The 72,089-nt window shown below is 36.7% G+C and overlaps 1 protein-coding gene and 1 pseudogene across 1 annotated transcript; both read right to left on the bottom strand.

Moving 5' to 3' along the window:
* Positions 1-62,043: 62,043 nt before the first annotated feature.
* Positions 62,044-63,436, bottom strand: LOC120771226 (annotated as a pseudogene).
* Positions 63,437-63,537: 101 nt separating this feature from the next.
* LOC120771225 (protein kinase C, brain isozyme-like) lies at positions 63,538-71,440 on the bottom strand. The gene is made up of 9 exons (XM_040099137.1): positions 71,268-71,440; positions 70,404-70,521; positions 69,014-69,124; positions 68,775-68,903; positions 68,307-68,572; positions 67,824-68,025; positions 65,845-66,033; positions 63,896-64,036; positions 63,538-63,708 (listed from the first exon to the last, which is right to left on the bottom strand). Exons 1-9 carry the CDS (start codon positions 71,396-71,398, stop codon positions 63,556-63,558), a joined length of 1,440 nt encoding a protein of 479 aa, XP_039955071.1. The 5' UTR covers positions 71,399-71,440; the 3' UTR covers positions 63,538-63,555.
* Between the last annotated feature and the right edge of the window lie 649 nt (positions 71,441-72,089).

Genomic DNA, 72,089 nt, shown 5'->3' with positions numbered 1-72,089 from the left:
CACTTCCCCGGGAGTCAGCAAACACCTTCAACGAGGGTTCAACCAGAACCACCGTTGAACTCAGCTGATTATCAAAGCCAAATAATAGACAAAAGCAAAATCAAGTATGCCATAAATAGTTTTGCACCATTTAAAGCGGCTGGTCCTGACGGGATTATACCCATAACAATAATGGCGGAGAAGTTATCGAAGTCTAAACATGCGTACATAAAGGGCCGATCAACCGAAACTGCCCTTCACGAGGTGATAAGTGTAATTGAAAAATCACTACACCACAAACAATACACCATGGCTGCTTTTCTAGACATAGAGGGCGAGGAAGATTATAGCTTCAAACGGCGCTGCAACACAAACAAGCTATGTGAGTAGAGGGACGCCTCAAGAAGGGGTCCTCTCTCCGCTCCTATGGGTTGTAGCGCTGAACGAAATACTCCTCCAACTAAATGGTGGAGGAGTGAAAGCAGTGGCGTATGCAGACGGTATAGTGTTGTTGGTATCAGGCATGTTTCCTTCAACAGTCAGCGAGATTATGGAAAGAGCACTTCGAAGGTTAAACCTATGGGCTAAAAACAATGGACTGGGAGTTAACCCGAACAAAACAGAACTGATGCTATTCACAAGCAGAACCAAAATATCTCAATTTCAACTTCCGGTACTAAACGGTACAACACTCACTTTATCCCCCAGAGCTAAATACTTGAGGGTGGAGATTGACACCAAATTGTCCTGGAAAATAAATATAGAAAAAAGAATAAACAAAGCATACATGGCTTACTATACTTGTAAGAGAATCGTCAACAAGAATTGGGGCCTCAAACCAAGTATAGTCATGTGGATGTATACGGCGGTCATAAGACCTATACTTACATATGGAGCTCTGGTATGGTAGCCAGCGCTAAACAAACAATACAACATCAAAAAATTAAATGGTATACAAAGAGCAGCATGTGCGGGTGTTACTGGGGCAATCAGGTCATGTCCGACTGATGCGCTCAACGTGATCCTGCATCAACTACCAATGGACATTTTTATTCAAAAAACAGCAGCTATTGCGGCGACAAGAATAAAAGAATTGGGAGGTTGGCTCACCATTAATAAATCAGACTACATTCTCCCAAAGCTGGACTTCAATAGACACTTCCAGGTGAGGATACCATCTAGACGAGAATGGAGAAGAGGTTCAATAGAAGAGGAGGATACCATCTCAGTCTATACCGACGGGTCCAAAATGGACTGCGGAGTAGGCACGGGGGTATTCTCCGCTGATCTTGGCATATCTCTCTCTATACGTCTACCGAACTCGGCTAGCATCATCCAAGCAGAAGTACTAGGCATAGAAAAAGCCTGCGAAGCTCTATTAGAAAACCACGGGAATATAAATAAAGCAACTATATTTACGGATAGCCAGGCGGCGCTCCTGGCCTTGTCTTCACCCATGACAAACTCCAGCACAGTACACAACTGCAAGAGAGTACTAAGCTCAATAAAAGACAAGCTCCAACTAAACTTAATCTGGGTTCCCGGCCACAGGAACATTTTCGGTAACGAAAAAGCAGACGAGTTGGCAAAGGCAGGAGCTTTCCTCAACGAATCCGAGGCGGAGATAATACCAAGTCCGCTAGGATCAATCAAAGGAGAGATCAATAGACAATTTCAGCAAATTGCAAACAACAGGTGGAAAAACATCACAAAATACGTCATAACCAAACAATTATGGCCAACATATAGAAAAGTATTTACAGAGTAACAGCTACCACAACAGGGCACTGGCCATTTGGGGAACACGCATCAAGGAAAAAGTATTTACACAGTAACAGCTACCACAACAGGGCACTGGCCATTTGGGGAACACGCATCCAAAATGGGTATGCCCTACAACGACATCTGCCGCGGCTGCGGAGTAGCAGGGAACAAGGAAACAATCTTCCACTTTCTCTGCGAATGCCCAGCTCTAGCACAGATCCGACACAAAACCTTGAATGGATTTCCACTAAAAGCATATCGGACATAAGTAGTTTCATCGAAATGGTTGAAAGAGAAGGTGAAACGTAATAGCAGATACAGGAGGTTCTACAAACTGTGCATCGAAATGGTACATCAAGTGTTAATTGAGCCCGAGAGGGCTGCACTCCTACCTACCCACCTACCTGCTCTGAAGTAGTCATTGAAATCTCCAAGTCTTTCATTCGGCGATTTTTTAAAGTAGTCTATATAGAAACTGTCGGATTTTCGTCCATCTACTCTCAATAATGATAAAATTAACTTTGTAATAGTGAAAGCATTAGCCTCAAGTATGATGAAGATAAGAGATGACTCAGGATCAGTTAAGGGATTTGCTATAAAACATCTGAATTTTAAAATATCTTCCCAAGTATTAGTTTAGCCTATAGATAAAGCGATTAAAAATAGTAGATATAATCTCAGTTCAAAAGGCTAATTTGTACTACTCGCGTCTACATCCCTACCTGCGATAATAGCTAGCTAGTTTTGATACATCGCCACAGCTAAATCGCAAACAGCTGTAAAGCTGATGAATTGATAAGGAAATTTATTTCAGATTCGTTGTTTTAACTCAGCAGTCACTTAGAATTTTACGACTATAGTACTAGGCCGCGCAAGAGTTTAGCGAACGCTGGGTAACCATTAGCATCTACGCAGTCGAAAGTTCTCTCTTTAAACCATAAGAGAACCGACGAAATCTTCACCCTTAGCAAATTTATGCTTTCCTTAATTGCAACTGGTCATTGCCATATTGATGCTTATGTTGTGAGTTTAAAATCTTACCGGATCACACTTGTAGATGCTTCTTGAAAGACGGCGAGGTAAAAGGAAGTCAGAACTTCCTTTATGACTGTTCCACCTCTCGGGGATCAGAGCTAAACACCTCACACCGCATATCTTTATAAATCCATATATGCTTGCACTAATATGGTCACTTGGGTGCAGTGAAATGCAGACGAGAAAGATGCAAAACTTATCAGAACACTGCACTTCGGACTACGACAGAGTGCCTCTTGATGTCTCCCATCGAAAACCTACCTAGAGCACAATAAACTCCTCTCCAAGTAGTTCCTGCAGGGGTGCTATCAAGTGGTCATTCCTCAACTACGTCGACGATATCAAAAAATACGCCGAACAGACTTCAGATGCAACTAACAACAAGCACTGGCTGCCATTCACAGTGGTTATAGAAAATATTGTTCTGTTCCAAAGTCTTCATGTTTCAAGTAGCCGTCATAGTCCCGTATTGTTTTCAACTAAAGATCAAAGGTTCTTTCGAACTCCGAAGACCTTGCCAGGTTCTTGCCATTTATGATATCGGTTCATATTTAACTTATTGTATCTTTTTTCCAAATTTAAAGACAGCATTCCTGGTAGTCTCTTTGCTTGGTATTCGATACTTTCTAACACACTCAGAAAGAGTGTTTTCTTATTTAGAATGGAGCTCATTTTACGCCTCTTCAGGCACACAATACCACGCCAGTTCAGCGCCAAGATAAGCAACTCAAACAACGAAACAAACAAACAAAAGGCTCAATTTCGGTTGAAAATCAATACAAATTTGACTTGACGTGGGGCAGCTGTGTAGGCGTGGGAACTGGATGCCCACAACTGGGTCAAAGCCAGCAAATACGACGGCAGCCCAGATAAAACAAAAAAACAAGAACAACAAGCAAATATAAAAGTTGATAAAATCGTAGGTTTATTTACGAGCGATCAGAGTGCAACCACAAGATATGCCGCGTGCAGTGAGTTGGCGGTTGACGGTGCGCGGCGGGGCGCAACTGCGGAAATCCAAATTAAGCTGAAAGCGCTGACCTTGTTGGTCGTCTGTCCAGTTGAAGGCCGAAATTAGTTGGGATAACAAGCGTCAAGTAATGCAATGTGGCTATTTTTTATATTTCTTGTTTTGTTTAATAAGCATGCGCTCACTATAATTCCGAAAAAAAAATGTTACAAATAATGTTCACAATTAATATTAGAGCAATGATCTTATGAGGTTTGCACAGCCAAGAAATTGCGAGTAAGCTTCGGATTTAAATTTACTGGGTTGGCAGATAACAAAAATTAGAAGAGTAGTTGATCAAAATGTTCGTGGGAATATTACTTGTGAATTTTCATACATTACAGAATCATCTCAATCATACTGAAATTTTGTATAAAATACCTTAAAACAAAAAAATTCCCTAAAAATATCCCCTTAGGGAAAATTTGCAGATTTAGTTTCTGGTTTAACTTTAGAGGGTTTGCATGTGACAAAAACGAGAAAAAATGTAGATGAAAATGTTTAGCTCATTCAACAGGTCTGTTTAGTAAATAAGACGTTATACCTGGACTCATATGGGAATATGAACATATTATCTAAAAGCCAGATTAAGTAGGTTCTGGAGACGTGAATTTTTTAATGTAACTACGCCTCTGTTCATAATATCTTTGCTTCCAAATGGAAGTTTCTACGAAAGTAAGTTAAATTGAACTACTTGCTCGTATTTAAAAAGTCCAAATAAAAGCCGTCAATACCCGCACCGGTATGGTGGAAGTGCATTACATGAAGCAGCTAGCATTAGATCTGAAACAATGTCACCAAATATGATGTCTCTTGAGTTGAAGCGAATCTATGACAGGAAGCTAAGATTGGCAAAACGTAAAGATGATAGAGAGAAACCAGCATACAGGAATGGTAAAACCGCTTGGACACATCGGTCAAGGGAGATGAATGCACCGATTGGAAATATGCAAGCATGGGTGAAACGAAAGAACGACAGCTCTGATACTATAAGAGCTGAGAAAAACCGAACGACAAACAAGTACTGAAACTAGGGCCGCTAATAGCGAGTACATGATGTGATTTAAGCTACAATGAAGTACTTAATGGCGATCCCGAAAGGCCTTTCACATTTCACAGGTGACACAGTTCAGGGTTTGGTATGTAGACGTGTTATTCCGCAAGTTTAGTAAGGGGCGATAATCCTGATGGGACGTGGTTCCCTAAGGAAGCATACACTTCAGCATCCTCTCCAGCAAGAAATATATCATAACAATTTAAATTTTGATCTAAGTGCAGGTACTTTTTTAAAATCCTTTTTTTGACTGATCACGTGGAAGGCGTGGTAAGCTGTCATGTTATTTCATTATTATTTGACAGAATATCATGGAAACACTTACGCCTGAAATAAAAATTATAATGAATAAATACTCTCTGTATGAAGTTTATTATTTTTGCCCAACCAGTGATAAGAACTTTAAATTACTTCGTTGAATTTTTTTACTATATCCTTATGAGCCACTTTCCATAACCAGCCATTGTATCAGTAGCATTATCTTAGAAAATATACTTCATTTGTGTCCTTGACAATTTATACGAGTTGAAACAACTTTTATTATATAGTATCCTAAAAGTATGTCAAACACGAAGTAATTATTATGCAACAGTCGCATAATCTTCGCCAACTTTTAATAAAAAGCGTCTGCGATAGAACTTTTTCATACTGATTAGGAAAATAATTTATTTGGAGTTTTTTGCCAGTAATTTAAATTTCGAGGTTGGGCTTTCAACAAATATTAGCGTAAAAAACAACATTCTGCCAACCCGTACGAATGACGACAAAGCATGTCATCAATATACTGATAATAAATTACTAACAAAGTCTACTGCAGAGAAGGAGGAATAAAAAACCAGCGATGCTGGGATAACTTTTGTTTATTCAACAGCACTTTTCCTATTCACTTAAGTACAAGAGTTTACTATTTGAAAGATTTTGCAAAAATGTAGCTAAGCGTTAACAACTTTTTATTGTTAATTAACTCAGATACATTCACTGCTTTCGGAACTGCTTAGGAAAAAATTAAAAATAAGAATTTCATTGTAGACTATTGCTAGGACCTACAGACTATTTTGAGAATGGTAACCCCTTGTGCCGAACTAAAAAAAAAAAATAACGAACTTTTGTGGAAATTTTGTTTTGGACTAGTTACTATTTCATACAAATAGTACATAAATGTATGTAAATATTCTCCTTTTACTAACACCTGCCGACACTGTATCAAATTAACTCAGCCGAGAATTGCAGTGGCTACGATGTACATCAAGCTGTCAGACATAAATCAGCATTGAATTTAAAATTTATGTAGCATCACAATGAAATATTTCCACAGCTCCCGATTTATGGTATACGAGCTATGCACACATACATTTGCAATAACATCGCTCTTATTTTAACTCAACAAATCCGTAGTTTGTATGTGAGTAAGTCAAATTTGTTTGCTTACATTGAATAATACATAACTGTGGTGTGGTGAATTTCACAATCAACTGTTACCATTTTGTGTCTAACACATACATATTTAATTATTTTGTGGCAGACCAATGCTGACTTTAAGTTAGCACACCTCGCTCAGCGAGTGCAAATATCAACATTTGAATAAAAACACAAGCGAGGCGAGCTAACAGTTTCACTACTGACCTACTCAGAAAAACTGTTTGGAAAGCATAGCGTGCATTTAGGCAAATCTTTCGCACCATTCTCACTTTCGGCGAAATTCACCATACGAGCATTGGCTATTTTTTGTTTAAGAGCTACTATCTGCAATTTTGCTCTTTAAGTTTTCTGCTAAAGTCGCCTTGTTCAAAAGTGCATTCAATGCTCGGCGGCCAATGTCAATAACCTTAGGTGCCAAACAATAGCCTTTATACTTGAATTGCAAACCGCAAAGGGCATCGGAAGTCCTCTAAAGGTAGTCGACATATTTTTATGATATTTGTAGCCGAAAGTATAGCTCCTCCACGAGTTTAGTTTTATATATTAGAAAATTACGCTCAATTTTGAGTGATGCTACAGAAAGGCACTATGCTATATACATATATTATCTCTCCACAACTTTCCACACATTTGCATAAATTATGCGTTTCTCCTACCCCTCCGTCATCATTATTTCCCGCAGCCGCCAATTAATTGGAAATCTCCCATTACAGCTGCTCATCTCGGCTTCAAATTAAACAGGCAGCTGTGTGTTGAGTAAATTACATTTTAATGGGTCACCACCGAAAGCTATTGTTGTATTTATGTATAATTGTAAACGTCAAATTGTACAACGCAACGATTTAATTGTGGTAATTTCATTACAACCATAATGACTGAGGAAAATGATAATGCCCCGTTATTTGAAGATTTGAAATTTCTTCATCTAAAATTTTCAGAGTAAATGTTTACAAAATTGTTAAAAATATTTTATGCGCTTTGAAAAACTCTTAGTCATTAAATTTAGGTTTATAGTATAAATTTCAGAAAATATTTTTCAGGTAAGTATAAGTAATTGTTACCCTCAAATTCAAGTTTGGTTGAAAAAAAAGAAAAAAAATTCGGAATTTCTAAGCAAAACTAAGATGCTTTTACGAAAAAGAATTTTAAAATATCTTAAAATCATACCTTCGGACCGTATTTTTTGAATTAAGCATGGAGATATGTACTCTGATTGAAAGGAGAGAAAACCTGGTGTTCCTCACGGTAGTGTGCAGGATTGTCCTACACGACGATGTCGGCAAAACAAAAGCTGCATCAATTGCAAGCGTGCAAGAAAATTTAAACAAAAAATTTGAATAGACAGCTAAATGGTGAATAAAATTAAGTGAAACTAAATCAATACATATCGATTTCACATACAATAATACTAGATATATTCCTCTATACTTAAACGATGGGAAACTCGTAGGCATAACTCTGGACACAAAACTTAGAAGAAGTGCACATATCAAAAAGAAAAAAGAAGAATTAGGCATAAAATTGAGAAACATGTATTAGCTATTGAGTAGAAACTTTGACCTGTCTACATATAACAAAATTTTTGTTTATGAGCGGTTTGGACTTTGGGGCTCCAAAACAAAGCTTTGCGATGCGCCATCAATGCGCCTTGGTATGTTCGCAGACACGACCTTGATAGCGATCTCGGAATTGACTCGTTTGCCGCATCAATTAACAAATATTCAAAGTCTCATATGGAAAGACTTTCTGACCATGTGAGCACTGAAGCCAGAGGTCTTGTCGCTCAAAGCAAATGGAAAGAAAGGCTTAAGCGCGAAAAACCGTATCACCTTATACCGTAGCCAGACTTTCTACAATTTATACGCAGATCACCGTTAATTACTTTGTATTACACAAAACAAATTGTTCGTTAGTTTATTTTATGTCATCTGGATTGAATTAAAGTAGAGCCTGTATAGCTGAAACAGCTATTTAGACTTTATCTTGTTTACTGGTTTTCAAATTTATATATGTACATTGTGACCAAAAGTAATCTGAATTCCCCGAGTAAATAATATTTCAAAAATATTTATATTACTAAGTTGATACGGCTGTCCTTAATTCCTATGCCAAAGAGGAGGGTAACCTGCCAACCGGGTTGTTTGCAGCAGCTGCTTAAGTCGGTGAACATCAGTAGAGCGTTGCGATTTTTGATCTGGATTAAAATATAAAATAAAGAATTTGCCTCAAATTTTGTATATCTAACCAAATTTCGTATGCCGAATCGCAGCAAATGTAAAAAAAGGCTTTCGTTGATTCAAAAATACAAGTTACCGAGTGCCACAAAGCCTTCAAAGATGGTCGAGAGATTGACGAAAATGGCCAAAAACGCAATAAATATCATCGATCATCCACCGTATTCACCAGATTTGGCTTCGTGTGATTTTTTCTTGTTCCCAAAACTGATTGCCGATTCGTGGAACCCTTTTTTAGTGGATCGAAGAGATACAACAAAATTCACTGAAAGAGCTGAAGGAGCTGAATTCCATATAAAAAGGTGCCTATGAAAAGGGTTACAAGGACTGAAGAAATCGTTGGATACTGCCACGGCTGCAAAACGCCATTAACCGAAAACCTATAAAGTACCATATGTAAGAACTAAATTAAGATATAAAACAATAATTTGGCAATGGGGATCGCAGCCGCAAGAAGCGCTGTTGACAAAAAATTAACAGTTTCCTCGCCCTGTAATAAGTTTAATATACAAACGACCTAAACAACTAAATCTATAACAACCAAATATTGAATGTGGATGAAATCGGTTGAAAATTCAACTCACTCCCCATACGAGTGTTCCAAAGTAAACGGGACGTTTTGAGTCTAGTACCCCTGGTGGCGCCATCTATGTGTCGACTAGTGCGTTAGAATCTGCTATCCTTATCGATTGTCCAATGTGAATTTCATGATGTTTCATTGATTGGAAGTGAAGTTATTGCGTTTTAAGTGTCAGTATCTTTGTGTTATCGGTGCGAAAATGAGCTTCGAACAAAGAGCCAACATTAAATTTTGTTTTAAAATTAGTAAAACTTTTACCGAAACGTTTCAATTGATGAAACAAGTTTATTTCCTATCTCGTAGCAGAGTGCACGAGTGGTTTCGACGTTTCCAAAGTGGTAGTGAGGACATAAATGACGATCAACATGTGGGCCAATCAAAATCCGTGATCACCGGAAGCTCCATCGAAACTGTGCGTGAATTCATCAAAACTCAGCCGAAATCATTATTGAAATTCATGGAAATGGAACTGAACATCTTCAAAACATCGATGTATCGCATTTTGACACAACATTTGGGCTTAGGAAAGGTGTGTGCGAACAGCTCATCGTTCCATCGAATGCGATATTCGCCACCGTGGCCAATGCGCAAAGGACCGTAAAATCTTTCGCATGGGGTTTTCTCTCGAAACTAGTAACGTCGGCTCCATCGGTTGCACGGGTTGTTCCGCACAAATTGACTGACGACCAAAAATTGCTCAGAATCTAACATTCGAAGGACGATAATTTGACAAAAATCACATTTTAACCATTAACCACTCCCCGTATTCACCTGATATGGCCGCGTGCGACTTCTTCCTTTGCGGAAAAATGCATTTGCCCATGAAAGGAAAGCGTTACGCAGACGTAGAGGTCATTCAAAAGGCATACTGGCGGCCATACCGGCCAACGAGCTAAAACACTCGTTCGACGTGCTTGAAGCAGAAGGAGACTATTTTGACTAAAATAAATTGATTTTGCCGAAAAAAATATTTGTTCTGTTTTTTTTTTAAGTCCTGTTTACTTTGATACCTTGTAGAAATGTACTATTAGAAATTGCTAAAACCACGATAAATGAATAACTAAATATGCCTTTATTGAAGCCGGCGTCAAAATTGGACTATGGGTGTGGCATCGCCCACTTTTAGGTAGAATCACATATCGCGAAACTCTCCCAAATTTGGTACGTGCCATTCTTCACGTTCTTATGTTACTGTGTGAAAGTGAGCGAAATCGGCATAAAAACACGCCTACTTCCTATGTAACACAATTTTAAACTCTATTTGAAAATTTCACTTTCCAGTATATAAACCAAATTTAGAGTTTATCTTGTTAACTGGTTTTTGAAGTTATATATATACGGTTTGGCGAATTGTCTCCCGTAACTTTATAAGTATGATTTAGTATTGGCTTTAGCATCAATTGAAGCTTGAATTTGTTTCGAACTTCTTACTGATTTAGTTCGTATTTGGACTGATAAATAGGCTAAAGTAAATTCAGATATTTAAATTACTTTACTTTATCTAACCTTAAACTGCCAGGCCACTTCATCGCAAACCATAGCGAATTTAATTTAATTTTCAACAAGAGAAAGACTAAAATAAATGTATGTATTAATTAGTAGATTTTCACTTCACTTCCACTGCACACGGCGTCTGTGAAATGATATAATTTCTATGCATTCAATAAATCCGAATTGCAAACGCATGAAAGCACATATAATACGAGAATTGAACTCCCTCCCTCCCTTGGCAATTTGAGCTTAGTTGTAGCAATGAATCGTGCTAATTCACAATTATTCTGCTATCTGATTTTGCGGCCTGTGGGCGTAATGTTGATGCCATTTTCTAGTAGCATTCCGAATAATGACAGCTGTTTTCGTATACAGACCACACATACACGGACATATATAAACTCACATATTGCTGCCTTTGCTCATTAACCTCGCCGCTGCTCGATTGTGCAAATTAGTGTCACTCGAAATGGTCATTTGCATTGTGCCCATATAACTGTATAACTGTGAAGCGGCAAGCTTAGAGCTAGAGTGTTACAACGGTTCTGTAGGGACAGTTAATGCATATATGTATGTGTGTATGTGCATTTGTGTTGTCTTCTTTAAAACCGACACAATTTAGAATAGTTTTCAAAACAAGAAATATTAAAATAAATATATACTTTAATCAGCAGAGACTTTCACTTCACTTCCACTGCACAGTGCTATTGAGAAATTAAATGGTATTAACTGATATATTGAAGAAATCCATGCAAGCACTCGCACATTTAATTATATATCCGTGTATACGGGCCTTAATCCAGAGTAAACGATAATTGAACTCCCTCCGCTTGCACCAAGCTTTTGTGCAACGAATCGTGCTAATTCATAATTATTCTGTTATCTATTTTGTGGCCTGTGGCCAATGGTATTTGACCATAAATTCCGCTAATGCAGCTGTTTTTCCATGCACACCATACACACATGCACACTTATAAACTCACATATAGCTGCTTTTGCTCTTAAGCTGGCCGCTGCTCGATTGTGCAAATTAGTGTCACTCGAAATGGTCATTTTCAATGTGGCTACATAACTGTATAACTGTGAAGCGGCAAGCGGAGAGCTGCAGTCTTGCAACGGTTCTGTAGGACAGTTAAATTGAATGTATATGTGTGTGCATTTGTGTTATCGCCTTTGGAAAATATGCATAGTTGGGAGGACCGTAGCAAGTAAGCGGAAAAAATTGCTATTCTAACTATCAACCGTTTGTGCCGCTGAATTTTTTATGTGCTCACCGGCACGTATGAGTAATTTGGAATTGTTCCGTTGACAAGTCGATTACAGTTTATTTTGATGGATAATTAAATGAAAATATTACTTCAGCTATCTATAAAAAAATTAAAATATTGTTGCAAAAATTGCGCGATTGTAGCGTTGAAATGGGTGAGAAATACGGTAAATATATAATATCCATTTTCAGTTGACTAGAAAGTTGATCATTTACAATCAAATATTTATATTGTAATATTCTTAAATATGAGTCTTTCAATGAATTTGTATCTCAGTAGTGCTTTAATTTAAGATGGATTTGTATTTGGGTTGCGGTTAAATTTGAATTCGAGCTCATATTGGGTTTGAGTATAAATTGAGTTCCAGTTCGATTGAGGTCGATTTTTAGTTCAAATTGTGTTCGTTTGAAGTTGGTTTTCAGCTAAAATTGAGTTTGAGTATAAATTGAGTTAAGTTCAAGTTGATTTTGGGCTGAAATTGAGTTTGAGTTCGATTGAAGTTGAAATTGTGTTTCAGTATAAATTGAGTTAAATTAAGTTTATTTTGAGTTTAAATTGTGTTTGAGTATAAATTGAGTTAATTTCAAGTTGATTTTCAGCTGAAATTGAGTTTGAGTATAAATTGAGTTCGATCGATATTGATTTTGAGTTGAAATAGAGTTTGAGTTCGATTGAATTTGCGTTTGCCAGGATATATAAATACTTAAATTTGAGTACTACTCTAAATTTGAGTTTATGTTCGTGTTTAAAAGTATATACAATATTTCAATTTTATTCTTAAGTTTGAAATAGATTTTCAGTTTGAGTGTGAATTTGTGTAGAAGGAGAGAAGTGGAACTCAAAGTTAAGCTTTTGGGTGAATTTTATGCTTGTCATTTTGTTTGAGTGTAAAATATTGTAAAACCAGTTTTATAATTGCTTAAGTTAGAATTAAAATTCGAGCTCTTGCTTAGATGAATGAAAGATAAGAATTGTGGTATAAATATTCGCCTTCAAATAATATTAAAGTAATATCTATATATTTTTTTGTATAAAATTACGCTTAAAACAAACAAACATAAAAGTAAGTTAACCAACTTTACCAAAATTATTGTGAAAGCTACAAAGCATCTGTTTTTCTGGCTACAACCACCAATACTACTACAAAAAGTCTGACAGTCACTAAATCATATTTTATCAAAAAAATATTTTAAAACATCCCCCTCAAATTTTACTTCCACACAACAAATTAGTAATCATTTCAATCATCACTTCTGTGACCAAAAGTCAAAATTCTGCGTTGCATACCTTGTGGTGCTAATGCGTAATAAATGTGTTTCTCGTACAGCCGACACAAGGCGTTGCTGGAGGCGTTTATGGCAATAATGTAGACGAGCCTCATTCACCAATATCCAAATTGTTGTGCAATTGATTGCCATGCAAATGTGTCAACATTCTGTTACCATCCTCAGTCAGGAGCCAGTAGTTTGACGTGTTGATTGACTCTTATTTGAATTGTTTGTGGTTTGTTGGTTGTGTTCTGGTTTTAATCAATGTTGGTTTTGAGTTTTAGTATAATTCTGCCTGGCGGTTTTCAACTGACTTATACTCGTATCTATTTAAGTACTTTAAAAAACATACTCAAAATATTCCGCAACGTCAAGTTGTTTTGTGAAACGCGAAAATTTTAGAGAAAATGAGTATTTTTTTGGGCAAATTTAAAGCTATAAATACGGGAGTAGAATTTTATTTTGATAATTGTTTTTAAACGAATATAGGCCAGAACTTCTCTTACAAATTAACAAGCATAAGCTTGTTGGAATCTGAGCGTGTGCGCTCTTATAGTGTCGAAAGTGACGCGCTCAAGGCTAAAAGTAAAGTAGTTCGGGTTGATACACCTGAAAATAACCGCTGTTCCTAACGTCCCAGAGATGGAGGAAGCTGGCGTTGCAACATTCCATTGTCAAACGCTTAGGATCTTCTTGCTTTACAAGCCACAATACAAGCCACAGCCTCGAAGAGAAATATTGCGTAACGTTTACTTTATTTCAAAGAGTATATCCACCCTTATAACGAGTTGTGGAATTATTTAAATTTTATAATGAAACTTCGGGACTATATATTTAAATGGATTGATTAAGGGGTCAATACGGTAATCTGGCCTGTTTTTTGGACATTTTTTTTTAGATATTTTTACTCTGCAATAGAACTTTTTTCACATATCATGGGGTATATCGTGGAGTGTATAAACAATTTTTTTCGGAAATGGCTGGATGAATGAAATGCGTTTTTACAGGCGGACACGATGTCTCATGTTTGGATTATCTAAAACACAAAAACCACAGTTATTCTCAAAAAGTACGTGATATTCGGACTTTATTCATATTCATCTTTGTGATATTCGACCCGAACACGTCGAATGCGGTGCCTCAAACGCTTCAAAACTCCAAGGTAGAATACCGCATTAACGTTTTGGCTGGGTGGAACAAATTCTTTGTGGACAATACACTTGGAAACAAATCAGCATTGTCTTCGCTTATGACTTCTCCGTGTGCGATTTTTTGGGCTTCGGCTCGTCCGGTGCCTTCCATTCAGCACTCTGGCGTTTCGTTTCGGGATCATATTGGAAACACCACGATACGTCACCAGTCATAATGTTGTAAAGGAAGTTTTTGTTCTTTTTGACCTCCTTAATGATGTCCACAACCATGAATTTCAATGATAATTTCGGCTGATTTTTGATGAATTCACGCACAGTTTCGATGAAATATCCGGTCATCACGGATTTTGATTAGCCCACATGTTGATCGTCATATATGTCGTCACGACCACTTTGAAAACGTTGAAACCACTCGCTCACTCTGCTACGGGATAGGCAATCATCGCCATAAACTTGATTCATCAATGAAATGTTTCGGTAAAAGTTTTACCAATTTTAAAACAAAATTTAATGTTGGCTCTTTGTTCGAAGCTCATTTTCACACCGATAACACAAACATACTGACACTTAAAACGCAATAACTTCACTTCCAATCAATGAAATGTCATGAAATTCTCACTGGACAGTCGATTAAGATAGCAGATATATACATAGATGGCGCCACCAGAGAGCGCTGTTTGAAATGCACCTTGTATAGTTGTTTGCGAAGCTGGAAATTGCTTCAAATACTTAAAATCAAAGTCTCTCGGAGCAAAGTTGCAGGTAGGTGTTTTGATAGGAGCAGAAATTAGACGGCTTATGGCTGGTATAAGACGGATCCTCAAAGTGAAGGGTGGGTTTCTTCTCTAACTAAAAATAAGTCGTCAAAAAAATGTCAAAAACATTTCAAACATTAGGTTGCTTAATAAGTCTATAAATACATTTTCTTCATTCTTATGGAGCCAGTAAATACATGTACCGAGTTTCATCACGATACCTCAACCTTTTACTCAAGTTACAGCTTGCACGGGCGGACGGACAGACGGTCGGACAGACGGACGGACAGACGGACAGACAGGCATCCGGATTTCAACTCTACTCGTCACCCTGATCACTTTGGTATATATAACCCTATATCTGACTCTTTTAGTTGTAGGACTTACAAACAACCGTTATGTGAACAAAACTATAATACTCTCCTTAGCAACTTTGTTGCGAGAGTATAACAATTTACTCGCGATGTGAGATCTGTAAAGAGATAGAAAGAAAACAATACCCCTTTAAAGGGTAAAGCAAAACTAAGGATGCTATAGAAAAAAGTTGTATTTTCAGAATTGTACGTAACAACACAAAACATACAAAAAACTAGTGCACTTACATATTTCCAAGAAGCTATTGTTGCTTAGTAAGTTTTATAGCATTTAATTGCTTCTCTCTTTTTAAAGTAAACACGCCAAACAAAAACTTGTATAACAAACTGTTGCATACTTTTGTGGATTGCCAAAGCTTCTAACCTCTACCGTTTACACTTACCGCATAGCTCAATGCAGTTCTGAGCGTTTTCCTGTTCCCTGTCATTCCATTTCTAACCATCCAACATAAGTTCTCATTGATAAATGTCAAAACGGCAACCACCTCGGTGTATTACCACAATGCTCCAGCGGCGAGATCCACTTAGCGCAGCATCTCAAATTCATTGATAACTCCTTTCTGCTTCCTCTTCATATTTTGAGCCACATTTAACTGTGCCTGTCATTTCGTGAACACGTGTGTGCGTGAAAAGTTTTTAATGATGCATACAACAAGCTGTCGTTCAGGCTGACCAACTCTTCTTTCCTCAATCTAATTTTCTCACCTCTTAACCACTCCCTCAACTTTCACAAACTGCTTTCATTTTTACTAGTTGCATAAGGTTTCACCATGAGTTACGGCCAATGCGGTTGACTTGCATTTTGCCCCCAACTGTTTACTCCTAAATTTCAACAACTTCACGCATTACGTATACGCTCTGTCAACCTTGAGGGATTAACAATTTATTGTTTGTGCAAACGCGTTTTTACTTGCAACTTTCCAACAATTAACACAATGCCACTAAAGTCAAATAGTATTAAAATTTTAAGCTTTGTTATTTGAAAAATTGCAACAGAATACTTAAACGAATGTAGACTGTTTGGCAAGACAGAATATACTACCATACATACTATTATCAGTGGAAGTATGAGGAGTATAACACATTTTTGATAACCGTGTAGAAGAGTAAGTCTAATGAGCAAATAAGCAAGCCACTGACTCCAAATTTCGATAGTAAATTTTAACTCGTTGTTGGATCGTGTACCTTTCCATGATGAAATGGCAAACCTTGCTGAAGAAAAATGTCGAAAGAGCGGGACAAAATATGTTGTCGTTTGCTGTGCTTATCGGTCTACTTTTGTAACGTCCCTATTGAAAAATCCGTTCTAAGTTCACTTTTGCCATTTAAGCTCCCCTAAAATTCATACTTTCAAATCAGAACTTCGCAGCCTCCATGTAATTTAGTTTTCGCTTGTTCCAAATTAGTTAACATAACTGATAAAGCAAATTTTGCGGTGGAAGAATGCTGTTGTCACAGCATACATTGTAGAAGCTTAGTCGCTTTTGTCAAATTATCAAAGGCTGGTTTGTAGTTGTCATAGGCAACCAGCGGCAGCAGCAAGCAGCTGCAACTACAACAACAGCCTTAGTAACAGGTTTGACAAGAGAATTCCACGCCTCGCCAAAACAACAGAAACAACAGCAAAGTTCTGATGACCAGCGACGGGTGGGCACAATAAGCTGTCAGCAGCTGTCAACCTAAATGATTGCTAAGCAAAAGTGAATGCGCCAACTAAGAAGGAGGCGGATGAACCGAGCATGTGCAGCGATACTCGTATGCGTTTTCATATTTATGTGAATGTGAGTATGTCAGAGAATGGATATCTTTGAAGGTATGCGTACAGTTGGCGATTTTAAGCGCAATTTTCAGCGGAGATTTTGAAAATGGCGAAATGTAATGTATACAACTGGGTATCCTAAATTTGTTTCGCGAACTTCAATACATGCTTTGTAGAATAAAGAGTACATGTAAATCAGGGTAGATGCATCTTTAAAGCCACAAAACCAAATATTAAAAAACAGAAAATAAAATGAAAATAATTTACAGGCTATGTGAGTAAAGAGAGGGGAAGGGCTATTGTTTAGTTTTTAAAGGTTAAAGCAAAACTAAAGATGCTGCAGAAAAAAGTTATGTGTCAAAATTATAGGTAGTGAAAATATATATTTTCACCCAACCATAAAATTTGTTTGAAAAATTCAAATATTCTAGTTTTTGGGCTCTTAATTTTAATGTCGTCTTAATCTTTATGTCGTCTAAAAATCGAAAAAAACGTCTCTTTCATTTTTTTCCATTTTAAAGTGCTTCTGTACTAGTCAATTGGACTGAATGTTTGGTGCGAGGTTTCTTAGAAACAGTTAGAACAATAGTTATTACACACTTCATTTTTAACGGGTAGAGGTCCCTATTTGCCAGATCACGCGTGAGCCTTGTGAAGTTGTCATATTAATTTTTTCAGTATAGCTTGGCATTCCATCATGGAAAGACTTAAGCCCGAATAAATTTCCAAATCGTTCAACTTTATTACGAAAATTCATGTTCTATAAAAAATGTGTTTGCCCGCTTGGCTCAACTTATGGCCAATACAATCGGCCTATTGAGCATGCTATTAGCAACGCGCATCACCCATCTTGAGACCCAGCATTCATTATTGGATAATAATAGACCGAATAAACCACATCTAGCACACAGTGAAGAAAATATAGAAGCCGTAGAGTGTACACGAAGACCTTGGAGAGTTGATTCGGCGTCGTTTGTAGCAACTCAAACTGACGTACGGAACGAGTTCGCGCTTTTCTGGCTCAATAGTTTTGTAAACAAGCAAAATTATGTCATTTGGGACGAAGAGCAACATGAAGGAAAAACAAGGCGACATTTGGTTTAAACAAGATGGTGCCACTTCTTGCACATCGCATGGGTCAATGGATTTATTGAGGAAAACTTCGTTGAGCAGATAATTTCACATTTTGAGCCAGTCGATTGGCAACTGAGATCGTGTGATTTCACACCGTTAGTCATTTTCCTGCCTTTCTGTCTAAAACTATACGCTTGTCATTCGCCAGTTAACAGTCAAAACTCTCGTGAAAGTCATCAAGAATTGAACTCAAGGAATTGAAAGAGATACTTTAAAAAAAATGTCCTGCTTTCAATTGGATCACGCCTACAAAATAGTTTGAAAAAGTGGGCGTGGCTTCGTCCCTATTCGCGCGATATCGACCAAATTTGGTCGAAAAAGTTATTTCGTGTTTTGTCAACAGATGCCGTTGGTGTCGTATATCTCCAGGGCTACCAATCACATTGTGTCGTACCATATATTGTTGGAAAGGTGAGATCTTAAGCAAGATTTTAAAATGAAAGAAGTGGTCGACAATAGTGGTAAATATTTGTTTATTTACTTAGTAGTAAAATTATATAACAAGAAATAGTATGAAGTTTGATTGGAAATACGAAAAACGATACGACTACCCAATATTATTTTGACATTCCATGTTCCAGTGCGAAAACAAACGAAATTAGACCACAACTACGGCTTCTAGAGAACTATGGACCAATGAATACATCGCAAATAGTGCGCTTCCAGTTATGAGTAAAAGTGTCAAAATCTCACCAAAATTGTTCAAGCCCTCAGGTAAAGAATACTCGTATGTGGTTCGAAGTTCTAAGTGCGAACTTTATATCGAAAATACCGATCAATCTATAAGCGATATTATAAAAATTCGGAGAGAACCCTATCTTAATATTAGTATGACTAGTTGTTCAAATTTGTGTTGAATGGGAATGAATTTAAAACTTCCAGTTGACTTTATTTCGCACATAACGGCAAATGTGTAAGTTATTTTAATAAATTTGAGAGAGCGTGTTTTTCTCATATCGTGAATATTTGTTCTAAGACTGAATAAAATCGGGTGAAAACTTTCCCTCCCATACAATTTACAAATTTTAAGCACCTGAAGGTATCTCCCTGGCTGTGATGGGCTGTGATACTGGCAAATGGCAAATCGCAAAGAGACCTATAGCAAGCACTTTTCACACCGAACGCGCATTTTTGCTCCAGCTCGCCGAGCCGGGACGGTCGCTCAGCACCGGCGGAAATGTTCGGTTATACGGTCAATGCCGGGCACGTAAGATCTCTCCTACACAGAGGAGCCCGTTTTCATCACCGCCGTGCCGACTTCATCAAGCGGAAACGCCGGGCACGCTAATTTCACCCGATTTCATCAACGCCGTCTACATCACCGTGCCAGCTTTAACAAGCGTCAACGCCGGGCACGCTAATTTCACCCGTTTTCATCAACGCCGTCTACATCGCCGTACCAGCTTTAACAAGCGTCAACGCCAGGCACGCTTAGTTTCACCCGTTTTCATCACCGCCGTGCCGACTTCATCAAGCGTCAACGCCGGGCACGCTAATTTCACCCGCTTTCATCACCGCCGTGCCGACTTCATCAAGCGTCAACGCCGGGCACTCTTAGTTTCACCCGTTTTCATCACCGCCGTGCCGACTTCATCAAGCGTCAACGCCGGGCACGCTAATTTCACCCGGTTTTCATCACCGCCGTGCCGACTGTCAAGCGTCAACGCCTGACTCATCAATCCCGTTCATTGTCATCACCGTGCCAGTCGCAACAAGCGTCAACGCCTGGCTCATCAATTCCGTGGGTCCCAAGGCTGACCCTGGAGCGGCTGAGCATACCTCAGCTATAGACGAAACCCCATTACAAACTTCAGTAAGATGAAGAAGATTAATTAACATTAAGATGTGAATTTAATAATTTGAAGCAACTTGATACGGATTTCTAAATAATAATAAAAAAATCTAATTGAATGTTTCGTTTTTTATATGAAAAAAAATTGGCTGTTTTTACCCGTGGAAACCCACGTAACTCGTGAAGGGGCACAAATATTGATATTTCAAATAGTTTTGGAGTTACAGCGAATTAAAAGGAAGCCTACAATGTTAACTCGAAAACAAATTGCCTTGACCCCTTCATTTATCTGCTTGAACAATCGCCTATTCAAGGTAGTTATCGTGAATGACTACAGTACAAAAATTTTTCAACACTAACGATGAACTCCCTCATTGTGTACTCAAAGCTAAAGGGGGGAGCCTGCTTTAGGAGGCCTAAAACATGCAGTTTTTCGTGATTTTTTTTAGGATAGAAAAAAACAAGCAAATGTAATGAAATTTTTACAACATTTTATTACATATTTAAACTTACAAAAACCATTTTTTAAGATTTAAAATATCGAAATACAGCCCACTTTCATCTACTTTTGTGCACCACCGCGCAATTGAAGTGTCCAATTGGCGGTCAAAATGTAGGTCGCAATTTTTGCCTGAAACAAAAAAATCAAATGGATAATTAATTTTCATTAGTCCTTCTTCTATGTGAACCTAAAAAAACCCGAAAAAAACGCGAAAATAAAATTTTTTTTTAGATTTGAAAAAAAAGTTGCATTTTTCACCAAAAAACCTAACTTCAATTTACTAAAAAAATAGTTTAGAATTTTGTTTTCAAAAACACAGAGGTTCACAGAGGAGGTAATAAGATACTGAATCTAATAAGCTTTAGTTTTATATGATTGGTTCAATACTTTATTTGTAGTTTTGCCAGCCAATTAAAAAAAATCGTAAAAATGAAAAACCGAGAAATCACGCGTCAAAGTTTTCGCTTTCTGCCCAAGCGCTAATATATCTGCTAGACATTCGGTCACTATTTCCTTTCTAGCTCCGAAAATATTTCGAATTCCCATCTAAAACTTTGGAGACATATTCTTAGATTATTTTTAAAAATCGATTTTTTGAAGCTTCTAACACAGGCTCCCCCCTTAACAGGAGTCTATCCTCACTAAAAATTGCATCAAGTTAGTTCGTCATCGAACTTGTTTGAACCAATGGACCTCGCGCAAGCTTGGTTGGCGTTAGTCGACGATCCGTTCCTGTGCGAGTGCAAGATACTTTTGGCTTGGAGAGGACGCAGGGGATCTATTCAACTACGTACTCTTAGCAATGTTCATCTTGCCACAACAGACATTGTGCAATAGAACAATCACCATTAAAGTTAAAAATGTTGGAGGCCACAAGTTCTCCAAGTTGTATTTAGTTGAGTCTGGAGAATGGAACTCAACAAATAAGTGATAGGCTCAAAGCAGTTTTTCGAATTGTAGAGGTGTTTTGATCTATTATATAGAGTTTTTGTAATACAACGGACCAACGTTCTAAGCTATACAAGTGAGCTCCCTATTAGGATCGATTTCTCAACCTAACCTAATCTATTCAAACACTAAATGAAAAAATAAAAAACAAGTTTCTAAAGTAAGAAAGATCACAAATGCTCTTTATATTAATAAGAAATAAGGAAGGGCAAAGTTCGGGCGTAACAGAACATTTTATTCTCTTGCAGCTTGCAACGATCAATCACAGCCAGAGAAATGCTTAATAGAGCTCTCGACTTACAAGAGCAAAATCTTTTTTGGCAAATTCGTGTTTTTTTCTATTCAACATAGCTTCCTTCAAGAGGGTCATACACTGATTATAGCGACCCTCCAATTTTTCGAGACCTTTTCAGAGAACGATTTGTCCTTTGCTCCAAAATATGTCTCAGTTTCAGCAATTACCTTTTCATTCAATGAAATTTTCTTCCCAGCGAGTATTCTTTTGAGATCTGAGGACAGAAAATTGTCGCTAAAGTCCAGATCTTAAGGATACGTTGGATGCGGATGCGATTTGAAACCCAATTCACCGATTTTTGTCATCGTCTTCACTGACTTGTGACACCATAGATTGTTTTAGCGAAAGAGTTCTTTACTTTTTTTCAAACGCGGCCATAATCTTGCCAGTCGACTATTGCTTTTTCCACGCTTTGGAGCTGGACTTCATCGAGCGAAGTCCATTCAGATGACTGTGGTTTGGACTTTGGAGTGAAATGATGGAGCCATGCTTCATTCATTGACACATTTGAACGCAAAACGTTTGATTTATTACTCTTGAACATTTCCAAACACTGTTTCTAATCAACAACTCGTCATCGTTTTTAGTCAAACGTGAGCTCACGTGGCATTAACTTTGCACAAATATTCGTGACTGATATGATATACACCTTCAGTTGATATCCTTAGGGTGCCTGCTATCTCGAACAACCTCATTTTACAGGCATCCAACATTATTTTGTGCACATTTTTAATATTTGCTTCGGCAAAACCCTCCTTTGGACAATCACTGTGCTCACCACAAGTTGTGATTTTTTATAGTTTTTAATTTAATGTAGTTGTGTGGGCTAGGTAGGATTTTCGATTACGCGCATCTACGAACTCGTCCTTCCTTTTTTGCCTAGGAATAAATGTACCAAGTTTCATTTTACTCAATTCATATCATTAGGCGCTGCTGCGCTTATACTCTTAAGTGCAGGATGCTAACCTTTTGTTATTAAATTTTAATTTCGTCTCTGCGACTATTCGCGAAAGGCTTGTCACAATTTAACTCTTCGCCGATTTCACACCGTTCATAGTTTATATATTTTATTAAAGCATGCGAAACTTTTTGCCGAAAGGTTCCTTCCTTCTCTCCCGTACAGATTTCCTTCTGCCCTGTCTTAATCTTGCCTACTGATTACTCACAATTAAAACGCGGCAATTTAAAATATAGAAAAATCCATATTTTTCATGCCAATTTGATTTTGACCGCTATGGCCAAATATTTGCTTGAGTAATTTTGCTTGGCTGCCTACAAGTCTACGCTGACTGTTTGCGCATCCTGCTTACTGTCACGCTTAAACTCCCAAAAGTATGCCTTTCACAATCACTTGTAGCGTCTGGCGTTCACCTTGCGACTAGGAGCTCATCAATTTATTAAAGTAATCGCAGCAATTAGTACACAAATAAGCACTTAGCTACGTGTATCTGAGCGATACCGCCAGAAATTATACTCTAATTGATGGCAAGTTGCAATATAAATAGGAAATTGCGATATTTCAACATTAAAAAATTATTTAATCTGCTTCATAGGTAATAGATTTTGTAAAATCAGAGAGAAGTCTCAACAAGTGCCGAAATGTATGAAAATAATCAGCGAGCGCTTGAGTTTGCTTGCCTATGAATCCACTCTGCAACGCCAGCGCCTTGTTGTTAACGGGGAGCTGAAGTTACTGGGGCGGTACATGTAGATTTGTGTGCAAAGCAACAGAGTTCGGTGACTTTTCGACGAACCGTACTTTTTAACATGTCACATATTCGCAGGCGTAAAGGCACATCTCTAAAATTTACAAATGAAAGATTGGCTTGGCTTAGAAAGTCATATCGAAACATTTATCATTATTTTTGCATATTTCTCGTGGATGAGCGTCAGTGAAGGACACTTAAAACGCTCGTTACAGTGTATTTGAGTGGCTCGTTAGGCTGAATATAAATTTATACATAATTAGGCTGAAATCATAATTTAATAAGGAATTATATTTATGGGTGGTGATAACTTTGTTTGAGCTTTTTAAATTAACAAGATATAATCAGGATATTTAGAATTGGTTATTGTCCAAGGCAATGGTACATTCGCACAGAAACTGCTCAGATCGAGATACTATAGCATATAGCTGCACAAACTGACTACAGTTTCGGTGTGACCGAAGTTAACGTTTTACCATATCTCTTGTGTGCAAAAAATAGTAAGGCTTTAATTTAAAAACCGATTTTTTTTCCAGGTTGGTATGGCCAAATGTCACATCAAAATAATCATTAGTTGAATTACGTAAAGGAATTAGGCGATCCTTACGGTGTGTGTTCAACAAAGAAGTTCCATTAAATTTTGTGAGCGAAATCAAATTTCTGCTGCCTAATTATTTCAAATGTTGGAAAAGGGCTTCGGTGACAATTGTTTGTCGGGAGCGAGTGTTTTTGATTGGTACAAATAATTCAAAGAGGGTCGAAAACGTGTTGACGACGAACCACGACTAGGATGGCCATCAACGTCAACTGATTATCAACACGTCAATAAAAAAAAGAATTGGTGCCTGAGAATCAACGATTAACAATCAGAGGTCTTACTGGCGTTGTTGGAATATCCGAAGGATCAGTGAAAACTATTTTGAAAGATCATTTGGCCAAAGAAAAGTAAAAGCACGATTGTCTCCAAAAACATTGAATTTTTTCGAAAAACAGCGCCGCCTTAACTGAAACAATGCTTTGCGACTACCAGGATGTCATGAATTATATTACTGGAGATGAGGCTTGGATCTATGCTTACTATCTGAAAACAGACGATCATACGGCTGAATATCGCGGCAAAGGTTAGCCGAAGCCGCTAAAACTTTTTCAAAGCAGGTCAAATTCAAAGTTATGTTGACGGCTTTTTTCGACTATTGAGGTGTTAGGTTAGGTTAAATGGCTGATTGAAAATCTTACGTGGACTGGTATATGTAATATGTGAAGTCACAGAAAAAAAAGAACTAGGTTTAGTAACCAATACAATTTGGATAGGCATTTAATTTCAGCTTCCACCAGTTCGGTGCGATGTCTGAAGGTATGGGCTCTCAAATGTTTAAGTCTGAACCTCCCACATGCGGGACAACCAAGAAGAAAGTGTTGTCCACTTAATCTTATTTCATACAGCTTTTGCAAATGGCGTCTGGAAAGATTCCGTACCATACAGCATGGATACCAGTAGCGCATGGATACCAGTAGCTCTGGATACCAGAGCCTTAGTGAGGGCAAAGAAATTGCTTGTGTTTAAATGACTTAAGCATCTCCCCGCATGCATACACCACTCTGCCTGGGAAAAACTGGCGCACCCTAGGACAACACCAACACACTCAGCCAGCGATCACCGCACGACGTCACCATACACCATCAACCTAACAAAAAGGAAATGGACAATCGCTTACGGACAATTCGCACGTCAACATTCGTCGCATACACTGCACCCCATTTTTCGTTGTTGTTTCGACATCCAACCCGCGCGCTGCACTTAACTCTCGGCGTTTAACAATTAATTCGACTGAAATCCTGCACAGCGTCTAATTTTTTTTGGATACGTTTCATTTATTCGATCGAATCTGGGCATGTAGCGAATGCCTTTAAATACTTATCAAACATTTTTTATTATTCGGTGAAGTGTCAAAATTAATCTTTTTTAATAAATTAAATTGTTTTAAAAAATATAAGAGTACCTTTTTCTTGCCCCCGTCTAAACATGGTCCTTCGAGCCGAAAACTTAAACAAAATAATAATAACGAAATCTCAAAACTTAAAATCAATTGTGGTGGAAATATAAAGTGATAAAAAACTTAGTCAAAAAATAAAAGTAATCTAAGAACATAAAAGCAAGTTAAAGAAAATTAATATGCATACGTATACATAATATAAAAAAAAAAGAAAGTGTCAGAGACAACAATACATGGTACAGCAATATAAAGTGCTTAGTGCATAAAAGAACAAAACAGAGAATATATCTCACATCATAAAGGGAGAACCAAAATAACCAAAAAGAAACCAAACGGGCGCGAACTAAATTAAACATATAAAGCTAAATAAAAACAAACTCACAAAAAATTATACGGGCGCGAATTCAAACAAGAATCAAACATAAAAGAAAGTAGAAGGCGGGATAAACAGCTGGCATCCAACTAAGAGGACGAACTGGACAACGCAGCACACTCACACTCACACTCACTTCTGATGGGTATAACCCAAAAGCCCCTGAGGGAATTCAAAGTGAGTTGTATCGTTTTCATTTTCTGGTTTTAATTTTTATGTATATATGTATGTATGTATGTTTGCTAGTAACTATGGTTGCATGCAAAACCGTTTAAGCAACATTTTATTTAAACGGATTTCAAATACTTTTTATACGGTATAAATTAAAAAACCGGTAGTAAAAAACAAAAAAAAAAGTGAGCAAAATTTGGTATTATACCGCCCACGTATACTTACCTTTGTTTATGCAAACTCTCACCAAAAAGAGAATATTATCTCAGTATTCAAGTATTTACTTGTAAATTTCCCGGCAATACTCCCTCTGCTTCTTAAAGCAGAACGCGCGATTGCTCAAACTAAGCAATAAGCGCAATAAAAAATTCTTAAGGAAGCATCAAAGAGAGAGAGAATATAAACATACATATATACATACAACTATATAAATATCATTGTTAGTATACATTATTTATATACATACATGCTTACAAATAAGTGCACAGATTAAATACCTGCATATTGCAATTTCTATCTTTTTCGGTTTGTTCGTACCGCCAAAATTAAATTTCTAGACATACAAATGTACATACATATGGCATACATGCGGCCTATAGTTATACAAGTAGTATATACAAACTTCTAAACATATATCCCACATAGGATATAATTAACTCATTAAAAAGATTATAATAAAACCTTTAAATTTAAACTTTTTAAAATTTATTTCGCAAAAATAAACTGTGCGGCAATTTAAAACAAATTATATTACAACAATTTTTCCTTCTAATGAAATACAGGTTTATATAAATAAACCATATACTTATGTATATTACAGGTATATGAACATACATATATTCAAAGTCCTAATAGGCAAACAAATTTTAATAAAATCCCTCTCTCTTTGTCAAAAGGAACAAGAGAAGTGCGCATAACACTAAAGCATAAGCACATAAAATCGCACATACATGCTTATATACAAAAGGTATTGCATTGAGTCAGATACGTACGAGGGCATACCAATAAATCCAGAAGAAAAAAAAAACTCGCAATACATAAAAAAAAAGAATTGTTATTATAATATTATTATTGTATAGTATTGTAATAAATTATATTATATAATTTATATAATAATAATAAACATAAACGCAAATAAATACAACGGCGAGTGATAAAAGCCACAAGCGCGAATTTGATTAATTTTAAATAAAAAACTCTTATTTACATAAAAGAGTTTTCGGATAATAAAGTTCTCAGTATACACTGAAAGAAAATATATACATACAAATATTTTAAAAATTTACATTCTCTAAATGAACATAGATTCAAAAGAATCTAAAACATCTCATTTCTTGAAAATTCCAAAAATGATTTCTGACGATAAGAGTCCATGTACACCTGCAGAAGCTACACGCTCCAAGCAAGGTGCTACAAAGCAAAAGAGGGGGAAAGACATATCATACTCTAAATTCATTTCTGAGAGTGACTGTCTAATAAAATACTGCACTCGATTTGCCTCTTCGTCGATTCAAGACAATTCTGAATCGGCGCTAGAAATAAAAAGCCAAACGCTTGAAAATTTTTGGACACGTCTCCAAGCTGCATATGACACAATTGTAGATACTGACGATTCAGATCTACCAGACAGCCTTAAATCTTCTGCATACGCCAAATTTGAAAACTGCTTAGACCAGTATGAAGACACAAAAATTATGATCGCAGATCAATTAAAACTTATAAAGTCAATTGCACCTACTCCCCACAGTAGAGTAGAGTAACCACAAGTGCAAGCCCAAGAGGCAACAGGCATTCATCTCAAAGTGCCAGCGTGTGATACGGAAATATTTCATGGAGGTTATGAACAATGGCCGTCCTTCCGGACATGTTTACAGCCGTGTACATAAACCATCCAAAATTATCACAAGCGCAAGAATTGTATCATCTCCGGTACAAAACAAAAGGTCAAGCAGGCGTAATAGTAAAACAGTTCGCATTAAGTGATGACAATTTCAATTGGGCTTGGGAAGCTCTGAAAGCAAGATATGAAAACAAAAGAATATTGGTCGACAAGCAAGTAACCATGCTCATGAACTTGCCGAAAATTCAAAAAGAAACAAGTGAAGAATTCATAAAATTAGAATCCACTGTTTCAAATTGTTTGTCGGTTCTATCGACACAAAATGTTCCCACAGACAGCTGGGACCCTATTCTGGTAAACATATGCACCGCAGCATTACCAGAAACATCATTACTTCTATGGGAGCAATCGCTCTCATCAAGAAGAGACTGCCCAACGTGGCAGCAAATGAAAGATTTCTTAACTACCCAATATGAAATTGCGGAAAGGGTAGATAAAAAAACAGTCAGAACTAAAAACGTTCAACACGACCTAGACAGAAGCTTTAACAGACCCCAAGTCAATAACAACAACAATTTAAATAGAAGCTTTTTCAAAGCACAATCGTTCACATCTGAACAGAACAAATATACGTCATGCGAACTATGTAAAGGAGGGCATAAACTCAAAACTTGCGAGAAGTTTAAAAAATTAAATATAAACGAAAGGAACAACTTTGTCAGGTCAAAAAGACTCTGTACAAACTGCTTGTCCCACGCGCACACTCTTGCTAATTGCGAAAGCAAATTCAACTGCGTATACTGTCATAAAAGACATCATTCCATGTTACATTACAACATGTCTCCCAATACACCTCAAAGTAACGCATTCTCAAGAAAAGCCAGGGGTTTAGTTGCAACAGCAACTCCCGAAACACAAAATCTCGAAATTTGCCATGAGACACCATGCTGCTCAAAGTCATTAAAAACTCAAACGCTACACAGCGAGAATCAAAGTAAGGTATTACTACCAACAGCAGTGGTCTCCATCGAACACAGAGGAGAACTGTTTAAACTTAGAGCCTTAATAGACCAAGGATCACAACGATCCTTTATAGCGTCTAAGGCACAAAATAAATTAAAATTGCCAACAAGGCCAGCAAAATTTGAAATTACGGGAATGGGCGGAAGAGTAGTACAAAACTCTAACAAAATATGCCCCATTACCCTAATTTCCCCCCAAGCGGATAAGCGCATTCTAGCAAATGCTATTGTCTTACCGCAACTAACAAACATGCTTCCAAGCTATCAAATAAATAGCAAGCATTGGGATAAAATTTCACACCTGACTCTAGCAGATCCCAACTGCAACAAGCCAGCTCAAATAGACATCCTAATAGGCAGCGACCTTATACCGCAAATTATACTAGAAGGTGTTGAAAAAATCTCAAACACCCTTCTAGCTCAAAACACTATCTTCGGTTGGATACTAAGTGGACTAATTGCAGAGCCAGTTATAACCATGACAACTCAAGTTGCGGACAAATACCTTAATTCACAATTAAGGAAATGTCGAGATATGGGGAAACTTCCTTCTATATTAAAAGCACATACAACTTTTTGGCCCCGCAGGATGGCTTTCGCCAATAATGGGAAAAAAAACAATTCTGAACAGATCCTAGAGCGGTGGCGGGCTACTAAACGCCAAAGTAGCGCATACATAAAAACATAAAATAAAAACAAATAAACACAGTTGAATCAAAAGTCGAAAAATCGACATTTTTTTGTAACTTTTCAGAATAAATAAAATTTGAAACAAAATAGGTTCAACGAGCACTATATACCCAATGCGATAGTGTGACGCACCTAGACGTACAAAAAGCAAAGGTCGTTCTTATCATTCTTACATAAGCGCTTCTCATAACAGAAGTGGATGGGAATTTGTTGTAAAATTTTAACATTCCATTTCAAAAAAAGTAGCTAGAAATTACCACGATACAATTCGAAATGAAACCGTTCTCTCGCAAGATCCCTCTATTGTCAAGTCCTAACTCCTGAGCTAAGGAGTACCCATTCTGGCCATATCAGAGCCAGACGTGGGGTTACTATCCTTCATAAGCCGAGAATAAATCAAATGCAAACAATTGCGATCATACAGAAAAGGCAACTAATAAACAGCTAGTTTACCAAGCCGATGGTAAAGAAATTTTAAATTAAACCACAAATAATAAGCCGTCATTAAAGAATTTGTCAATAACCGAAAATAAAAATATATATAAACGAGTTTAAAAGTAATACAAGTCGTCAAGTCATAAAATATGAAGAGTATTTCAATATGACCCGTTCACACATATTGAAGCTACTAATTTCAAACACCAATTTCCCCCGAAATACATTGAACATCATATAAGTACGTAATACTAGGCAAAAAATTTGCCTAGGGGGCCCAGTATGTTTAAATGACTTAAGCATCTCCCCGCATGCATACACCACTCTGCCTGGGAAAAACTGGCGCACCCTAGGACAACACCAACACACTCAGCCAGCGATCACCGCACGACGTCACCATACACCATCAACCTAACAATAAGGAAATGGACAATCGCTTACGGACAATTCGCACGTCAACATTCGTCGCATACACTTCGCACCCCATTTTTCGTTGGTTTTTCGACAACCAACCCGCGCGCTGCACTTAACTCTCGGCGTTCAACAATTAATTGGACTGGAATCCTGCACAGCGTCTAATTTTTTTTGGATACGTTTCATTTATTCGATCGTATCTGGGCATGTAGCGAATGCCTCTAAATACTTATCAAACATTTTTTATAATTCGGTGAAGTGTCAAAATTAATCTTTTTTAATAAATTAAATTGTTTTAAAAAATATAAGAGTACCTTTTTCTTGCCCCAGTCTAAACAGCTTGATCTCCCGCTATCAATCTTTGGCCAAAAGGCTTTTGCGAAAGCACAAGTACCGATGTTGGCTCAGCGCCAGTAAAGCTTCGGCGAGGCCCAAGTATTTAGTAGAAGAACATAAGAGGATACCACAGCACCGGCCTGCTCCCCTTTTTACGATAGCAGTCCTAGGGTGCCTTTCCTCCCTAGCTCATCAGCTCTACAATACCCGTCTACATATTTCACCATGAAAATTTTCGGTAATTTGTTGCCTCAACAAGCCGTTGATGTTCGTGGTCCGAAAGAAAGTATAGGAATTATTGTCAACGCTTAATTTTCGGATTTCCGAAATATAATTAAATGAAAGCGTTTCTTAAATTATTTGTGCCTCCAGCTATTCCTCACCATATAGAGCTTTTGTAAGCTTGCACATCTTATATGAATCAAATCAAAAATTACAACTACTCTGTTTCTTTTATTGCCACAAGTAACCCACAATATCAACCCTTATTAAAGCTTTTGAGGCAATTTGATATACAAATTTTTGATTGGTGTACCTATGATCCATTATCAATGCATACAATTCTTAAAGTCTTCTAAAGGTTTGAGAAACACTGAAATGGCTATTAATTTAGAAATCACATACTTAATGAGTGCTTTCAAAAATTAAATTGGCATGGGAGAAGCGAAGATGGCTGTGATCACTGCTACAGTCATGAACTCTTGAAAGAATGGGAAACACATCACATCATTTTATTTAACAAATTTCTTGCCAGTTTTTTCAAAGCCATCACATTTTCCCCTTCTCAATAGCCTAAAGCCTTATTGAATGCGTTTCAAACTGTTCGTAACGATAACATTTTGCAATTCTGGTTAAATGTTGTCTAAAATTATTTGTTATGATTTCTGAAAATTTTCAGGCAAAACCTTAACTTTCTATTACACGCGCCATTGAGCAGCGTAGCGAAAAGCCAACTCAAGTAATCTTCACAGGAGGTAAATAACGAAATTGCACGAAAAGATAAAGTGAAATAAATGAAAGAAATTAAAGTTGGGAATTTGCAAAAAATATATCCAAGCAGGCAACGACGGAGCCAAAGGCGTTGTGCGGAGGCAGCAATAAGGTTGTGAGCGGCTGCTTTTTAACTTTCTTTCGTTCGACTGCAAAGCTTTCTTATGTCAAATACTTGTATATTTTATACTTTTATACGAATGTTCAAATTTTCATGATTTGTTCTAAGTTTTATAGTTTTTTGAGCAGTTCGCGCAATTGAGAATAAGCAGAATGCGGCTGGACGAACGGAAATAGTCAAACAGTGAAAGTTTAGCTACTAAAAGGTGATTCAATTGATTCCTAGAAACGAAAATGTCTAAAAATCGACATATTAAATTATTATATTGTACATATATTATTAATTAAAAAAAATATATTTTTTTCTTAACCGTTATTTTTTATTTTTCCTCTTCTTCGCTGCTTTTTACCACCTTCATGTTTTTCAGTTAGGCGCTGTTGAAAAATTTGTTTAAATATTTGACTTATTTAATTTTATAGATTGCTAAAATCCCTTCAACGTCATTCAGTATGAAAACACAGGCTTCAATTATTAATTTCGTTATTAAGCTTAGTGCAACTGAGTCGAAAAAATTATAAAAAAAAATATATTTTGGGATGATTAATAAAATGTTTGCAATTTTTTTACCTAAGAGTCATTTACATAAATTTTGTGTTTTTATACTCTCGCAACAAAGTTGCTAAAGATAGTATTATAGTTTTGTTCACATAACGGTTGTTTGTAAGTCCTAAAACTAAAAGAGTCAGATATAGGGTTATATATACCAAAGTGATCAGGATGACGAGTAGAGTTGAAATCCGGATGTCTGTCTGTCCGTCCGTCTGTCCGTCCGTCTGTCCGTCCGTCCGTCCGTCTGTCCGTCCGTCCGTGCAAGCTGTAACTTGAGTAAAAATTGAGATATCGTAATGAAACTTGGTATACGTATTTATTGGCTCCATAAGAAGGTTAAGTTCGAAGATGGGCAAAATCGGACCACTGCCACGCCCACAAAATGGCGGAAACCGAAAACCTATAAAGTGTCATAACTAAGCCATAAATAAAGATATTAAAGTGAAATTTGGCACAAAGGATCGCATTAGGGAGGGGCATATTTGGACCCAATTGTTTTGGAAAAGTGGGCGTGGCCCCGCCCCCTACTAAGTTTTTTGTACGTATCTCGGAAACTACTATAGCTATGTCAACCAAACTCTACAGAGTCGATTCCTTCAAGCATTTCAATATACAGTTTAAAAATGGAAGAAATCGGATAATAACCTCGCCCACCTCCCATACAAAGGTTATGTTGAAAATCACTAAAAGTGCGTTAACCGACTAACAAAAAACGTCAGAAACACTAAATTTTACGAAACAAATAGCAGAAGGAAGCTGCACCCAGGCTTTTTTTAAAAATTGAAAATGGGCGTGGCGTCGCCCACTTATGGACCAAAAACCATATCTCAGGAACTACTCGACGCATTTCAATGAAATTCGGTATTTAATATTTTCTTAACACCCTGATGACATGTACGAAATATGGGTGAAATCGGTTCACAACCACGCCTTCTTCCAATATAACGCTATTTTGAATTCCATCTCATGCCTTCTCTATATAATATATACATTAGAAACCAATGATGATAGCGGAATAAAACTTTACACAAATACGGTATTTGAAAAATATGTAAATGCGAGAGTATAAAATGTTCGGTGACACCCGAACTTAGCCCTTCCTTACTTGTTCCACTTACGATTAAAATGAATTTATATCTTATGGTTTAGAAATTTCAAAAAAAGAGCGGGTTTTAATGGAGGAAAGTACTGCAGCGCCGAAATATATTCTTATAATTGGCTTCTTATTGTCTATCTGATTAGCTTTAAGTTAAGGTTTTAACCAAAACACGTATTTTTATACTCTCGCAACAATGTTGCTAACGAGAGTATTATAGTTTTGTTCACATAACGGTTGTTTGTAAGTCCTAAAACTAAAAGAGTCAGATATAGGGTTATATATACCAAAGTGATCAGGGCGACGAGTAGAGTTGAAATCCGGATGTCTGTCTGTCCGTCCGTCCGTCTGTCCGTCCGTCTGTCCGTCCGTCCGTGCAAGCTGTAACTTGAGTAAAAATTGAGATATCATGATGAAACTTGGTACACGTATTCCTTGGCTCCATAAGAAAGTTAAGTTCGAAGATGGGCAAAGTCGGCCCACTTCCACGCCCACAAAATGGCGGAAACCGAAAACCTATAAAGTGTCATAACTAAGCCATAAATAAAGATATTAAAGTGAAATTTTGCACAGAGGATCGCATTAGGGAGGGGCATATTTGGACGCAATTGTTTTGGAAAAGTGGGCGTGGCCTCGCCCCCTACTAAGTTTTTTGTACATATCTCGGAAACTACTATAGCTATGTCAACCAAAGTCTACAGAGTCGTTTTCTTCAGGCATTTCCATATACAGTTCAAAAATGGAAGAAATCGGATAATAACCACGCCCACCTCCCATACAAAGGTTATGTTCAAAATCACTAAAAGTGCCTTAACCGACTAACAAAAAACGTCAGAAACACTAAATTTGACGGAAGAAGTGCCAGAAGGAAGCTGCACTCAGGCTTTTTTTTAAAATTGCAAATGGGCGTGGCGTCGCCCACTTATGGACCAAAAACCATATCTCAGGAACTACTAGACCGATTTCAATGAAATTCGGTATATAATATTTTCTTAACACCCTGATGACATGTACGAAATATGGGTGAAATCGGTTCACAACCACGCCTTCTTCCAATATAAAGCTATTTTGAATTCCATCTGATGCCTTCTTTGTATAATACGAGTATAAACATTAGGAACCAATGATGATAGCGGAATAAAACTTTACAAAAATACGGTATTTGAAAAATATGTAAATGACGTATTATGAAATCTCGATTATCACTTTACCATGCGAGAGTATAAAATGTTCGGTGACACCCGAACTTAGCCCTTCCTTACTTGTTTCAGTTTAGATTATTCCGTAAGGGGTTATCCTGCCAAACGGGATGCATCTTTTTTCTAAGGGGTCACCGGAAATGGCGTCGCAATGACCGAGTTTCAAAGTTTGTTCCGCGCTGAAACTCATTTTGATTAAATGGATACGTGATACACAAGTTTTTCGCATTTCCAGTGATGATAGCACCCAAGACATTTTTGAGACGCCGCTATATTCTCAAACTGACTGGTATATTCTATAAGTCGAGAGATTATGCCTATGTAATTGCTTTTTGAGACGGGTCATAGAGAGGTAGAAATCATTTTACTGCAGCATATTCCGATAAACAACATTGCGTGTATTATTGTTTTCTGTGTGAAAAAAGCTTTTTGTTCTCGACACACGCGAATGTACAGTTGTCCGTGGAAGAAACAGGGGATGTCCAGGTGAAAGCCGGCTGCTTTTAGAGTTTATCTTTGACTTTTATTTATTGTGATACAGAAGGCTACTTTTGAAGAAAATTTTAGGCGTTTGGGCAAGTTTGTGGGTCTTACAAGTATTCTGCGTATCAATACCCTTTTTCCTTTCGCCTTTCCAGTAAGAATGATGGGACAGTGTGGCGACTCAACTCTGTGATAGGACCGTTGCAAAATCTGGGCGCGTTCTGGTTACGCATCAGTATGACAGGCACACCAACTTTTATTTTCAACCTGTTAGAGGGTACCCCTGACAGGTTGAGGGAATTTAAGAACTCTACAAGACAAGGTCTGAAGACGTCGTATGTATGAAGCAGTTAGAAAACTCAGAACAACTATGAGAGTTAATGCTATCGCAGAAGTCTGAGGAATGGGCATGGACTCTACAGATAGTTCTGATAAAACTGACAACTCCTTTAGTATTTGGACTGCTCATCATAGGTTAGTATAAAAAATTTGGAAGAAAAACAGAAACAGTTTGTTAGATTGTCAGATGTTCCATTTATATATTTGAGCACTCCTGATTGAAGGCTAGCAGAAAATCCGTTGGAAATTCGGAAATTATATAAATTACTTGAAATTAATACTTGTTGCTACATCAGTTCCATCCGAACGTTTATTTTCGAAAGCTAGTCAGACAGTGAGCAAATATAGAAATATAATGAAACCTGAAAGATTGTATAAAATGATGTCTTTGCGAATCCTAGATAAAAAGGAACTTCATTGGCAGCTTTAAGGTTTAAAAGCAATTTTTTATTACTTTTGGTAAAAGTGATACTTTCGAGACTTTGATGTTATTATTTGATGAATCGAAAACATTGATGTTAAGTTTTGTTTTTTTAATAGACATCCCCAATGTGAAGTCGTTTGTCTATGACGATAGTCCCGAGGCGATTGACGCCTTGGATGAGGGGTCCATAGTTTATGCGCGAAATGCCCGAAAATATAGCTAGTTGCAAAATAAATGCGCCTACATATATTTTTAATTAAATGATTCATAATTTTAGTGAATTGTTACTCGGTAATATTTTTTTCTTTGTTACACTTTGAATCTTATCGAAATCCTTCTATAACATATTCTCTAACAGAAAATCAATTTAAGTACTTTAACAAGAATTTGCAAAAGTTTTTCATTAAAGCCATAAGAGCTTTAGATTATTGAAAGGCATCTTTTCGACTTTTACAAACACAAGATATAATATCTCGAAAATCACTAAAAATTACACTGATATATCACATACTTAGCACTTCTTAAACTTTCATTTGCTTGCGGCCAACGGTGAGCATTTCACAGCACGCATAAGCAGTCCGAATTATAAATATAGACATTTGTTAAACAGGGATTTGTACGGATGATCACATCAACATAAAAATAAACATTTTATTGACGTTTCTATAAATGTCGCACGCGAAGAGAGCCACCAATTGAGTTACCAGCTTGATGGTGTGTTGCATTTCATTGAGATACATTGAAATTGATTTTGTTGTATCTGGCATTTACAAAAGCGATTTCAGTTTTATTGCCCACCCATGTTTCGCTTTTGCAGTACAACGTCGCTTAAGTGCCCATTTTTAGGATCGCAGCAAATTGAATTGGTCTGTACGCAGTGCGGTATATTTATTAGTTGGATGGCTAAAGGAGTGACAGACAGATATTTGTATAATTTAATCGCCAATATTGATATTTTCGGTATAAAAGCTTGGAACTGAAGGCTGAAGTATGAAAGTGCTGAATTATGCTACCAAAAATATGTTACAAAGTTTGATATTAAATTTTTGCAGAGAGTCGTGGTATGCTAAATGGTGAGCAGTAAGCTCGAAAGAAAAGCTAGATTAATAACTAAAATAAGTGAATACAAAACAGAATTATAAAATTCAACAAAAGAGTGTTCCGCAAGTTCACAGTAAGAAAATAGTGGCTGAAGAGAATTCCTATCTATTACATTATGGCCAGAAACTAATACACAACTTGCTCTGAATTAACTTACTGGAATCTCCAAATCGATCGGCGGTTTCATAAAATAGTCTGTATAGAAATTTCCGCATTTTGGTCAATCTATTCCCAATAATGATATAATCAGCTTTCTAATAGTGAAAGCTTCAGCATCGAGTATGATTACTAAGAAGTAAGACACAGGATCAGTTAACGGTTTTGCTATAAAACTTTTGACTTTTATGTTGCGTTGCCAAATATGAGCTCAGAGCAAAGATATAGAGATTAAACATTGACCAATTTCCGTTCAAGGCTAATTTGTACTACTTGCGTCTATATCCCTACCTAGGGTACCTGGCTACAGTGGAATCGCCAACAACTACTAAGCTGATGAGTTGATAAGGAAAGACATCTCAGCTTCGTTGTCATAGCTCAGCTGTATACTTTCATTTAGCGACTAAACCTAGCTGGGTAACCATTAGAATCTACGCAGTCGAAAGTTCTCTATATAAATTGCAAGAGAACCAGTGAAATCTTCAGCCTCAGCAAGTTTATACTTTACTTAACTGCAATTGGTAATTGCCGTAATACATCCAAACGTATATGTTCGCACCAATATGGTCACCTGGATGCAGTGGAGGAAGTTGCAAACCTGTCAGAACACTGCATTCCGGACATCAACAGAATGTCCCTTGATGACTCCCATCAAGAATCTGCATAGTGAGGCCCGCATGCTCCCAGTTAAGGATCATAATCAACTCCTTTCCAAGCAATTCCTGCTGGAATGCTTCGCAGAAATCATCCCTGCAGTCACCTGCTTGGAGCGGAACCGCTTAGGAGCATTAAGAGATCATTCCTCAACGACGTCGACCAAATCAAACAATACACCGTCCAGACTTCAGATGCAACTAACATCCGACAAGCACTAACCACCATTTACAGTGGAGCCATTAAAGGGTTTCACCGACTCCCTCTCACTCTCACATGGAGTCAAACCAACACCCATTGCTGATGAACAGCTTGTGTTGGCGCGAGAGTTGAGAGTGACCCTTGCGCAGCTTTGTTCTGGGTACTGTAGCAGATTAAGGAGGATAAGTGGGAGATCCAGAATAGTCCCTGATAAGTATAAGTATGTGCAGCGTGCAGTGAGTCCCCGCATGACACTAGCGACCCCTTTGCATGTCCTGTTAACTCTATTCATCTGACACCCTTCCCTTTTTGGTCCGATCTTATCGAAACCGCACGTTTTCTGGGCCTAACGTTGAATGACGTCGACAACAATTTATTTAATCCTTAGCATCCTAATGGGGACTACAAAAACAATAACATACGTTCAGGTGAGATTGCTGTAATAGAAAAGAAGGTCTGAGATGCCGACAATTTAAATCTAATTAAAAGACTTTTTACTGGTATCACAAAGGACTGGTATATAGCAGTCCAAGAGTGATCTAGCTATTTTGTGAATCAGCCTTGAAACCTAAGCTGCATACAAGTTAGTATGCCCAGCTTTAGCAATACAATCATATTCACTTGTAAGGTAGCCTTTTCTCGTCAGATATGAAGCAGCATTAACTTAGTTCCATAATTCAGTATCTTTCTTCTATTTGAAATTTTAAGCTTGGGGTGAAAATTGTTTATCATTCAACTCAACTAGTAACCCAGATACGCTGCAGAGTCTACTACAAATAATCAAATATTTTATGCTAATCACAGCCATAAATATCTTTTAAAAACAATATTTTTCTGTTCCAAAGTCTATCTAAGTTCATATTGATTTTAACCCAAGAACTCATTCGAAAAACTCTTTTGAACTTCCAAGCACTTGCTGGTTCCTGCCAATTATGGATTTCGGTTGATATTTAACTTATTGTATCTTTTTTTCCAACTTTCACCTTTAAGGACAGCATTCCTGATAGTCGCTTTGCTTGGTATTCGATACTTTCTAACATTATACGGTTACAGCATAGCTACTGTATGAAAATTAATTGAAATTGAACCGAAAACTGAGCAAACAAAATTCACACACACACATACACAGAGAAGCCGTGTGTTTTCTTATTTACATAGAATGGAGCTCAATTTACATTCATAATACACTGAACGCCTCTTCAGGCACACAATACCACGCCACTTCAGTGCCAAGATGAGCAATTCAAACACCAAAACAAACGTTCGCACAAACAAAAATAAAAGACTCAATTTCGGTTGAAAATCAATACAAATTTGACTTGACGCCGGGCAGCTGGGTAGGCGTGGGCATAGGCCGCCCACAACTGGGTCAAAGCCAGCAAACACGAAGGAAGCTGAGATAAAAAAAAACAACAACAACAAGAAAACATGAAAGTTGATAAAATCGTAGGTTTATTTACGAGCGATTAGAGCACAGCCACAAGATATACCGTGTGCAGTCCGATGGCGGTTTACGGTGTGTGGTCGGGAGAAACTGCGGAAACCCAAATTAAGCTGAACGCGCTGACCTTGTTGGTCGTTTGTCGAATTGGAGTCTGAAAATAGTTAGGATAACAAGGGTTTAGTAAAGTGAGTGTTATATAAAGCAATGTGGTTATTTTTTGATATTTCTTTTTTTGTTTCAAAATTCACTATAATTCCGGCAAAAAAATTGATTACAAATAATATTCACAATTATTACTAGAGTGCACTCCAATGTATGAGGTTTGCACAGCCAATAGATTACGAGTTAGCTTAGAATTTAAATTTTCTAGGTTGACAGATAATGAAAATTAGAAAACATGAAGATGAAACTATTCAGGGAAATTGAAATTTGGTATGTAAAACCTTGATATGAAAAAATTTCCAATTTGCTTTCACAGGTGAATATAAAGGGTAATCCAAGCACAGGTACTTTTTTCAAAGGCCCCTTTTTGACAAATTGAGAGTCGTGTCAAACTGTCATGTTATTTTTGTTCAGTATTGTTTGGCATTTCATTATGGAAAGAGTTACGCCTAAACATCGTTTACAAATTATTAAATTTTTTTACGAATATTCACGCAAACCATCACCCATATTGAGAAATTCATTTTTGGATAGACCGAATAGAACATGTCTAGCACGCTGTGAAGGAAATACGGATAAGAAATATCGGCGCCGTTCACAGCAACTCGGACCATTTAGACGTAGCTGCGGCTAAAGTTTGAAAGAGATAATCTTAAAAAAGTAAATGCCAAAGAATATTGCATCGAATGATAATAAACATTCGCCATTAAGTTTGAATTTTCTGTGTGGTTTCTTTAAAATAATGAAATTACGAAACGGATCAAATTTTACATAAAAACACATTCGCATATAATCATTCTTTTAGTGCTTTAGGTTATTTATGTTTAAAAATTGTATCAAAGGACAAGAAAATCCAAGTAAAAATTAGAATGAATAAATTTTCACTGAATGGAACTCTCTATTTTCCCCCACCAGTGGTATGAACTTAAAGTTTCTTCATTAATTTTTAACAATTATTTTACTAAAACCTTATAAAATACTTTTCAACATCAGTCATTATATCAATTATCTCGAAAGTATACTGATTGCACAATTGAAGAATGTAATAGAGTAGAACACTTTTAACTGGTACTTTGGTTCCTTGATGTCCGCGAAGCATTTGACAATGTGGTGTATCTAGGCCTATTATTCAAATCAAAGAGAAAACTATCAATGTCTTATTATTTGCTACTAAAATGTTGCTTGCACAATCGGACGTTCTACTTTAGATGCCATTACGCTGAGCCGGACTTGAGCCAGCTCGTTCTGGCGTGCCCTAAGGCAGTATATTCGCTTCTGTGCTCTAAATTCTTCAATCAATGACGGAAACCTATGCTGATGATATTGCACTGTTGGCTTAAAGTGGTGAATCTACTACTGCTTCGAAAAAACTGCAGATGCAATTGAATGCTCTAGAACTGTGGCTCACCAAATGGAACATTGCTATTAGCATCCAAAAGTCCGTAACAGTAGTATATACTCTCAAGCACAAAAATTGCCCTCAAGTTGTTATCAACAAAGACATGCGCAAAATATTTGGGGATTACAATTGATAAGAGATTCACTTTGAAAGATCACGCAAGAATAAAAAGAACTCAGCTAGGATTAAAACTGACGCAGCTATTCCGGCTCCTTAGGCCAATATGCTGCCTCAGTCTGAAGAATAAGTTTCTAATTTATAAGGTAATACTTAGGCCGATCTGAATGTATGGAATTCAAATCTGGGGCAGTGTAGCGGATGCAAATTTAAAAGTAATTCGAACTTTTTAAAATAAAGTTTTGCGTTAACAGACATTACCTGATCCGTTTAGAGAATCCTGAAAATATATTTGCGATTCAACTGCTGGCCAAAAGTTTACAACGTGGAAGATTGAAAATATACCACTTGCTAGACCTCCCCTTTTTACTCAATCAATGTTTATAATTTTGCTTTGTTTGTTTGTTTGTCTTTTTTATTTACTTAATATCATACTACCATAATTCATACTCATTGCGTTTTCATCAAATTTAGTTATTCTTTTTTATATTTAAACAGATCCTGAATATATTGAAATTTACAAAAATATAAACAAAATGTCACTCTATCATAGAAATATCTGAAAATAATTTCATTTGTGTCCTTGACATCTGCTAAGAGCTGGAACAACTTTTTTTTATTAAAATCCTAAAAGTATGACACAAAAAAATTAATTATTGTGCAACGGTCGCATATTCTTCGCCGACTGGTAAAAAGCGTCTGCGATAGCACTTTCGCATATTGATTAGGCAAATAATTTGAAAGGAGGTATTTGCCAGTAACTTAGATGGATAGATTGAGCTTTCAACAAATGTTTATGCAAAAAACCAAATGTACACGATAGGCGTATGAATGTCTACATGCCGTCAATATAGAACTCGGTTATAAATTATTAGCAAAGCCTACTGTAGGAAACTGCGAATTACAAATTAGCGATGCTGTGATAACTTTTTTTCTCAACAGTATCTTTTCTATTTACTTAAGTACAAGAAATTATTATTTGAATGATTTTGCAAAAATTTAGTTAAGCGTTAATATATTTTTTTATTGTTAATAAGGACATCTATAGCATACATTCATTTCTTTTGGAACTCCTTAGAAAAATTGAAATAAAAATTTCATTGGAGACTATTGTTAGAACCTGTAGATTTTTGAGAATGGTAACCAGCTGTACCGAATAAAAAATAATTAATAAGTTATTTTTTGAAATTTTGTTTTCGACTAGCTACTATTTCATACACACATAAAAATGAATGGAAATATTCTCTCTTTACTGCCGACAATGTATCAAATTCACTCAGCCGAAGGTTGCAATGGCAGCGTTGTATATCAAGCTGTCAGGCATAAAGCAGCATTGAATTTAATATTTATTTAACCTGAAAATGAAATATATACACAGCTCCCGATTTATGGAGCTATGCACACATACAATTGCACCAACAACGTGCTTGTCCAAACTCAGCAAATGCATAGTTTGTATGTGTATAAGTCAAATCTGTTTGTTTACATTTAATAACAACTGTGGTGTGGTGAGTTTCGCAATCAACTGTTACCATTTCCTGTCTAACACATACATATTTAATTATTTTGTGGCACTCTAATACTGATCTTAGGTTAGCACACATCGCTTAGCTAGTGCAAATATCAACATTTGTACAAGAACACAAGCTAGGCGAGGTAAGAGTTTCTCTACTGACCTAGTCAGCTCAACTATTTGCAAGGCATACCGAGCTTTTAAGCATAGCTTTCGCTCCATTCTCACTTTCGGCGAAATTCACCACACGAGCATTGGCTAGTTATCTCGCAACAGCTGCTGCTGCTTAAGGGCTATTTTTCTGGAATTTTGCTCCTTATGTTTTCTCTGTTAAAATCGCCTTGTTCATAAGTGCATTCAATGCCCAACGGAATTATGTGCCAAACAATAGCCCTTATACTTGAATTGCAAACCACAAAGGGGCTCGAAAGGCCTCTTAAGGTAGGCATGACACTGTTATGAAGTATACTCCGGAAAGTATAGCTCCTCCACGAGTTTAGTTTTGACTTTTATATATGTATTAGAAAATTACGCTCAATTTTGAGTGATCCTACAGAAAGGTACTATACTATATACATATTTTTTCTCTCCACAACTATCCACACTTTGCATAAATTATGCGTTTCTCCTACCCCACCGACATCATTATTCTCCACAGCCGCCAATTAATTGGAAATCTATCATAACAGCTGCTCATCTCGTCTTGAAATTAAACAGGCAGCTGTGTGTTGAGTTAATTACATTTTAATGGGTCACCACCGAAAGCTATTGTTGTTGCAATTGTTGTATTTATGTGTTGTTATAAACGCCAGATTGTGTAACGCAACGATTTAATTGCGGTAATTTCATTACAACCATAATGACTGAGGATAATGCCACGAGAGTGCTTAGCTGTGGGAAGATTTGGTTTAATAAGAATTTGCATTTGTTAGCTATTTGAGTAAGTGTATAATTGAGATGAACTGAAGATGTGGAAATATGAATTTTAATCACTTAAATATTCAGAGTAAATATTCATTAAATTGGAAAAAATATTTCATGAGTTTTGAAATGCTTTTTGTCAATCAATTTTAGTTTATTTTTACAAAAATATTAAAATTGCAGTGAAAATTTCGCGACATTTTTTTTCCAATAGTTGTAATCGAAAAAAAATTCCTTTGTCCAAGTCTTTAAGAATTGTATCTTAAAGACCTGTGTAAAATTTCATGAGGATTGATCGAGTTGTTCTCGAGAAAACTTGCCAACTGACTTCAAAAACACAGTTTGGAGAAAAACTCGTTTAAAGACAGCGCACTTAGCCTAGCTATCCTCGAGCGCACAAGTTCTTAAGGATGTGTCTCCGAAACTATTACCCCGATCAACTTGAAAATTTGGGACAATATTGTAGGGATATTGTTGAATTTAATAAGATAATAACAAAAATTGATTTTTTTCAAAACCATAAACCCATGTAACCTCTTAATTTATTAGTTTCTTTTAATTATTTGAGAAACACAACTATTCAGTAGCTCTCTGCCATTTTTAACTTTAAACTGCTGTGATGTAAATAATAGGCTGTCAAAAACGTCTTGCGGTATTTTCGCTAGTTGGCGCCGAAAGCGCGTAGTTCTAGTTTTATTCGTTGCATCGGGTCTTGCTATACCTTTTTGGGAAAGCTCATTTCACGCGCTAACACGTGTTTGATTAATTGTCGTTTCTTTTAAGTCGTTCGTGAGCAAAATAAAGAGATAATACGGCATTTTTTACAGTACTACTACGATAAAGGCAAAAATGCATCTCAAGCCGCCATAAAAATTTGTGCAGTTTGTGGACCCAATACAGTTTCCATTTCCACCGCACAACGATGGTTTCAACGTTTTCGTTCTGGTGTAGAGGTGGTCGAAGATTGCGGAAGGCCTGTCGTCGAAAATTGCGATAAAATCGCTGAATTGGTCGAAAGAGACCGGCATAGTAGCAGCCGTAGCATCGGTCAAGAGCTGGGCATGAGTTATCAAAAATTCATTTCAATTTCAAAAAAACAAAAATTCAATAAAAATACCGCAATACTTTTTTGACATTTAGAGTTTGAGCTCAGATTTTTCCTTGGGATAGCCTATGACAATCAATTCATTAGCCATATGCTATAATTCACATTATCTTAAAGTAAGACTATGGTCAAGTTTCAATCACTTGCAACTTAACTTTGAATTATGAGTTGATTTCTGTTAGAGTTAGACTACAAATTATTAAAAAAGTTTGAATTGGGGAGCTTAGTTTTGGTCTAATATTTAGCATGAGTTTTAAATATTGCCATAAGAAGCTTAAGTTTGGATCCAATTTTAACTTCTGTAAAAACTATCTACTCTCAGGCTCCATTTCCCTTGTTTGTATTGCTCATGAATTGAATTTTTAGTGGATCGAAGAGATAAAACGAATTTTGCTGAAGGTTTCGAGTACTGGAGAAATCGTTGGGATACTGGCACGTCCTCAAAACGCTATTAACCGAAAATCTATAAAGTAGTAGCGAAAGGCACCTGGGGCAAAAACTTTTGAAAAAGTGAACGTGGCCCCGCCAACTAACAAGTTTAATGTACATATCTCCTAAACAATTAAAACTACAAGTATAACAACAAAATTTGCTGAGTACAAATATTAAAAGAACTTGTACTGACAATATAAATGAAATCGGTTGAAGACTCACCATAGACTCCATAAACTAACAAGCCTTATGAGCGTAAACGAAATTCCCTGGCTTTAATCCATGAAAATTGCAAGAATATTCCTTACTTGTTCAATTTGGGTTTTATTGTAGTGAGGAAAGCTTTAAATCTGAATTTGTTATTATTTGATTTTGTGTTTTATTTATGAATGTGTATGCCATTTTCTAGTAGCAGGCTGTTACTGACTTCAGTTTGAGTTTGGGACAGATCTTGAGTTATTCAGGATTTTGTCAGTTATTTTTATTTTATTTTGTTTACTAATTCTAAAATTTATTTAGGTTTTGGCGTAATTGGTTCTAACTTTATAAATAACATTGAGTAAAGGCTTTGGATTCAAGCGAAGTTTGAAGTTTGAGTTTCTTGCTATTTTAGTTCGTATTTGGACTGATAAATAGGCTCACGTAAATACAGATATTTAAATGCATTTTACGAACTTTAAACTTCCAAGCCATTTCATTGCAAATCAGATAAAAATAAATATATACTCTAATCAGTTCTGATTTTCACTTCACTTCCACTGCACACGGCTCTTGAGAAATTAAATGATAATTTCTGTATACTAAAGAAATCCATGCAATCACTAGCACACTTAATTATATATCTGTGTATCCAGGCCTCATTCCAGTAAACTGAGAGTAAACGAGAATTGAACTCCCTCCCTCACGCTGGCACCGAGCTTTTGTGCAAGGAATCGTGCTAATTCACAATTATTCTGCTATCTATTTTGCGGCCTGTGGGCAATGGTATTTGACCACAAATTCCACTAATGCAGCTGTTTCTCTATGCACACCATACACACGCACACACTTATAAACTCACATATTGCTGCTTTTGCTCATTAAGCTCGCCGCTGCTAGATTGTGCAAATTAGTGTCACTTGAAATGGTCATTTGCAATGTGCCCACAGTACTGTGAGCTGCAGCTTTGCAAATGTTCTGTAGGTACAGTTAACTTCAATGTATATTTGTGTGCATTTGTGAATGCGCCTTTGGCAAATATGCATAAATGTTCATCTCGTGGCAGGTAAGCGGAAAAAATTGCTGCTCTAATCGTCGACCATTTGTGCTACTGAATTTATTATGAGCTCACCGGCTCGTATGAGTAATTCGGATTTGTTCCGTTGACAAGTTGATTACGGTTTATTTTGATAGATAATTAAATGAAAATAATACTTCACCTGTCGGTAAAATACTTTTAATATTTTTACAAAAATAGTACAATTTTGGCGTTGATATGAGTGAAAAATACTGTAAATGTATGGTATCTTTTTCAGTTGACTTGAAAGTTGAGCATTTATAATCTAACACATGTTTGCATTTAAAATTATTAAATGTGAGGTTTTCATTGAATTTTATCTGAGTAGTGTTTAAATTTAAGAAGCATTTTAGTTGAGATTAAATTTGAACTTGAGTTAAATCTGACTTCGAGTTTAAATTTAAGTTGAGTTTGTGTATAAACGGAGTTTGAGTATATATTGAGTTTGAGTTCAATTGAAGTTGATTTTGAGTTGATTTTGAGTTGAAATTGAGTTTGAGTATAGATTCAATTAAATTCAAGTTGAGTTTCAGCTGAAATTAAGTTCTAAAGAGATCTTGTTAAATATTAAAATTTGAGTGCAAACCTAAAACTTAGTTTAAGATTGAGTTACAAATTTTTTTTTAGCTGATTTTGAGTTTTTAAGAGAGCTTCTTAAATATTAAATTTGAGCACAACTCTAAAATTGAGTTGATGCTTGAGTATAGAAGTAGATGAGAATATTTCAATTCTTAATTCATAATTCTTAAAATTGGAATTCTTAGTTAAGCTTTTAGTTTAATTTCTTGCTTATCATTTTGTTTGAAACTAAAATCTTATAAATGCGGTTTCAAAAATGCTTAACTTAGAATTTTAATTAAAGATGTTATTACCATGGAATTATAATAATTATGGTATAACCATTCACTTTCAAATTAGAGCAAAATAATATTTTACCTTTTTTTGTAAAAAACACCCAAAACACGCTTTTACAAAATTGTTGTAAAATGAACGCAGCATATGTTTATCTGCCACCAACCGTCAATACTTCACCAAAAAGCGTGACACTCACTAAATTCACTCACTCTCTCATATTTTATCAAAAAAATATTTTAAACACATACTTCAAATTTTACTTTCACACAACAAATTTGTAATCATTTCAATCATTACTTATGTGGCCAAAAGTCAAAATTCGTGCTAAACCACATTCGACAACGCATACCAGGCTGTGATGCATACTTTGCGGCGATAATGCGTATTAAATGTGTTTCTCGTACAGCACCTCCGATTTAGTCGAGACAAGGCGTTGTTGGAGGCGTTTATAGCAATGATGTAGACGAGCCTCATTCATCAATATCCACATTGTAATGCAAATGTGTCTACATTCTGTTGCCTGCCTCAGCAGCTGCCAGTAGCTTTACGTGTTGACTGAGTCTTATATAAATTTTGTGGTTTGATTCTTGTGTATGCGCTAATAAGTTTAAATCAATTCCTGAATTTAAGTGTAATTACACAGGTCTGCAACGACAGTGCTGGCTGGCAGTTTTCAACTCTCATACTCGTATATATATCGTCCATATAAGTGTTTTGAAAACTAAAAAACGTACTCAAAAAATTTCAGGACGTAAAATTGTTTTATAAAACGCAAAAAAAGCTAATTTATAAAAAACAAGTACATTATTTTTTGGGCAAACTTGAAGATATAAATACGTAGGTAGAATTTTATTTAGACTAAAATTTTTAAATGTATTATTGCCTTCCAAAGGAATGAAGTTATGTGTGAGATAAATTAACAAGCATAAACTTGTTGTAATCTGATCGTGCGTACTGTTATGGTATTGAAAGTGGTTCGCGAATGAGATTGCTGTCTTTGCATAACTCTACCCTCAAATGCTTCGAAACTTCTTGCTTAAACCTGGTTTTAGAGCGCATTACACCACCAAACAAGCCAGAACCTCGTAAAAAAAATTAAAAATTGAATTTGTTTGTGTGACATAAGGATACCTAAGCGATGAAAAATAAACATTTAAATAATATTGTCAATCATGGCGAAGAAATGGCGTTGACAACATGGTTTTCATCGAAGGAATTATGTAAAAAATGGACTACTAGGCGGTATTGGAAAATAGTTTGGTTCTGTCAGCAGCTAAGCTCAACTTAACTGGCGGCTACTGCTTCATTCAGGATAACGACCCAAGAATTATACTTTAGTGCTTAAGGTGTTACATGGATCCACGGGTTTCAAAAAATCGATTTTTTATTGTCTTGGTAAATACAGAAACACCTCTAGAAAATTGTCCTCAATTTTCAAGTTGATCCGAGTAATAGTTTCGGAGGTACAACCTTAAAAACTTGTGCTCTTGAGGGTAGCTAGGTTAAGTGCGCCGTCTTTAAACGCGTTTTTCTCGAAACTGTGTTTTTGAAGTCGGTTGGCAAGATTTCTCGAGGATTACTCAATTGATCTTCATAGAACATCGAACAGGTCTTTAGAATACAATTCGTAAAGACTTGGACGAAGGATTTTTTTCGCTTTTTTCACTTCAGATGATCCTGAATGAAGTTATCCTGCTAACCCGGGCGCATATATTTCCTGGGAGGTCACCGAGATTGGCATCACAATGGCCGAGTTTAAGATATTTTTTTTTCAAACATTTCTGTCTTTCTTTTTTAGTAGTGTATATTTGTAACAACAAAAAATTCTAATTAAATATTTAATTTTTTATATGAGAAAAAAATTGTTGGAAAAATTCAGTTTGAACTTCAGAACTGAACTTTGTAAGCGAAGTATGCTATGCTTCGCGCATTTTGGCCCAAAAATCGGAGATCACAATACAGTTTGGACACTTCAAAAATTCTGTAGCGTTGTGTTAAAGATCTTCGAAATTGCTTCAAGGCACAGAAAAAATCTCTCCGATATACGATTCACATAGCATGGCTCGAGCAACAGATTTAGTTATGATAGTTAGTTTTGTTCGCGCAATTTGAAAAGATGTAGTTTATAACGGAATCTAACAAATTCATACGCCAATCTGCAATCAACCATACTTCTCATTCCGCATATAATCAAAATAATATAGGGAAAAATGCCAATTAACCTTGAAAGGGATGACAAGTGCTGTACCTGAACTTTTGAATGTAAAGATGACAGCAGCGGAATTGCTTTTGCAGGGCGAATTAAATAATTTGGTAAGAAATTTAAATCTTCGCAGAAACGCTGCTGAGTTGCTTGGATAAAGGCTGAAAGGCAGGAAATTACTTTAGCCGAGTGGTTCCTCTAGGTTTAGATATTAGGTTAAGCTGTGCACTTCCTACTTTGTCTAAGAGAACGATGGAATATATAAAAGAGTTCATAAGATCCAGCACAATGGCGGATTTTCATAGTTTATTCAAAAAGAAAGTTTAAGGCAATTGTGGAGTTTTTGAATTTGTTTTTTTTTTGCAAATGACGGACGGTTGGCAGGCGGGTATTGCGGTAATTTAAAAATATTGGACATGTTAAGTTAGATTAGATGGTTGATCTCTTAACCAGGCTGGTGATCACTCTTAGACTGTTATATAAAATTGTTTGTGAAGCTGGAAATAACTTCAAATATTTAATATCAAAGTCTCCAGGAGCAAAGATGCAGGTAGGTGTTTCTGTAGGACCAGATATTAGAAGACTTACGGCCGATACAGGTTTTTTTTAAATCATGACGTATCCTCAAAGAGAAGGGTGGATTGCTGCTCTAAATATAAACAAATAGGACACATAATGTTTAAAGCATTTCAAACTTCAAATTACTCAATGAGTCTAAAATACATTAATGAGATGTGAGTGAAGAGCAAGGATATTAAAGAGATGCTGACAATACAGATGGAGAGTTTTAATGGTGGCAGATTACTGCTGGGCACTTCACAGAGACCATCCAGATGCTCCATACAAGCGAAAAAGGTACCTAAAAGAGCTTACTTACTTTTGAATGCATTTAGAATAAAAATTAAGTAATTTTACGCAATTGTAAATATTTTTTTTAATCTCTTACATTTTATTTTAAGATGGTTACTCACAAATTCTTACTACCGAAGTTAATATGATATGTATTTCTCAAGTTCACGGCATTACAAAGAAAACATTAAACTTAACTTTAAACAACTCTGAAACATAGGTGAAATTACAATGCTATTTCTAAAAATATTGGCTGAGAAAGTATGAATAAGATTCCTCAAGTTCGAAGGTCGAAATATGACCCTGTGCAACATCCCCGATCACGTCGGTGGCATAATTACGAATTTTCCCAAACGCTATGCGTGGTTGAACGTAGATTCTTGAGTTAACACTGAACATTTTGCTAAGAAATTGAGTGGTTTTAATTTTATTTATATACTTTTTGGCCATTTACAATCCTAGCCTCAAAAAGTTCATATTAAAGAGGAAGGTATTTTCATAATTGAAAAAATAATTTTCTTATTGCCACCTTTTTTATTTTTTTGAAACATTTTATTTTCACTTCTGTGATTGCACTGCAAAATAGGTAATTAAATATTCTTCGAGAACTATCTTGGTCGTGGGTACTTATAAAACAAAAGAAACAATATCACTTCCATTTATTGTTCAGGCAGTCTTGTAACCCTCGCGCTTACTCATTTCCAAGAAGCTGTTGTTGCTTAGTAACATTAATATCATATAATTGCTACTCCCTTTTTAAAGTAAACACGCCAAACAAAAACTTGTATAACTGTCTGTTGCATACTTGTGGGTGCAGGACAAATATTCCGCCTTGTTTTACCTTTTGTGTGTTGCTTTTCAACTCCACCGCTTGCATTTACCACCCGCATCTCGGTGTCATTCCATTTCTAACCTTACAACATAAGTTTTCATTTATAAATGTCAAATCAGCCACCTCGTTTTATTACCACAATGCTTCCAGCGGCGAGCTCCACTTAGCGCAGCATCAAATTCGTTGTTAACTCCTCTCTCTTTCATCTTCATCCTCTAAGCAATCAACACAGTTAAATGTACCAGTATTTTCGTGTCACCTGTGTGTGTGAAACGTTTTTAATAATGCGCGCAACAAGCTGTCGTTCAAGCTGACCAACTCTTTCTTCCCCAATCCACCTTCCTTACCTCATAACCACCTCCTCAACTTTCACAAACTGCTTTTGTTAACATAAGATTCATAAGGTTTCACCATGAGTTACGTGCAATGCGGCTCGCTTGCATTTTACCAACAACTATTTGCCCTGAATTTCAACTTCTTCACAAAGTTACGTATACGCCCTGTCAATCTTGAGGGTTCATTGTTTGTGTAAACGGGTTTGTTTGAAAGACTGATTATATGCACTTGCTATTTTTTATATTTCTTGTTATTAACTACAACTTACCAACAACAAACACAAGCCCACTAAAGTCGAATAATATAAAATATTATATTTTACAATTTTATGTTTTTGTTAATTGAAAATTCGTGTACAAGCTTCCATGTAATTTAATTTGCGGTTGTTCCAAATTAGGTTACATAACTGATAAAGAAAATTTTGCGGTGGAAGAATGCAGTTGTCACAACCCGCATTGGAGACACTTGGATCGCTTTTGTTGAAGTATCAAAGGCTACTTTGCAGTTGTCATAGGCAACCAGTGGCAGTGTAGCAAGCAGCTTCAACAACCATAGCCTTAGCAACAGCTTCGACAAGAGAATTTCACGCTTTGCCAAAAGCAATAGAAATAGCAACAAAGTTCTGATGACCAGCAACAGGCGGGCACAATAAGCTGTCAGCAGCTGTTGACCCAAATGATTGTTTAGCAAAAGTGAATGCGCCAACTGAGTAGGAGGCAGGCGAGCCGAATATGTGCAGCGTTACATGCATGCATTTCAAGCTCAATTTTCAGCGGAGAACTTGAAAATGGTGACATATAATGTAAACTGCCGGGTATCCTAAATTTCACAAATTTCGATAGATTTTACTTTTATTGTAGGGTCCGCGCAGATCAGGGTAGTAATTTTTTAAAGCAACAGAAGTGGTGATTAAAAGACAAAAAGTAAATGAAAAATAATTTACACGCGATGTGAGATCAGCAAAGAGATAGGAAGGGCTATTGTTGAGTTTTTAAACGTTAAAGCAAAACTAAAGACGCTATAGAGAAAAGTTATACGGAAGAATTGTAAAACGTAATATCACAAAACATACTTTTTCCCCAACCACAAAGTTTATTTGAAAAATTTAAATGTTCAAGTTTTTAAGCTCTTAATTTTATCTCATAAAACTAAAATTTCTTTCACGTATTCTTCTTATGCGCGAATCCCAAACCTTATGTCGCTTAAAAATCGAAAAAACGTCACTTTCACTTTTTTTTTAAATGCTTTTGTACTTGTCAATTGGACTGAATATTTGTTGCGTGGTTTCTTAGAAACAGTTAGAACAATAGTTATTACACACTTCATTTTAAAAGAGTAGTGGTCCTTTTTTGCTAGATCACGCGTGAGCCTTGTGTAGTTGTCATATTAATTTTTTCAGTATAGATTGGCATTCCATCACGGAAAGACTTACGTCTGAATAAATTTATAAATCGTTCAACTTTATAAGGAAAATTCATGTTCTGTAAAAAATGTGTTTCGCCCGCTTCGCTAAACTTATGGCCAACAAAATGGGCCTATTGAGCATACTATTCGCAACGTGCATCACCCATCTTGAGATCCAGCATTCATTACTGGATAATAATAAACCACATCTAGTACGCAGTGAAGAAAATATAGGAGCCGTAGTTGAGAGTGTGCACGAAGACCGTGGAGAGTCGATTCGGCGTCGTCTGTAGTAACTCAAACGCCTTTCTGGCTCAATAGTTTTGTAAACAAGCAAAGTTATGTCATTTGGGACGAAGAGCAACATGAAGGACAAACAACTCGACATTTGGTTTTAACAAGAAGGCGCCACTTCCCACATTTCGCATCAATCAATGGATTTAATGAGAGAATACTCCGGTGAGCAGATAATTTCACATTTTTGGCCAGTCGATTGACAACCAAGATCGTGTGATTTCACACCGTTAGACATTTTCCTGCGGGGATAAAGTCTAAAGTCAATCCTGCTTCGATTTAAGCCTTGGAGCAAAACTTCACGCGTGTCATTCGCCAGTTAACAGTCAAAATTCTTGTGGAAGACATCGAGAATTGGACTCAAGTAATTGAAAGAGATACTTTTCAAAAAAATGTCTTACTTTCAATTGGATTGCTGCCACGCCTACAAAATGCCAGTAAACAGAAGCCTATAAAATACCATAACTAAGAACTAAATTACGATATATGTACAATTGTAAATTGACATAGGGAATCGCTGTAGCGAGAGGTAGATGTGGGCTGAATAGTTTGAAAAAGTGGGCGTGGCTTCGTCCCTATTCGCGCGATACCGACCAAATTTGGTCGAAAAAGTTAGTTCGTATTTTGGTGTCGTATATCGTACCATATATTGTTGGAAAGGTGATATTTTAATCAAGATTTTAAAATGGAAAAAAGTGGTCGACATAAATGGTGAATATTTGTTTATTTATTTATTAGTAAAATTTTATAACAAGAAATAATTTGAAATTTGATTGGAAATACGAAATGATTGCTTCGACTACCCAATGTTATGTTGACATTCCATGTTCGAGTGCGAAAGCAAACGAAATTATACTATACGTCTTCTACCAAATTATAGACCAATGAATACATCATAAATAGTGCGCTTCGAGTTATGGATAAAAGTGTCAAAATCGGACCAAAATTGTTCAAGCGCTCAGGTACCGAATATGTGGATCAAAGTTCTAAGTGCAAACTTTATATCGAAAATACCGATCAATCTATTAGCGATATTATAGAAATTCGTAGAGATTCCTATCTTAATATCAGTATGACTAGTTGTTCAAAATTGTATGGAATGTGAATGATTTTCAAACTTCCAGTTGATTTTATTCGGCATATAACGGCGAATGCGTGAGTTATTTTAATAAAATTGAGAGAGCGTGTTTTTTCATAGTGTGAACATTTGTTCTAAGACTGAATAAAATCGGGTGAAAACTTTCTCTGCACCCCATATAACTTACAAATCTTAGGCACTTGAAGGTATTTCCCTGGCTGTGATGGCAAATCGCAAAAGTACGAAATGTTCGGTTATACCCGATCTAAGCTCTGCCTTATTTATTAAATAAATGAATTTATATCAAAACAACTTATCTGCTAGAAATTTTTAACTCAAATTTCTCTTCTATGCAAATAGTTAAATTTGAACCAATATTATATAATCAGAACTTAAACGAAGCAGATGCGCAAAAATCTTACGGCTTAGCCAGCAGCTTAAAGCGTCACGAAAAACAAGCTCAGAAAGCACGAAGAATACTTGATATCACCGCTTACAGAAACTGCAGTTGTAGCAGGGCTAAAAATTTAACCAAAATTTGCTTCTAAACGCAACAAAATAAATATAGAAAGTGCGTCTTCCTAGAATGCCAGGCGATTGTGGAACTCAAACTCAGCAAACAGTTCATGATAAGCGCATTACTTTTCAATTTGAGCACATAATTTTTCGCTCCAATCGTCAAGAATTTTTTCGCAATTTTATGAGATTCTGATTACGAACAAAGAGCGACAATAAATGCCCAAAAATTGCGCGCTAAGACGTAAAATATGCATTTGGCGCTTACTCAAAAGCGTTCTAAGTAGCTGTAATTCTTAGCACAATTTTCCAATTGAACAAGTGCGACTTGAAAAATTTACCGCCTGCACGAAAACTTACCGTGGTTATGCGCCTAAAAGTTGGCATGTGACAAATTGACCTGCCAAAATTACGACAAAATTTATAGGAATTTAAAAAAGAGCATAGAAAGCCTATCGACCCATTGTAGAAATGTGTACAGACAAATTTTCGTTTATATGCCAATATACGCACACTCAGGCATATGCGTATATGCTTATATATTTTGGTTGTTATATTTTATATATATATTAGAATCTATGTATAACATTTGTTTTATAGTGACATACTATGATTTTGCTATCGGTAGTAATCCATTTCTCCTCTCCACCCACTCATAATATGCTCAAAACACACAGAGAAAAAGTCGTGTCACAGCATACTTTAAGGCGTTCACTCATTTGTTATGAAAATTTTTCATTGGCATCATTTGTTCGGCCCGCCTGCATCGTCTGCCAAGCAGTCGCCGCTATAATTTGGGCAAAGCAGTTAGAGTCTTCCAACAATCACACTGCTCGTCAGGCATACCTGCTAACGTCAGTATGCTTAACTATGTACTTCAGCATATTCGGCAGTTTCATCGGCGCTTTCAACAGTCATTCGTTGCCGCTGCTGGCCATCAGTTCTGGTGATGACAACTTCAAGTGGTTGACAGCTGGTCTCGAGCTTGGCTGTTTCCGTTTTGAACGGACACTTTGGTTGATGGCACAGTGTGTCGGCATGTGAAATTAGTGAGAAATATGTTTAGGATAAAAATTTAACAAATTTAGAAAGCCTTAAGAATTGCAGATAATAACGTTTATAATGTCTAATTTGCAAAATTAAATCCAAATTTTATATAAATTTTTTTTTGCTTTTAAAATGACATTAATAATGACATTTAATAAACGTTTTAATACAAAATTTAAATAAGGAAAAAATTAAAAATAAAGTTTTTCGAAATAACTGCCAAATTATAATACTAGAAACAAGTTGGCAGTATTTACTCTCTAGCTGTGGAAAACTGGAAAACTTAAAATCGATAACAATTAATTAAAATTAGTAAAATTTTTATAAAGTTAAATATTTTTTAAGAAGTTTATTCTTTAAGTACTTCAATCCCACCTTTAATTAAATTCGAATTTACCACTATTTTTAGCGATTCACTTTGTAGTCTATATTAATGTAAAATATTTTATTGTGTACTAAAAATGTCAATAATTTACTACACTCACACTTAGAATACATGAAGTAGTATGGTTTGTAGCAAATTTCTTTGAATACTGAAATTCTGGTATTTAACTTCAAACACGTTGAGATACATTGTGAAAAGAAGTACTCGAAAAGTGTTAAAAAAAAGTAAACTATTTAATTATTTATCACATTTATTTACATAAAATGTAATACTCCTATGCCAGCAATGTTTGCAGTCCTCGAAACACTTTTCATAAGCACTTTTTGGGATGGACTTCGGCTCCTTCAGCGAATTTTATTTTATCGGGTCGATCTACGGAAATTTCAGTTTGGTTAACAAAAAAAAAACAAACGGAGCAAAATCATGAGTTGAAAAAAGTTTTAGTACACAATTTTTAGTACCGCTTTTTTGTACTAAAAATTTCTTGAAATATTTTGCAAATTGCAGATTAAGTACCCATCGTTCTTTAAACTAAGGTACTTAAACTATTGTTAATCTATATATATAAAAGAAGGTTGTGTTTATAACTCAATAACTGCTGAACCGATTTGACTGAAAATTTGTGGGGAGGTGGCTTAGAACCAGGGTAAGGACATAGGGTACTTTTTATCTCTTTTTGTCAAAATTTAATACAACTCATTAACACAACATTTATATTTTAAATCATAAGCATTTGTTCAAAATTCATGTTTGTAGGGATCAGTTGAATATATGCGTAGAATTTTAAACAGATTCTTCCTCAAAAATAATGCAATTGCTAAGTATTCGGAATAGTAGAAAAGAACTGCAACCAAATACGCAGTGAAATAGATTACAACTGGCTCAGTAATCAGTCGTTGAGTGTGTATTATATCACGTGCATCCCGACAGATTGATGTCATTACCTTTCCAGCCGACTTTTTCGTCTTTCCACGCCTGAGAACCGGTTCATCATGTGCAGTACACTAGAATGACAGTCGATTGGACTTCAGTGGGAAATGATGGAGCTATGTTTCTATTGTCACACACCGACACAAAATTCGGTTTTATTACGACTATAGAGCACTTAAACACTTCCCAGAATCAGTTATTTGTTGTTTTTGTTGGATTATGAACTCGCGAGGCACCCACTTTTCACATTGCTTTAGAATCTTTAAAGCATCTTTGTCCTCGGTGCTCAATTCGCCTCTTTCCAGCTTAGCGAATATCTTTTCATCGGTGGATTTCCCTGAGCCCAAATTCAACAGTATTTTCCCCCAAAAGCAATGCTTTATTACCACACGAAATGCTTTATGATCCATTTTTTTTGTAAACTAAAACAAGTTGCTTCCAAAAATGCTATATCTCATTAACTAATAGTTATAATCCAACTAATAGAAATCATATAATGCTACTGTATTATCTATGTATCAGCCACAGTGAAGCGTGGACGGGTCCTCTAGTATATTATACATTTATCTACTTTGCATTCAAAGATGTATTTGCACAATTTTCAGTTCCCTTATAGTACCAAAAATTATTTACACAAATGTTTTAAGTATGTTGTATCACATATGGTACCAAAACTGTTTTCAATATTGGCTGCTTAGCATAAAAAACTTAATTTTTTAACACACGTAAATACTTTTTTAATCAACTTTAGCTTTAGTTCTCAAATTGCACGCTTTGCAAAAAATTCAAAATTTGTCTACGTCTATTAGCTGAAATATTCAACGAGTATGTTTTTAATGAACGGTTATAATTCAGCTGTAAAATTTCACTTTGCACAAGAAAATTAAATTTGCTCTCAACACAGTGCAGTTCTTTTTTACATTTATTCACACACACACATATGTTTTTCAGTCGAGTTCAATCGATAGTGTCCATTTTCCACTTCATTGACATTTTTGCACACTTTTATAATGCTTCGAGTGAACACACGCACACACAACTCTACAAAGGACACTTACACATACACAGTGAGGTGTGTATATGTATGCAGTGTGTATGTGTGTGTATAGGCCATAACCTTTCATGCCCCGTTTTATAAATAATTTGCATGTTGCCAACAACAAGGCATATGCAAGCAAACAAACACCAACATCTATACCCTCGTTAGTGTTCGTTCCAGCTACTAATTAGTTTGTGCCCAACACTTGAGTGGGCAGTAAAATTTTCAATATCCATTTTTAGAGGATTCTAGATGGATAAGTTTTTTATGTCGTTCTTATTTTTGTAAACACAAATAGGTAGAAATGTATTAATGAGATCCTTGTCTTAAATTTTTGGAATTGGAAAATCAAAATTTCTTTAGCAAGTATACTTATATACACAATTTAAAAGTTTTAATTGTAGTACATATAGCCAAAAATACATCAAATTTGGTTTTCAAATCGAGCACCTCAAAAATTAAGTTTCTTCTTCTTTTTTATTGGCGTAGACACCGGCTATGCAGTTATCCTGTGTTGGATTTTTAGGCTGACATTGTTGTTGGTGTTAATACTGGTTCCAAGATATATGAAGTTATCTACGACTTCGAAGTTATGACTCTCAAAAGTGATGTGGGAGACAAGTCGAGAGTACGACGACTGTTTATTTGATGACAGGAGATAATTCATCTAGCTCTCCTTTACTACCAGACTCATTTACAAAGACTGGTGTCTTCCGTCTATCACAACATGATCGATCTGGTTGGTGGTTTTTCGTTTCGGAGCCAGCCAGGTGGCTTGATGTATTGTCTTATGCTGGAATCTAGAACTACAGTTAACCATATTTCGGGCCCCGGCGAAGTCGCTCAGCCACAACCCATTTGGGGATGCTTCATCGATGTAGGCTGAATTTACCGACTGTAGTGCCAGAGATACCCGCTTTCCCTATCCTGCCATCCCTGCCATTAAGGTCCCCAAGCTCGATTTTGATATCACGGTAGAAGCAGCTCTCATAGGAGCGCTGCAAGCGCTCATAGAAGGCATATTTGTTCACATCGTCCTTCTCTTCCGTCGGGGCGTGGGCGCAAATCAGCGATATATTGAAGAACTTCGCTTTGATGCGGATTGTGGCAGACACTCATCCACCGGGGTGAATGACAGTACTCAACGACGCACAACAAGTTTGCGCTCCTTTGCCACAAGCACCTACTCGCCTCTGTCCTTGTCCCGTCCATCGCATTTCTTGGAAGGCGGTGATGTCAACCTTCACTTTAAGGCACAACCCTCCTGAGGGGATGTTTCGCCTTCTCACTTTAGCTCGCCTTCAAAAGGATGTTCTTAGGCTACCCAGAGGATACTTGGTCTAGGACCGAAAGTCGTGAGCTGCTTGAGCCATATGTAAAAGAATCGTTTCTGGTCACTCCCAAGTGAATGGCGATCAGAGAACTTTCCTCACTTGATTGAGCTCTACACATGACTCCATCCTCCTACAATGCTCCCACTATTTCAAGTTTCTTTTGCTGCCACTTACTCTTGGTTTTCAGACTCTCTACTTTATTATTAAACACTCTTCACCAAAATTCCATCTATTAATAATTTCTATTTACAATTCTGCAACTTGAACTTTTCAAAGTTTTACAATTTAAAAGCTAGTCAAGGTTGTGTATCTAGTGGACAGTCGTAATAGGAGAGCCCACTTGCATGTGCACATATAGTACATACACGCTCACAAATGTACTACACTCGACTCATGTACTATACTCGACTGACATTTCGCCAAAAATTACTCTTTCTTGTTGCAACGCACACCAGCAGCTGATGACTTTGGCGCTTATAGCCTGCACCAACAACGCATTTTGTTTGCAACAATTTGGCAAGTTGACTTACAAACCCACAAACCGATATTGCATTTGCATACTAACGCATGCTGTGCCATGCCAAGCTATGTCGTATGCGGTTGCGGTTTGCATGGCCAACTTGTAGCGTTTAAGCCATTCTTATGTGCTATATGTAGCACACGTATGCATATACACATACATATGTTATATATATGGTATATACACATGCACTTATAGCCCATGGAGTTGCTATCCCAGCTTGTACCACCAGCCCAAAAGCTACATATTGAACTTCAGGTTGAGCTTTTAATATAATCTTGTAGGCTTGCCAGCGAAATAAAGTGAGATGTTGCTCTGATAAATGAGCCCATTCGAATACCAACATATGGTAAAACTGTTGTTCGTTTTTAAATTGTTGGGTGTAAGGAATAATGGAAAAGCGTTTATCTAATTTTATACCTTGAATTAAAAGTTGAAATTCGTTCATATTTGTACTAAAACTTTAATTTTTGATCCAACTTGATTTGGTTCCCAACTTTTTTAAAGAAAAAATACAGAAACTTAAATTTTGATGGTAAATGTTTATTATTTTTCGTAAGAACATTCAATGACATTTAATTTTGAAAGATTATCTTTTTCAAATGTTGGCCTTCAGGTGGTCCATCCGTTGATTCCAGTATCCAATGATTCGTGAACATCTTGACTTGTAACTGGCGAATGACACGCATGATATTTTGCTACAAAGCCTGAATCGAAGCGGGATTGTCCGCTTAGACTTTAGTCTTTATACATTCGAACATGAAAAAAAAGGCTATTGAAAAAATAATTTCTTCTTGGATCAGATGTAACATATTAAAAGAATACACAGTGAAATTTTTGAAAAAAATCACGTAGATTTGAGTTATATGAGATCTTCGGCGGTGCTAAAAACACTGCTGTAGTAAATCCAGCTTTCTCCATTGATAAAACCTAAAAATAAAATATACTTCTTGCAATTAGCTAGTAGCAGAAAGAATAGAATGTAGGACAAAGCCTTCTGTGATAATTTTTTGTTGTGCGAAAGCGATTTTGATTGCTACAAATTGTTTAAAGAGGGTCAAGAACGCATTGACGACGAACCATGTCCAGGACGACAATCTACATCAAGTGGTGGTCAACAAGGAATTGGTGCTAGAGAGTTGACAATTAACAGTCAGAGATCTTACGGGCATCGTTGGAATATCAAAAGGATCAGTGAAAACCATTTCGAAAGATCAATGAGGTCCAAGAAAGGTGAAAGCACGATTGGTTCCAATACCACTAAATTTTATCAAAAATAGTGTCGCTTTATCTTCTGTGAAGGAATGCATTTCGTGTACCAGGATGTCATGAAATACATTATTACTGGTGATGAGTCTTCACTTATACTTACCACCCGGAAACGGACGTTCAATATATCGTGGCAACGGTGAGCCGAAGCCAAAACTCAAAGCAGGTCAAAAATAAGGGTTGTGTTGAGAACTTTCTTCGATTATCTAGTTGTGGTACACTCCGAATTCCTTCCGACCGGCCAAACTGTGAACGAAGAATACCATTTGAGTATTATGCGTCGTCTGCACGAAGCTATTCGTAAAAAGAGATCGAAATTATCGGCCGACAACTCTTGGGTTTTGCACTACGGTAATGCAGCGTCGCATTGACTCGGCGTGAGTTTTATGCCAAATATTCAACCAATATTGTTCCGCAACCACCGTATTCGCCTTTAGCTTTGTGTGACTTCTGGCATTTTAGCAAAAGCAAATCGAGAAAACCGTTTTGAGTGAATAGAAGCATTAAACGTGAATCGTCACGCGTATTGAAGGCTATTCCGTAGATTGGAAAAAACGTTGACACAGGTGTATTGTGGCCAAGAGAGATTACTTTGCGGGGGATGACATCGAATTTGAAGAATAAATTACTTACTATTTTTTGCTTATTGTATTAGGTAAAAAGTATTATAACACGAATTGTTTTAGAATACAATATATCTTTATTAGAGTTTCAACACCTTAACACCTTTGCAACCTTTACAATCTTCTATCAGCATTCAAACTTTCATAATATATAATCATACATGTTAATATTAATATTTATTACATAATAGTAATAAATTCCAGATTCATATAAGAGAAATCTATAAAGTCATTCTAATCCAAGTTCATCATAAATAACGTATCGGTTGGTGTTAAGTCCCAGTCAATATTATCAAAGAATGGATGTGTGGTAACATCAGAGCGCGCATAGCGTCCGGCACCCAAACGATTGTTTGGCTTCTTAGCAAGGAACTGCATGGCAAAATATGCTCTCTTAAATGAGATCTTCTAGTGTCTTTATGTTGAAAGTTACTCACGCTAGTTAGCACATCCATAGCCTCTTGAGAGAAGTGCTTCGGAGAGATTGCCTTCATATCTTTGATATTTTGGAACGTGCTCTCCTCATCTTGAGTCTCGAAGGGGTTTTGGCCCACCAACATTGCGTAAATCAAAACATCGAAAGAACACCAATCAACGGTGGGGTTATAGGTTCATATTATAGTTACGCACCTGTAATGAATTGTACAGTTAATTTGTATGAAACGAAATACTTGGATCCTACCTACGGCGTCATGTAGATATCCGTACCACATAAAGTTCTGGTAGAATCACGTTCTTCAATACCTTTCTTACTCAAACCGAAGTCAGCAAGCTTTACGTGGCCCTCGCCATCCAACAGCGCATTATCTAGCTGGAGATCGCGATAGATTATATGGTGATCGTGTAGAAAGAATAATGCAATTGCAATTTCTAGGGCACAGAAGCTAAATAAAGGTTGAAAAATAAATTTCAATTGATTAAGAAAAAGTTCAAAGCTCTTACAAAGCTACAGACTCCTTGAAACGTCCATATATCTACATTATATATAAGATCACCCTCTTTACAATACTCCATAACGAAGAGAAGCGATCCTTGAACACGAAGTATCAACCACATGAATACACAGAGCAAACAGAGCCCACTCACCATTGTTTGAAAACACGAGTGTAGTGAGACCAAAAATATTGGTTTACCTGAGAGCGACAACGCCTGCTTCTTAGTCATAGGCAAATCCATATCATCTGTTTGTATTATGACATCTTTAAGTATTACTTTCACCGCATGGAGTTTATCAGTACGCTTTGGAAATTCTGCTTAAAATTCTTATAATGGCGCGTTATTCTCACAAAAGTGCAGTGTGCTCGAAAAACACGCACCGCAACAATATACACACTTACACACCAAACGATATTACAGCTGGCTAACACTTGACCTCCTTCTTCACTTGCTTCCGATAAGACAATGCAATATCCTCGCATACGCCTTATCCCGCTCTCTCCCAAGCTTTTTCTTTCTTTCTATTTTTCCGTTGTACTATCGTTTCAATTCCTACGCACTGTGTGTCTGTCTGAACGCAGTGCCTTTGAGTCTGTGTGTGTGTGTGTTTGTGTGCGGAGTTTCAGTATCTTTAAACGGGCACCGCATAGTCCGGATTTACGTAGGAGAAGCCCACAAACTCGGTTTGATCCAAATTCATCATAAATACTTTATCCGTTGGTGTCAGATCCGTTTTCTCCGAAATGAATTGCTTATCGAAATTCGAGACATCTTTGCGATGTTTCTGTGTATGATGCCGGGTGTATGTGTGTGTGCGCGTAGCGTAAGGTATTTGCATATTAATTTCACATAGCGAGATGCGTCGACAGTTATTTGAGCGCAAAAACAGAAAAGAAGAGAATATTGGCGAAATAATCAAAATAATGAATTAAGGTTTTGAAACTTTTTTCTTTGTTTTTGCTCTCACTTACAATTTTCGGCTTAAATGGCGGTTGCACTTCACGATTCTCGATTTTCTCCCAATCGATTCGTCGGAAGAACGGATGTATACGCACATCCGCCTCGCCGGTGGGCCCGCAACCGAGACGTTTATTCGGTTGCTTGGTGAGGAACTGCAATAAGAACCGAAATGTAGAATGTGAATTTAATTAGTTGCAAATTAATTAAATATACAAGTCAATTATAATTAGGTGGATGATCTTGGGGTCTGGGGTCAACTGTGTTTTTTCATGTCGTGTTAGCTAGAAGTTTTAGAATTAAATCAAGAAAAAAGATTGGTAAGTTTCACGCTTCTTCCCACACAGATGTTTCATTCTACTTCAAAGGCGATATGATCTCTTACCTCTTATGGCGTGGCAAGGTCTAAAATAAAAACTTATTGCTTCTTGTTTCTTCTCTCGGTCAGGTAAAACGATTTCCTGCAGGCACTGTTACGAAGGTAGAGAACCTGAACCCATATCTTAGTGTATTTATGACAAGACGGAAGCATTCTGAAAGAACTATATATCATTTTAAGCAATTCTAAATATCCATAAAACGCGTGATCCAAGAAGAGGTACTTTTTGTAATAGCTTTTATCGTCTGAACAACGTTTACAAATCATTCAATTTGATTACGAAAATTCACGTTCTATAAAGAATGTGTTTCGTGCACTTCGCTCAATTTATGGTCAACATCTTCAGTCTGTGATCTAGAGACTAATGTCCAGAGGATACTAAAATAATAGAGGGAACACTTCTCCAGCCTGCGAATGGCAGTGAAAGTATAACTCCAGGAAAATGCGAAAATCAACAAATGACCAGATATTCATCCTGCTTCAAATCTTAGAAAAGACCCGTGAAAAAGGATCGACACACCCCTCTTAGTCGATCTTAAAGCAGCTTTTGACAGGAAGAAAATGAGTTTGCTATATCTGAGAAAGATATCCCCGCAAAACTTATACGGAAGGACCTCTCCGAGCCGTTCGATACCAAACAAGAATCCAGACAAGACGACCCCCTATCGTATGACTAATTCAATCCAAGCAGATCTGACGTTTTTGATTCTACTTTTGTTAATTTTTGTCTCAGTACGTATGAAAACAAGTAATATTGCTGCATCTGGGACGAAGAACCACTTGAAGGAACTCAAGATTTGCCATTTGTGTGCCGGTGAAATCATCGGTCCGTATTTCTTCAAAATGGATGCCGGTGAGAACATAACCGTCAATGGCGACCGTTATCGACCAATGATAACCGACTATTTCTATGTGTTCTTCTTTCTCAAGAAATAAATTTAGAATTGCAGTATTTCAGCAATTCACTTTTAATATTTTTCAAAACAATTTTTTCAACTTGTCTAGATAATGAACTATACTCCAAAAATTCCACAAAAGAAACTGTCTAAGTTCATTGTGTATAAGCATTTAAAAGCTTAAACTATTATTAAATTCAAAAAATCTTATCATAAGCTGCTTTATTTAACAAATACATAAAAGGATACGTTATCCATAGAAAAATATGTAAAAGTCTCAAAAATAATATGCTTGAAAATTTAAAAAAATATTTTTCCTAAAACCTAAGTCCACTTCCTTATGTTTTGCAAGGCCACACAACACAAATTCATGCAAAACGGCTGCCATAAATAAAGAATACCCATACTATGTATATTTGATGCTTATAACTTATTTCACTCCATATATGTAAATATACTTGTATGCATGGTACGCACGTGTGTGGACAACGACACAAGTGTGCATGGTTAATGATGCCCATTCGGTGACAGTAAACAAAGCCAAAATTTCAATGAACAAATATAGTAAACAAAAGGACAGTTAATAGTTTAAGGCTTTAAGCTTTAATGGGACATTGAAAAATATAAAAATATATAAAGTGCAGAGAGAGTAATTATTTTTTAAATACACATAGCACATTTTACTCACCCCTTTGCACGCCTCTTTGGCCTCCTTGCTCAAACTCTTCGGATAGGAGGCATTGTGATCGGTAATGGCAGCAAACAACTCTTCTTCATCCTCACCATCGAACGGCGGCTGGCCGACGAGCATTTCGTAGAGTAAGACGCCATAAGCCCACCAATCTACCGATTTGCCGTAGGGTTGATATAGAATGATCTGTTGAGAAAAAATAATAGTGAAATAAGTGTAAGTGAAAATAAAACTGGAAGAGTTCAAAGAGTTGAAGCGGTTGCCGTAATACCTTATCTAATTGCTTCGAAATTGTGTCAGACTCAATAATGGACCTTATGAGTTATAATGCTCTCGGTGTGGTTTTACGAAAGTAAGCAAATACTGCGATTACAGTTTCTACGGATAAGTATTTATAAACATGGAGCTCCAGTGGTCGAACTTATAAATTAGCAAAACGCTTAGTAGCCAAAACAAATTTAAATAGACGTTCAATTCAGTTCAGTTTGGAAGATATGCGCTCCCAATTGCTTAAGCCTTAACCTCTCAAACGCGGGACAGTCAAGAAGGAAGAGTTGACTTGTTTCCACCTCATTTTCCTCTATATATCTTCTGCAAATGACGTCTGATAAGATTCCCAACCTTACTGCATGGACGCCAATAGAGTAATGGCCTGTTAAAAGCTCCACAACTAGAGAGAGTTACTGAGTGCAAAGAGACAGCGTGTACCGATAGTGGCCCAGCGTTGACCAAGCTTCCAGAAAGCCTAGCTTTTTAGTAGTAGAACCAAAGAGGATACTCTCCCATTCTACCAATATCGGTTCTAGGGTACATTGCCTTGCTCGCTGATCAGCTTTGCAATTTCCTGCCATTCCGTTATGGCCTGGCACCCGTACCACTCTTATCACCAATACACTCGATGCTACTGATAGCGAGGTTAGACACTTTTTGTCCAACGCACTTTTAATGACTTCAAGGCTAGTATCGCCGCTCTGCTATCTGAGTGAATGGTCACTTCTTCAAAAGAGGCTGCACTCCGGAGCAGTATATCTTCTGATACCTTAACGGCTGCAACCTCGGCTTGGAAGACCTTGAAATAGTCAGGAAGTCTGAAGCTGGATGTGATAGAGAGCTCCTGACAGTAAAGCCCTCCATCAACTTTCCCCCCCAGCTTTGACCCTCTCCTCCAACGGGTTCTTCCCATCCACAATTCCTTCAACGGTATATGAGCAGAGAAGGAGCAGCATGGGTTCAGTTTAGCGACTCCACGACGCGATATCCGGATATTCGCAGCCGACGATGTCTACGGGCACATGTAAGATGGCGTTAAGTGTCATGGTTGGAGTGGACCTTAGTGCACCACACATACTGATGAGCGCCGTCCGCTGAACACTCTCGAGTTTCTGTGCAAGCGTGGTATTTTCAGAGTCCTCCACCATATAAAGACTCCATGGAATATAAACTTGACTATGGTACCGTAGAGTCAGATTACGACTTTCGGTGAAACACCTCGCGATTAGCTCGTCACCCATTTCTGAAGTGGGTGACCCAACATACTCAGAGTTTTCCTTATCAAAATCCAGTTTCAAATCTCAGGAGTTGAAAGGCCGTTAAGACCACAGGTCATTTAATGTTAAAGCTTGTACCATCAAGTTAAAATAAGAAATATAAATTCTAATAAACCCAAATAGAAATGAAAGCTTTCACTTAACGCTGCGAGTTATTAGACAACATTGCTTGCCGAACGCCGCCGATGTTATTGCCGCAGTAGACTAGACTAAATACTCAAAATACACAACTACACACACATCGACTCGAATCGGAACTAATAAGTGTCAGCAGACACACCGACGTACACTCAGGCATACTTAAATAACATTTGTGTTTATCTTTGAAATGAAATCGAAATTTGAGTTCCAATTATTTTAGCAACAGCTTGCAACAATATTCACAAACACACACACACACCAGTTTCCCTTTCAACTTTTTTTACTTACCTCGGGTGCTATGTAGTCGGGTGTGCCGCAGAATGTCTTTGTTGTCTTATCACCAATAATATTCTCCTTACACATGCCAAAGTCGGCAATTTTAACATGACCATCGGCATCCAAGAGAACATTGTCCAATTTTAAATCCCGATACAAAATGCCTTTACTGTGTAGAAAGAAGAGGCCGGCGGCTATTTCGGCTGCGTAAAAGCTAATAGATGAGCAAAAGAAAAATAGACAACAAAATGTGAAAAGGTATTTGTATAGAAAATAAAGTAGCAAATCGAAAAGATTTTAAAGTGAGATTGTGCAAAGAAACCAATGCAAATAATACACTGCCGAGATTGGCCACTTCAGAGAAGACAATCATCGGCATAAAAGTCACTTGCGCCAGAGGTCAGTCAATATATACGGATATTTGTCCTTTGCTCTCTTATTTTTACTACATTTTATTGTGTATTTTCTATGTTATTGAGCTTGTTTCATACTTACACAGCTACCGGCTCCTTGAATTTGCCGAATTGTTGTATTTGAAACATCAAATCGCCACCATTAACGTACTCCATGACAAAGAAGAGACGATCTAAGGTTTGGAAGCATGAGTGCAGCTGTACTAGGAATGGTGGCTTTTCGCCCAAAGCCAAAACACGTTTCTCAATCATTGTACACTCGACATCATCGTCCTGTATGATGACGTCCTTTTTGAGTATTTTAATGGCGAAGAGATCTTCGGTGCCCTTGCGTTCGGCCAACATGACCTGTTGTGGTTGAATAGATGATTAAAGTAGAAGGGAAAATGCTTTATGAAAGCGAAACTTAAATGATTTTTGCACAGAAAAATAAAGTCATAGAACTTTTAAATAAGCAGCACACATGCGCATCGTTTAAAATGTCTCCGAATCAGGCTTTCAATAATATTTGTTTTTTACAATAACTCTGCAGACAACGCCACACACATACCTTGCCAAATGAACCTTTTCCCAGCACTTTTATGAAATTGAAATCGGTAGCACGTATCATATCCTTTTTAGATTGTGTCTGTGTGTTTGTATCGCTACGCATCACCAGTGGTTTCTTTTGTGATGATTTCTGCGAATGAAATGCGAGAAGAGAGTTGTAAGTAAATCCTACACAAGTGCGCATTGTGGATTCAAATATTATTTCTCAAATTGGCTTATTGGAGTTTTTCTGCAATTTACCCGCATTTGACTTTTGAGTTTAAGTAGATCCTGTGTGGCATCGGCGCATGGCACATTGTAGTATTCGCCCTCCTCTTGTGTGAGCAATTTGAACCAGCCATCCGCGGGATTCTGAAAAATAGTATTACATTAAATATTTGACAGGTCTTGTCAAACTGTCATATTTTTTTTCTGTTCAGTATTGCTTGGCATCTTTCAGCACGGAAAGACTTACAGAATTTGTCCGGAAAGTACTATTATTATTATTTTCTTTCGCCGCGACTGTACTTCGGAGCGTGGGTGCACCGACTGGATTCGGTAGGGAGCGTTCCTCACTAACGAACGAGCGGCTGGTCAGTTGTCTCCGAGTACCTGAAGAGTCGGGACAAACATTTTTGCGCGACGTGTTTCTGTGAGTGGTTCAAGCCGAAAATGCCGCGTTCGTTAGAGTGCAGGTACGTGATTAAATTCTGTGTGAAACTCGGTGAATCTGCGACAGAGACTTTGCTTATGAATGAGCAAATCCAAAGTGAAAGCGATGCTCATTGTCTTTTTTGACATCAAAGACATCGTCCACCATAAATTTATTCCTACTGTATAAACCGTCAACGCCAAGCTTTACTTCGAAGTCCTCAATTGACTCAAACTAAATCGGGCCCGACAAGACATCGCAGCCGATTCGAAGTTGCACCATGACAACGCCCGGCTCACATCGCCTCTCTTGTGAATAGCTACCTAACCAAGGCCGACATCTCAACGCTTTCGCAGCCACCCTACAGCCCAGATGTGGCCCTCTGACTTTTTTGTTTTCTTGCCTGAAAAGGCCGATGGAAGGCAAGCATTTGAAAAGACAACAGAGATGATACAATAAGCTTACATCTCAGCTCTCACTGTTATTCCGGAGAATGCCTTTCGTAACGCCTTCAATGCTTCGAAATCGACGCGGAAGGAGCCTATTTTGAAAGTTTTTAAAGAATTGTAACAATTGATTTAATAAATTTTTTTAAACCGACTCAGTCCCATTACTTCCCGAACAAACCCTGTATGCCTGAACAACGTGTAAAAATCGTTCAATTTAAGAAAATCCAGGTTCTATAACGAATGTGCTGCGCGTGTTTCGTTCAACCTATGGCCAGCATAATCGGCCGACTGAGCGTATTGTTCGCAGCACCATCATCCATCGTAGCAACCCGGACTGACGTATGGAACGACTTGGGTACTTCCCGCTGAGATCTTAAATTGAAAGCGTACAAAATCTATCTTGTTCAAGAACTGAAGCCAGTCGACCTTCCCAAACGACATCGCTTCGCTCTATGGGCTCTTTGAAAAGTTCCAAAAAGATTCGACGTTTGCAAATCAAATTCTGTTCAGCGATTCATTTTCTTGTTCTAAAACAATTTTATTAACTCACCTTAATAATTTCGGATATACCGAACGACAAAGCGCCCATAAAATCATTGCGCGATGTGCGGTCCCAATCCCATACCTCGATAAGTACACGCCGATCTTTGTCTTCTGGCTTGAGATCACTAAAAGGAAAGAAATATCAGAATATTGTCTTACTAATTAAACTAAAATTAAAAAGTTGTAGAACAAAAGTAGATAGGTATAAAGATTTTATGGGTATAGATTTTATTTTAATATCGTTTAGTGTAGAAATTAATTGCTGAGCGCATCAATTCTTGTTTTTGAAATAAAAAAATAAAAAATCTTCTGAACAGCTTTTGAAATTTATTTAATTTTGCATAAGCATATAATATGGAATTCTTAAAACACTTTTTGTATTTGGTTGTATAAAGCTTTCACCAAAACAGTAGATCTATTTTATTTCCTTACGTTACTCAGAGCGCTAACCTCTTACTTCTTGCTTCTTCCAAATTAATCAAAGTCGTCAGATGTTCACTTCTGAAGCATTGTCATATAATTTTACTGAAATATTTATTATTTAATAAGATTATACAGTCTCACAAAGCTTTAAGTAGTACAGAAATCAAAGCTTTCAAAAATCTCTCGGTAAAAGCTTTCATCCCAATATTTTAAAATATTGTCATATTTTATGTGATTTCAAAACGAGTAAAACAAAACTTTTTAAATAAGCCACAATGGTTACAAAACAAACCCATATTTTTATTTGGTTTTATTATTTTTACTTGAAGCTTTTGTTCTTAGCAAGCTTATAGAAGAGAAACAGAACGACAAACAGACAAGTTTTTCTAAATCCATATATCTTATTTCCCACTTAGAAGTGCTTGCTGTCTTATTAATAATTACTCACTATTTGATGGTCTCGTTCCACACAGGATTTAGACAAGCCTTGATGGTACGCGTCTTCTTCTTGGACTTTTCATGTTCATCTGGAATTAGTTTGACCTTAACATAGGGATCACTAAGACCATTCGGGTCCATCGGAATGAGATTACGGCCTTCTTTGACTAAAAAGAAATAAGATATATAAATAATTATAAATGGAAGGAGTAAGAAAGGGTGAGTATAGTCCAACATTTTATATTCTCGCAATTTGTGAGATACTCGTACTAGTTGTACAAAGTTTTATTCCGAAGTAATCATTAGTGCTTGATTTGAATACAGTAAAGTGAAGAAATCGGGTGAATTTTCAAATTTTGTTATATGAGACGTAGAGGTGACTGTGGTTCGACTTCGCTCATGTTCATCTCGAAATATGGAAATGTCAGAATAATGATGCATAATATCAAATTTAGTCGATTAATTCCTGAGTTATTGGATTCCAACTACAAGTAGCTGTGCCAGCAAGGAAGCTCTTCCGTACCTTCCGTATATATCTAATTGCGATATATCTACAATAGGGATTGAGGTAAATACAAAACATGCTTTTCGAACGCATCAACCGGCTTTCAGGTGTAGTAAAACGTTGCCCTAATGGTTTATTTTTTACGAATGGGACTAAAAAGATATCGATCGGTCCTAAGTCAAGACTTTACTTCAGATTACTAATCAAGTCTATGTTTTAAGTGCTCAAAAATGCAATTGTTTTAGTCGATGTTTGAAAGTTCGTATTACCGTGGTGAAGAGTTATTCGTCTTCGGCGGTTGGTTTCTCTGATTTCTTGAAAGACAAC

The sequence above is a fragment of the Bactrocera tryoni genome, chromosome 3 (assembly GCF_016617805.1).
Source record: "Bactrocera tryoni isolate S06 chromosome 3, CSIRO_BtryS06_freeze2, whole genome shotgun sequence".
NCBI classification, from domain to species: Eukaryota; Metazoa; Arthropoda; class Insecta; order Diptera; family Tephritidae; genus Bactrocera; species Bactrocera tryoni.
This window is presented reverse-complemented; position numbering and strand designations above follow the sequence as displayed.

Coding starts and splice junctions, on each gene's coding strand:
- LOC120771225 (XM_040099137.1), bottom strand. CDS start 71,398: ATGGACCCGAATGGTCTTAGTGATCCCTATGTTAAGGTCAAACTAATT. Junction 69,125..70,403: donor GTATATCCGAAATTATTAAG/GTGAGTTAATAA, acceptor ACTATTTTTCAG/AATCCCGCGGATGGCTGGTT. Junction 64,037..65,844: donor CCAAAGAGGCGTGCAAAGGG/GTGAGTAAAATG, acceptor TTCTTATTGCAG/TTCCTCACCAAGCAACCGAA.